Source organism: Daucus carota, chromosome 4 (genome assembly GCF_001625215.2).
Source record: "Daucus carota subsp. sativus chromosome 4, DH1 v3.0, whole genome shotgun sequence".
NCBI lineage: Eukaryota > Viridiplantae > Streptophyta > Magnoliopsida > Apiales > Apiaceae > Daucus > Daucus carota.
Window position 1 is genome coordinate 25,515,873 of NC_030384.2, and position 60,948 is coordinate 25,576,820.

General features: G+C 33.8%; 6 protein-coding genes across 10 annotated transcripts in view; 2 read left to right on the forward strand and 4 right to left on the reverse strand.

Moving 5' to 3' along the window:
• LOC108218266 (myb family transcription factor PHL4) overlaps window positions 1-937 on the reverse strand; it is a 2,381-nt gene extending 1,444 nt beyond the window's left edge. The window contains exon 1 of the mRNA XM_017391170.2: window positions 71-937. Coding sequence (XP_017246659.1) covers window positions 71-512 — 442 coding nt within the window. The 5' untranslated portion in view covers window positions 513-937. The remainder of the gene's footprint in view (window positions 1-70) is intronic.
• Window positions 938-4,061: 3,124 nt separating this feature from the next.
• Window positions 4,062-5,796, forward strand: LOC108216295 (uncharacterized). Its single transcript, XM_017389012.2, has 3 exons — window positions 4,062-4,291; window positions 4,639-4,853; window positions 5,202-5,796. Exons 1-3 carry the CDS (start codon window positions 4,276-4,278, stop codon window positions 5,235-5,237), a joined length of 267 nt encoding a protein of 88 aa, XP_017244501.1. The 5' UTR covers window positions 4,062-4,275; the 3' UTR covers window positions 5,238-5,796.
• Window positions 5,797-14,154: 8,358 nt separating this feature from the next.
• LOC108215833 (uncharacterized) lies at window positions 14,155-16,453 on the forward strand. Its single transcript, XM_017388422.2, has 2 exons — window positions 14,155-14,570; window positions 15,772-16,453. The coding sequence occupies exons 1-2, from the start codon at window positions 14,228-14,230 to the stop codon at window positions 16,305-16,307; spliced, it is 879 nt and encodes a 292-aa protein (XP_017243911.1). The 5' UTR covers window positions 14,155-14,227; the 3' UTR covers window positions 16,308-16,453.
• Window positions 16,454-23,062: 6,609 nt separating this feature from the next.
• Window positions 23,063-25,091, reverse strand: LOC108215770 (transcription factor PCL1). The gene has a single exon (XM_064092540.1). The coding sequence runs from the start codon at window positions 24,875-24,877 to the stop codon at window positions 24,026-24,028; it is 852 nt and encodes a 283-aa protein (XP_063948610.1). The 5' UTR covers window positions 24,878-25,091; the 3' UTR covers window positions 23,063-24,025.
• Window positions 25,092-37,213: 12,122 nt separating this feature from the next.
• On the reverse strand, window positions 37,214-39,742 carry LOC135152273 (uncharacterized). Its single transcript, XM_064092132.1, has one exon. It carries the CDS (start codon window positions 39,740-39,742, stop codon window positions 37,214-37,216), a length of 2,529 nt encoding a protein of 842 aa, XP_063948202.1.
• A 10,497-nt stretch (window positions 39,743-50,239) lies between these two features.
• Window positions 50,240-60,741, reverse strand: LOC108218621 (pumilio homolog 2). 5 transcript variants are annotated; one of them, XM_017391642.2, is made up of 10 exons: window positions 60,595-60,741; window positions 59,612-60,283; window positions 57,255-58,777; window positions 57,031-57,172; window positions 56,813-56,920; window positions 54,542-54,754; window positions 54,335-54,445; window positions 54,039-54,233; window positions 53,063-53,237; window positions 50,240-50,641 (listed from the first exon to the last, which is right to left on the reverse strand). In XM_017391642.2, the coding sequence occupies exons 2-10, from the start codon at window positions 60,233-60,235 to the stop codon at window positions 50,604-50,606; spliced, it is 3,129 nt and encodes a 1,042-aa protein (XP_017247131.1). In that variant the 5' UTR covers window positions 60,236-60,283; window positions 60,595-60,741; the 3' UTR covers window positions 50,240-50,603. The 5 variants fall into 5 exon arrangements, with proteins under 5 accessions (XP_017247131.1, XP_017247134.1, XP_017247132.1 ...); XM_017391645.2 differs by having other exon boundaries at window positions 59,612-60,219; window positions 60,595-60,734; XM_017391643.2 differs by having other exon boundaries at window positions 60,669-60,724.
• Window positions 60,742-60,948: the final 207 nt, after the last annotated feature.

Genomic DNA, 60,948 nt, shown 5'->3' on the forward strand with positions numbered 1-60,948 from the left:
AGATAGAATATGTATATACAATGTATAGACCACAAAAAAAAATATTAAAAAAATGAGACGAATTACTTACTAAAAAATCCGCCAAGCTCAAGGACAGCAAGATTGAAACGTTCATTAAGAACAGGGGTCCACTTGAGTCTCGGCTTGCCCATTCCAAAATTTGGATTCTTTTGTTCTTCAACATAAATGTTGCCCTCAATATTTCTCTCCAATTGCGCAACTTGACCCTCTTCATTTACCAAATAATGGGTCGCTACATGCTCTTGCCTCGCAGGGTTTTCTCGACTCACGGTTTGGTCATGAGAATTTCCATAGAGATTCTCAACAAATCTGGTTTGAATCGGTGTAAAAGGTGGGTTTTTCTCACTCATCTTGTTGACTTGATTGGAATTTTTCTTGTATTGGTGTGAAGTTGCCATCAATATTGGGGAATACATTTTTTTTCTTAATCTCTCAAGCTTGTAGTATATTTTTTTTCTTGTGTTTCTTGACCAAGGTTGGTACCCACTCATTCTATTTATAACAAAGATTCCACATGGTCAATAATTACATTAATATAAAGTATTTATTTTTATTAATCTATAGATATGTGATATATAAAAAAGTAAACGTTTCTTTCCAAGATTTCAACATCACAAAGGTACAATATCCCAAAAGATTGTATCTATTTAATATGAATTCATTTATATTCACTATGATTAACATAAACACCATTTAATTTGCGTGTTTAAGGGATGTGTATTCAACTGGGATTTTAATGGATTTTTTTAATCTACTGTTTTATTGAATTGTATCGGATTTTAATTTTGTGCGGATTCTTATAAAATGTCGCAGAGTTGATATAGATTCTTTAGGATTTAAGCACAATACATCAAAATCTCATGGATTTTGGTGGGATTTCAAAAAATTTAAAATACACTGACAATCCCACAAAATCCATCATTTAAGAAATCCAGAAAAATCTATCAGCATTTGTATATTATTGGATTTTAATGGATTTTAAAAATCCCAATTGAATATCATTGAATTTTTAAGTATAATTTAAAATCCTCATTAAATGCCACCAAATTTTTTAGCATAACTTATAATTCCAATCAAATATCCCAAGATTTTAATGAATTCTTAAACAATCTCAATTAAATACCCTCAGATTTCATGAATGAAAAAAATCCCTTAAAATCCATATTGAATACACCCCTAAAAAAAATAAGTTCTTACTTATAGTTTTTTTAGAATTTAAGCACAATCCATTATATGATGAATTAGTACTTTAAAGGTGAGATGATGTAGGCACAAAAAGCATCCTAGGATCATGAATAACTGATATACTAGACACATCAGCAAACTGTTCTTATTGTTCTCAAGGTTCTCATATATACCATTGTGATATATATATATATAGGCACAAAAAGCATCCTAGGATCTTGAATAACTGATATACTAGACACATCAGCAAACTGCTCTTATTGTTCTCAAGGTTCTCATATATATATCATTGTGATATATATATATATATATATATATATATATATATATATATATATATATATATATATATATTATAGAATAATATATAAAAAATATATTTTAACATGTATTTTAGTTAAATTTTATTATATATATATATTATATTTATATATATATATATATATATATATATATGTATGAAAATTACACGGAAAGTACGTCACATGTTTTAAGCCGATATAAATTTTAAATCAATCAAAATCAAAATACTTATATAAAGGAGAAGCGAGCGGCGTGTAGTTGGGGCCTCTCAGTTAGCTCCATTCTATTTTTCTAATTTTCTGGACTTTTGGGATTAAACATATTAAAAATAAAAACTACATTTTTTTAGTTTCAGATATATTGGAAGCATGTTCCAGAACTAACTTTTCAAAATATCAACAAATAAAATCTACCTACCTTTTGTTTTCTTTTTTTAACATAGGAACCCGCATCCACTACCCTTCGGGTGCGCACTGGGTAAACCCACGAGCTCACGCAATAGCCTGCAAACCACGTGAACCAAGGTAAACCGCACTTAAGCGACAGACTCTGGTCCAGGAGGCATAATCACAAATTCTGCCTCCTTCGGGAGTCGAACCTGTGACCAAGAGGATACAAGTCCCCTCTTTAACGAGCTGGACCAACCCTTGCGTGCCCTACCTTTTTTAGTATCAAAATAACCGGAAGAAAGTTTCAAATTATAGTTTTAATTTCAAAAAAATCAAAAATAAAAAGTACCTTTTTCAGTTTGATAAATTGGAAGAAAGTTTTAAAACAACCTTTTTCAATATATCAAAAATAAATCTACGTACCTAAATTAATATCAAATCAGAATTTGAATTTTCTTTTTAATTATTTTGATACGTGAAAAAGCTTTACTTTTCTTCAAAGACTATGACTATATTTTTGGAAATGGTGTATATGAAAAACAAAAAATATATTTGGTAAGACGGTCTTTTCTCAAATCACCTTCTATAAATTGAGGTCAGGCATCATAAAATTTAACATAAACAATTTTTTTTGTACCTGTTTATCTTCTCTATCTAATACAATAATGAGTTCGACTATATTAGATACTTTGAATAACGATAGAGATGATTGCATTGACTGATAAGAGTAAGAGTTTATCGGACATGGGAGCCGACAAATCCAAACACGGAAGAAGAGTATAGTCTTGACATGATATTGATGGATGAAAAGCTCAATAAATAAACTGTTAGTGATATATGTTTGTTGGTTATTCTTTTATAATACTCCCTCCATTCCTATATATTATATATATTAGTCGTTTTATACTTTTGTTATTATTCTTTTATATTTGACGTTTTATATTTTCAATGCACATTAATTGTCATCTTTTCCATCAAATGCCCCATGTTCATGGACTTTTTATTTCCAACAGTTTAAGCTCTAAGGGCATACAAGTAAAAACAATATCATCATTAATGCTTATTGAAAGCCCCTTATTGGTCTCAACAAAATAGCTTAAAACGACTAATAATAAGGAACAGAGGGAGTATTTGTTTTGTTTATCGGACATGTTTATTGTTGGTAATTTTTATATGGTTTATTTTGTATACAGAAAAATATTATTCATGCAACACTTTCACAATATCTGTTTGTTCGGTTCAAGTACCTTTTAAGTGAATGTTGTTTATACAGTATTAAAAAAATAAAGATTTTAAACTCCATATTTTATATATAATATTATTTTTATCTCTATTTATATAGATTTTGGTGGTTGCTTGACATACATGGGTGGCATCAAATCTGTCAGCGATTGGAAAAATAGAGATCTAAGAACATGCATAATGCAATCATATGGAGTAAAAAAAACTTTAATATTTAAGGCAAAGCTTAAAGCTGCTCAACATGCCATCATGCGGAGGTGTTACGACTCTCAAAAAAGTTGTAATAGATACTGGTATGCAAAGTTTTATATTATCTTCAATTAGAACATAATATTTATCCCTATTAAAACTAGGGATGGTTTCGGAGTTACATCCCAATATCCTTTAGACTTTTACGTACCTATGTTTTTTAAGTTTACTGTCTGTTTTATTTGGTCAATGTATGTATATGGCTAGATGTCATCAATCACTTGTGTTAAAAAGCCGTATGCTTTTTATATTCAAGGGTGGTGAATATGTCTAAGAAGCCGTGTTTGGAAAAATTAATGACAATGTTAGTGAAGAACATGATTACTTTAAAAAAACACAAATAAAATTAAAGTTCGTCGTGCTTTAAATCGTTAATTACATGTAGAAATTTATTTTCATTTTTTCACTCATGAATTATAGTTCAATTTTGCAATTTTAAATATTAATATTGGTATTGTATAGAGATGTTTATAATATAAAATTTATTTTATTCTACAAATATTAATTTTGATCATTATTATAATGTTTATAAACCGTCGCAAATTAATTTTATTCTACAAATATTAATTTTAAAAACAATATTTTTTGAATGAGCCAGGAGGGATACAGCTAAACTTTGTTCTTTATGGAAAGAGTAGTGGCCGGCATGCCGTATAGATCTCGAGTCGCCCAACTCTATTTTATTTAAGAGGCCTGCCTTTTTGTATCCCAACTTGCGCGAATCTTTCTACAGTATCATATGGTACTTAGCTTATTTGCCTTTATATTAATCTCCAGATCTAAATGGTACACATATTCAAAACGCTGGTGCCAAGCTGATTTGTACAACTTGCAAATCTCCATCCTTAGATGCCCCTCAAGCCACAACTGCTGCTAGCCTGCTACTATGAAGCTCCCTGAAGGTCAGTGTGTACCTTTTTATCAAGATCAATGTGTTCTTAGATTCGTTTTTGCAAGTTATAATTCGTGTTACATTAGATCCAACCATACAGTTATGGATATACGAGCAGTGACGGAATCAGATCGGCCCTGTTAAACTTAAAATTAGATAGAGTCTAGTAATATTAACTATTAAGTACCTTGCTTTTGTTTGACTTCTTACATGTAGATCTGAATCTAGAACAGATTGCTAAACTTATCGGTTAAGTTCATGTGCTTCGTTGTTTGATTGTGAAGGCTCTGTGTGGTGAAATACGTAAATGAAAGTATGAATTTTATGTGACTTGATATAATTTCTTTTGTTTGTCAGAATCTGGATTCGATCTCTTAAGAGACTATAATTGGTCAGCAAAAGACACTGAATTTAAGATATTTGAGAAAAAATTGATGAAGGAAGAGCTTGATCGATGTAGAAAAAAAACCAACGCGCAGATAATGTTTATTGCGTACACAACTGGATCTTTTAGAGTCGGATTTACAATGCCAGGTGGATACCCTCAAAATCGAGAACCTGATGAAGAGAAGGTACTTCTTTCAAAAAAGACAGCTTTTAATGCATTTGTGACTACATACGGATGCATTGTCTTTGGTATTATCGACATCTTCTCTTTTTCTCTAGCTGATTGCATCTTTACACGAAGATACCGACCAATCGTCTACACATCAACAGTGCTCAACATCATTTCTGTTACGGCAATGATGTTGACTTTTATTACCGGAACATATAACATTGTTTCTGTCATAGCAATGATGTTGACTTTTATCACAGGAACATATAACGTTGTTTCCGTCATAGCAATGATGTTAACTTTCATTGCAGGGGAACATATAACGTTGTTTCTGTCATAGCAATGATGTTAACTTTCATTGCAGGAACATATGTCGTGCTATCTCACTCACCAGCTCTAGCCGTTATGGTCGTAAACTAGTGATGGTTGTCGTGTAACCAACACTCAAATAATAGTTACTGCACTAATCCGCACTTATAACTACGGTAACTTTTACGATCATTTTTGCAACGCCCGGTGGATACCATCAAAGTGGAGAACACGATCAAGGCTTCAAAAGCGAGCTTTCAATGCATTCATGGTATCAGATGCATTAGATCTATGTACAGTTAAACATCTTCCTTATTCCTCTACTTCATTTAATCTATACATGAAGACACCAACCAAGTTTCAATACTCAATGCTGCATCAACGATGCTCAAGATTGTTTATTTTATCGCAAAGGTATTGACCTTTATCACGGGAACATATGTCGTGCTATCTCGCTCACCAGTTTTATCATCGAGCCATCACTGTTTGCATCATTTGTTGCTTTTCCTTTTTTCCTTGTCATTGTTTAGTGGATCAAGATGATATATGATCATTAACTAGGACAGATTGACATCTGAGTTTTTCTGTAGTTTCCTGTGTTCAATGTATTTTCTATCTTTGAGATATTGTAATAGTAGTACTCATATCAATGTCGCCGTTTGACTAAACTTATTTTTCCGAAATGAGAGTTTAATTTTCCGAAATAAGGGCTTATTTTTAGAGAAAAGTATATACAACTCTAAATTTTCTGAAATAAGCTCTTTGTTTTCTTAAAGGACGAATATAAAACACCCCCTTAACATTTATATTTAAAAAAAATAACAAACATATGTATTTTTTTAAAAAATAAATGAGCCCTTAAATTTTCAATAAAAGCTCCCCAAACAGGGCCAATGTATGGTTATGGAATTGTCTCTTTTTTTTATTGCATGTATGTCAGCAATTCAACGTGCTAATTTGCTCTTTAATGTGAGGCAGAACTCATATTTGGGTGTTGGGCATACTTTTTTCTCTATGTTTTTGTGTATGCATCTTGCTTCCCGGTCAACAGTCGAATTTAGTTTCTCTCAGAACTAGAAGCATTTTCCATGTGTATCGCTGCGTGCCTACATCAGAAGGCACAGCAGGAAACTATTTGAGCTTCGATAAAACTGGAGGCTTGTTCTATGTAACTATCATGTGAGCTTCAAGAACCTAAAGGCTTGTTTGTTTTAATTATCAAAGAAAAGACACGGTGATAAGCTCGGCCGGCTGAAAAAATTTCGAGGGTGTTAGGCAATGCAAAGAGGGCCAATTTATTGGAAAATCACATATTTTATTAATAATATAAATAAAAAAAATTGTAATATTCAAATATTATAAGATAAACTTTAAAACATTCTTTTTTTTGCAAATAATGGACGGAAAAAGTATAGAGTAGATAACTATTTAGGGAAGTGGAGTTGGTCATGTTGGGGGATGGAAGTGGAGTCGTGCTTGCTTCCGTTCCCGTTTAAGTGTCATGTCAGTGATGTGCTATCTACACAACGAGTAGTAGGCCTAAGCAAGCTTTCTCGGATTTCTAATGTTCTTGCAAAAAGGCTCCAAGATCTATCATTGACAGATGTTGGAACAACGGCTACAAGTTGTGTGGTTCTTCAATGTTCTCATATTCTCTTCTCAAATTTTTAATTTTATTTGTAAATTATGAAGGAGAACTAGTTGGGGCCAAAGTTTGGATTTTATTTGTAAACTTTTAATATTTATTATAGTTGATTTAGGTAATACTAATTTGTGTAATAAAATGGTAAGTATGCTATTGACATGGAATTAATTAATTTGTGTATTAAACTTATAAATTTTGAAAGTTAATTTTACATGGGAAAATTTGCTAAATCAATAAATTAATTATCATTTCATTTCTTTGAGTAACCAAACAACTCAAATGAATGGAATGGTTAATTCCATTCCAACCATTAAAAAAAATAATCAAACAGGAGGCTTGAATTGATTATTCCATTCAACCTTCTTTCCATTCTCTCACTGTTTTGTTCCCAATTTCATTCCATTCCTAATAAATTTCATTCCTGCCAACCAAACACAATGTTAGTGTTTTATTAAAAAAGATAAAAGTATTACATCTTACATCTCGTAAATCAAAACTGACAATAGACAGCCTATCAAAACCGCCATAGTAGAGTGCTCAATAGTGTCAGCTATTTTTGACCGACCGACCGACACAATATGACCTCTTTAGTGTCGGTATTCAAATGATCGACGCTTTTGCCAATATAAAGCATCAATCAAGTGAAGCAACCGATGCAAAAAGCTTTGCCAAATTGGACAAAAGTGTCGGCAAAACACACAACGACGCATATAAGCATTAAAGGTGTCGGTTATCAGATTAATCGACACTAAAAGTGCGACTCAAAAGTCAATTTTGTACTAGTGATAATAAATATGATTGATTAAAAATTAAAATCCAATTGATTGGTTAAAAAAAAATCAAAATTTATTGAAAATAAATTAAATTCATTGATCAGTTAAATGATTACTATTTTATATTTAATTTTCATATAGATAATATTTGGAGTTTTGGTTAGAATTTCTATAAAAAGATATTAGTCCAATATTAATATTTTGAAAGAACAATTATGGGTGAGTATTCAACTCTGATTTTAAAAAATATAACAGAATCTTAGGATATTCAATTGGAATTTTAAATTATGTTATAAAATCTGGCGGTATTCAATTAGGATTTTAAATTATGCTTTAAAATTCGATGATATTCAATTGGGATAGTTTAAAACCCATTAAAATCTAATGGCATTCAAATGTTGATTAATTTTTTTTATTTCATAAAATGATGGATTTTGCGGGACTGTTCAATGTATATTAAGTTTTTTGAAAACCCATCAAAATCCATGAGTTTTTGAAGTATTGTGCTTCCTAAACTATCTATATAGACTTTGGGACATTTTATCTAGATTTCACACAAAATCAAAATCCGATACAATCCATTAAAATCCATAGATTAAAAATAATCTATTAAAATCTCAGTTGAATACAACCCCCTTAGTTATGAAAGAATTAATATGATTGATATAAAATTTAGTTGTGAAAGAATTAATATAACTCGCTTATAACCCTTGCAATGCATGGGCAGTTAACATATTTGTTATTTTATCGTATATATTTTAAATTTAACTAATTTTATTATAAAAATAAAATTTTGATAGAATAATATGATTAAATAAATATTTTATTTACCCGTTGATAAATTCTTTATAGTTAAGTCTGTCAAATGGCTAATTAAAAATTAAGTCGAACATATATATTTCAATGAGAATGTTAAAATATATTTTTTACCTGTTATAATTTAAGAAGACCTCTAAACTCAAATATAAACTAATCAATCAACTTTTTAATATTTCGTTATTTATAAGTTAAAGAGACGCATGAAACCAAATACCAACTCATCATACAAAACTAAATTTAATGTTTTGATTTAATAGATAATAAAAAAACTATACTATAACATGTTATAAATTCAAGAGCTTCGTGGGTCGAATCCCAACCGGTTCACCAAACTCAATTAACCCACAGTATATTATAGATTTGTAATATTTCTTTTAACTAGCTTATAACCCGTGCAAAGCACGATCGATTATAATATTTGTTATTTTATCGTATATATTTTAAATTTAACTAATTTTATTGTGACAATAAAATTATGATAGAATAATGTGGTTAAATAAATTTATTATTTAACGTCTGAATGAATTCTTAATAGTTTTTTTTTTGACATAATGAATTCTTAATAGTTAGGTCCGTCAAATGACTAATTAAAAATTAGTTCAAACATTTATATTTTAATTAAAATGTTAAAAATTAATAATTTGATATAGAATAATTATAAGTTAAAGAGACACGTAAACTCAAATATCGACACATCATACTAACCTAATTTTTAATGGTTTGGTTTAATAGATAATGAAAAGTATATCATAACATGTTATAAATTAAGGAGGTCTGTGGGTCGAATATCAACCGGATCGGCAAACTTGACTGGGCTTTAATAGTATAATAATAATATATAGTATAGTATAGGTTTATAATATTACTTTTAAATTAAGACCATTAGAGTATTTAAAAATAATGTTAATGTATTTTAGTGGAAAAGTATCACCAGTTTATTATTAATTATATATCATATTTTTTTTTTTTATATAAATATGTCGTCCGCTCTGTTTTAAAACTCGGTGATTAATAACGATTAATCATCGATTAATCCTTATTCCGTAGCTCGCCGAATTGATTAAATATCTGATTATTCTATTAACCATTCTATTAATCCCCGATCAATAAAATTAATCCTCGATTAATCCTTGTTCGGTGTCTTTACCGATTAAATCTGATTCTCGCTTTTTACAACATTGGTCACCGGTGTTAATTGTAGAAGATCGGTTTTTTTAGTTTGAAAATCTAAAAGATATAATGTATTTTAGTTAAAAAGGTAATTACAATGTTGCTTGATGTTATTTCAGAAGATTGAGTTTTTAGTATAAAACATAAAAAAGAAAATATATTTTAGTTAAAAAGAATAATTAGTTATATAGATAGGCACGTATTTAGGCCCAATACTGATCTATCCAACTTCTGATTTCCGACTTTAATAGTATAGTATAGATTATAATAATATTTTTTTTACATGTATGTTGCATGTGTTATTTTTTGAAAAATCGGTTTTTTAGTTAAATATCTGAAAAAAAGAACGTGTTTTAGTTAAAAAGGGTAGTTGCTATGTTATCTAATATTATTTTTAGAATTTTGAGTTTGTTTAGTTAGAAAATATAAAAAAGATAATTGTTTTAGTTAAAAAGGATAATTGATTATATAAAAAGGCTCATAATTCGGCCCAAGTACCGACCGACCAACCTTTATATGTCTCGGCTTTAATAGTATTCGGTTTTTAAGTTAAAAAGATAATAGTTTTAGTTAAAAAGTATAATTGATTATATAAAAAGCCCATAATTCGGCCCAAGTACCGACCAAACTTTTAATAATTGATTATATAAAAGCCCATAATTTGGCCCAAGTACCGACCGGCCGAACTTTTAATGTTTCAGCTTTAATAGTATAGTATAGATGTGAGATCATTAGAGTATTTTAAAATAATGTTATTTATGTATTTTGGTTGAATAATATCACATGCTATTTTAATAATTATATATAATGATGTTATATTTTAATATATATGTCGCCCATGTTATTTTTAAAAGCTCGGTTTTTTAGTTAGAAAATCTAAAAAGTATAATGCGTTTTGGTTAAAGGCAATTACTATATTACTCTATGTTATTTTAGAAGATTTTACTTAAGAAGAATAATTGGTTATATAGATAAGCCCGTCCGGAACTCCGGACCAAATACTGACCGCCCGACCAATATAATAATATTATATTTCTATATATATGTCGCTCGTGTCCGTATTAATTGTAAAAGATCGACTTTTTAGTTAGAAAATTTATAAAAAGGTAATATATTTCAGTTAAAAATGTAATTATCATGTTTTTCAATGTTATTTTAGAAGATTGAGTTTTTTTAGTTAGAAATATAAAAAAATAATATATTTTAAATGTAAGGAATAATTGATTATATAGATAGACCCGTACTTTGGCACAAGTATTTTGTGTAATGGGTATGGATTATTAGGTTGGTTTTGTGGGTCGGTTGAATTGAGGTTTTTAGTGATATGAGAGGGTTTTCCTGAAAGTTGTGGCCTTCAGGGTGTTAAAGATTGGAGCTTCTGGTTGTGTTTTTAAGTTTTGACTTTAGTTTTAAGGCTTATATTTGTTTTATATTTTGATCTGTTTATATTTTGTTTGAAACCCACTAATTATAAAAGTTTATGTAAAAGTCTGTGTACTGACCGAACAAATTTTTAATGTCTCGGCTTTAATAGCATAGTATAGATGTCGGTCCATATGAAAATTTTATATTTACAAACAAAGAAACTATGTTCAAATTAGAGAAGGAGAATGGATTTCGGGAGATCACGAGAGTAGTTGTGCCAAAATGCCTCCAATTTGTTTGGTTCCTCTGCCTCGTGAGGGACCAAGAGGTATGGAATTCCGGTTACTCGGTTAGCCGGCCTGAAAAAGTACGCGTATATATTTATTAAAGGTTTTCATTTTAGTTTTAGGTATAGTCAAATATGTCTTATTTGTTTTATATTTTGATTTGTTTATGTTTTGTTTTGAACCCATTAATCATAAAAACCCGTATAAAAGCCCGTGTACCGACCGACCAAACTTTTAATGTTTCGGTTTTAATTGTAAAGTATAGATTGGTTTAACATTTAGATGTTACTTTTGATTAGTTAAAAATACAATAACATTATTGATTGGTTAATTCCCGGTTGGTTAAACTCTTAAAAAATTGTCAAAAGATAAATATAATTGATCAAAATATTTGCTGATTAGTTAAAACTATTTAAAAGTCTTTAATTTGCTAATTAGATGGTGTGACGCATTATAATTAAAGATATTTCGTGTGTCATTTGTATTGAGAGATGGGGAAGCGACACGCATTTGAATAATCTTATAAAGCATAAAACATTCCTTAATATCCATAAAATTTACTCACTTGTCCCAATGAATTGTATACGTTGGCATGTTTTTTAAGGCTTATTTAAAGTATCGTTCCACATTATTTTTTTAAAATTTTCTTTTTCTAGAATAAAAATTTGATATTTAAACTTTTATTCAAAAAAAAAAGAAAATTTTTAAAAATCATCAATATTCAATATACTTATATAAAGGAGAAGCGAGGGGCGTTTAGGTGGCGCCTCTCCGAGAGCTCTGTTCTATTTTTCTAATTTTCTGGAATTTTTGAATGAAAAAATATCAAAAATAAAAACTGTCTCTTTTAGTTTCGGATATATTGGAAGAAAGTTTCATAACTAACTTTTCCAAAATATCAAAATTAAATCAGAATTTGAAACTATCATCATATTTTTGGAAAAGGTGTATATTAAAAAAAGAAAATATTTTTGATAGGCTGGTCTTTTCTCAAATATCAAAAATAAAAACTGTCTTTTTTAGTTTTGGATATATTTGAAAAAAAAATTAGAACTACCTTCAAAGTATCAAAATCAAATCAGAATTTGAAACCATCATCATATTTTTGGAAAAGGTGTATATAAAAACAGAAAATATTTTTTGATAAACCGGTTTTTCCTCAGATCAACCCCTATAAATTGAGGTCAGACATCATAAAATTTAACACACATAATATTTTTTGAGTTTATTTATCTTCTCCGTCTAATACAATAATGAGTTACACTGTGCTAGATGCTTTGAATGGCAATAAAGATGATTGGCTGATAAAAATAAGAGTTTGTCAGATGTGGGAGTCGACAAATCCAAACACGGGAGAACAATATAGTCATAACATGATATTGATGGATGAAATAATCAATAAATTAACTATTAGTAATATATGTTTGTTCCTTATTCTTTTATAATGATTGTTTTGTTCATCGGACATGCTTGTTGTTATTAATTTTTACATGATTTACTTTGTATACAGGAAAAAATTATTCATGCAACACTTCCACAATATCTGTTTGCTCGGTTCAAGCACCTTTCAAGTGAAGACTGCTCCCACCTGTAATATTTAAAAGTAACTGTCACCACGTGTCCAGCTACTTGTCGTTAGTCAGCAGGGTGCTTACAAGTAGTTGGGTCACCTGCTTTAGTCCAGCTATTGGTTTTTCAACGGTTGTTGAAGGTGAGCGTTGTAGGAAAGCCTTGGGGCCTACGGGTTTGGAGGTCTTCGGCCTGAGGCCAACGGGTTTACGGGCCTTCGACCTAAGGCCTGCGGGTTTACGGGCCATCAGTCAATGAAGGACATGATTACTTTTTAAAAAAGACCATAACTAAAATTAAGATTTGTTGTGCTTTATACCATTAATTACACGTAGAAATTTATTTTCATCTTCTCTCTCATGAATTATAATCTAATTTTGCAATTTTAAATATTCATATTGGTATTGCATCGAGATGCTTATAATATAAAATTTATTTAGTCAACAAATATTAATTTTGAATCAATAATATAATTTTTATAGGTCACCATAAATTTATTTTATTCAACAAACAGTAATCTTAAATTATTAATATAATTTTTACAAGCCGCCGCAACGCGCGTTCATACATCCCAACATGATTAATGTTCGTTTAACTAGAACATAATGTTTATCCCTACTAAAATTGGGGATGATTTCGGAATTGCATCTTAATTTCTTTTTGACTTTTACGCACTTATGTTCTTGTAAGCTTACATCAATGTATATGGCTAGATGTCATCGATTAGTTCTGTTAAAGAGCCGTATGCTTTTTACATGTAGAGTATAATGTATGTCTAAAAAGTAGGGTTTTGAAATTAATGACAATGTTAGTTAAAAACATGATTACTTTTAAAAAAACACAACTAAATTAAGATTTGTCATGCTTTAAATCGTTAATTGTATGTAGAAATTTATTTTCATTTTTTCACTCATGAATTATAGTCCAATTTTTTAATTTTATATATTAATATTGGTATTGCATCGAGATATTTATAATATTAAATTTATTTTATTCCATAAATATGAATTTTGAATCATTAATATAATTTTTATAAACTGCCACACATTTATTTTATCTTACAAATATTAATTTTGAATAATTATATAATTTTTACAAGCTGCCGCAACGCGCAGCTTCTCAACTAGTTATTATATAAATATCCTCTATTGGAGTCTCAAAATGCGTGCAAATAGTGAACGTATTGGGACGAGGGAGTACAAAAAAGACTCTTAAAATAAGGGGTAGTATAACTATTTTAAGAATAAATTTTTAATAAATTTAAAATTTTATTTAAATTTATTTAAAATTTTATTTTATTTAAATTTTAATATTTAAATAAAAAAGAGCGGAGAATAATTATAATAAAAACCACGTCCTGAGGCCCAGCCCAATTGACAGCCATATAAATTGTCCCACACCCGCACAAACACACCTCTGTATCACAAACCCTAATTAAGCGAATCCCAAAACAATGGCAGTTTCAATCGCAGCTCCAAACAAGGTCCGATGGGGCGAGCTCGAAGAGGAAGAAGATGGAGAGGACTACGCCTATCTCCTCCCCCCGCGCCAGGTTATTGGGCCGGACCACAACGGCCTCAAGAAAGTGATTGAGCACAAGTTCAACGATGAGGGCCATAAGGTCAAGATTACCAGCACTATTCGTGTCAGGAAACTCGCCAATGCGAGGCTCAGTAAGCGTGCTGTTGAGCGCAGATCTTGGCCCAAGTTTGGTGATGCTGTTCATGAGGATGTTGGTGCTAGATTGACTATGGTTTCTACTGAGGAGATTCTTCTTGAACGGCCTCGCGCTCCCGGTATGAATATTTTTCTATTGTTTCGATGTTGTGAAATTGTTACTGCCCAATTGTTAGTGTTTTTATTAATTTATGTGAGATTGTGTTTTTGTTTTATATTATATGAAATTGGAATGTTAAATTCCGGTAATCGTGTTTTAGTTCGTTTTGCTCAATTCGATGTTATTAGTTTCAAGGAAGTAGTTTGATTTTTGTGTATTGTTTTATGCTTTAATCAAATATACATTAGATGTTGAGCTTATAACAATGCGAGAAAATTAAAGTATTTATCACGGAAGTGGATGTTTAAGGACTTCATATTCTGTTCCAATGAAGTAATTTGGAGAACCAAGATGATGATTCTGAGTTGTTTCTGATGATATTCTTTTGATTATGTATTTGATTTGTAATATCTGGGTCTGTAAACCATAGTGGTAAAGCAAGTTTATCCTCTTGATTTATAAACCTACGGCCATCGATGACTTGTAGTACCCAATCTTTGGATGCACTTTACAAAAATCTACTGCTCAACTCTGGACCCACTCTGTTTCACCATCCTACATTGCCAGTTGCCCCCTTACAGTCTTTGTACTTTGAACTGTGAAGGAGGGAGGGAGAGGGGGGGGGGGGGGGGACCTTAATACTTCTTCTCATTTAGTATAGAAATGAATACGTGACTGGCTTGGCTTCTTTTTTTTTTTTAATCTCTTGTCTTCAGTTTATTTGCCTTTTTCGTGAATGTGAAGGGAAAGGTAACAGGATGAACTGTGTCAAATGTTTTTAATTTTTTGGTTGTAGTCGATGGAAATACTACAATGATATTTTCTTCCTGAAGAGAATCCTGTCCATTTTTGTCGGATATATATGTATTTGTTCGAAGCTAATTTTGGCACCCTTTTCACAGATTAGAGGATATGCTCGACCTAGGGGGAAGAAACTGAAACAGAAAAAGAACAGGATTAAATAAAACTAAATAAGATTAAACTAGCAATTCGAGCACTCTTTTGTTATTCCAGCTGATCTCATGATATTTCACGATAACCGCACATATAACTATTAAGTTGGAGATTTAACAACTGTCAGGATATTACAGTCTGTTATTGTGAAAAAAATAACTTCTTCTTAATGTGTGATAGTTGATAAATGCTTCTATTATGGTTTTGGTAGAGTTAATATGCCACTTTTGATATACTAACATTCTGATATATGTTACTCATGATAGGTAGCAAAGAAGGAGAAGCAAAGGCTAGTGGAGATGCTTTGTCTCAATTTGGGAAAGCAGGTGCTGTTCTTATGGTTTGCAGAACCTGCGGTAAGAAAGGAGATCACTGGTCTGCAAGGTGTCCCTACAAGGATCTCGCTCAGCCAAGTGAAACATTCAATGAGCAGGCACCTACATCAGATGCTGCAGCTGCACCAGGTGCTACAAAAGGAGCATATGTTCCTCCCAGCCTGCGACCCGGGGCAGAGAGGACTACTGGTTCTGATATGAGACGCAGGACTGAAGAGAATTCAGTCCGGGTTACAAATCTATCAGAAGACACTCGCGAGCCTGACTTGCTTGAGCTCTTCCGTACTTTTGGTCCTGTCACCCGCACTTATGTTGCCATTGACCAGAAGACTGGTATGAGCAGGGGTTTTGGTTTTGTAAATTTTGTGAGCAGGGAGGACGCTGAGAGAGCTATCAACAAGCTCAATGGTTATGGTTATGACAACCTCATACTCAATGTTGAATGGGCTGCACCGAGGGCAAGCTAGTTTCAACAAGGAATAAAGACTATTACTCTTATGATTTGATATTTTGTACTGGATGATAAGATTTTTGGGATGTCCTGTTATGTTTTGGGATTTCTGTGAAGGATATTTGAATTATGAAATTTCTTTATATGAGTTTGTAAACTGTAGTTGAAGTTCCATTTTATTGATGCTTTGTTCTAAAAGAAAAGAACTAGAATATTTAAAGAAATAATACTTTTAGCCTTTGTCAGTTAACACTGTTTTACAGAGATCATTGGTGTGGTGGAATAGGCATGATCACTCATGTTTTATGTTTCATGATGTATGGATTTGATATCTGATATGAAGGTTTAGATGGCTTTTGAGGGCCTTACTATCCAGTGTAGTATAAGATATACATGAATAACCAAAGATGAAGTAATATTTCTCAGTCTTGACATTACAGAAGCAGAATCGACTTTATAATTGTTTGATGAGCAGCTAACGTCTGGCTTTTTAGTACCCCTTCCTTGAGAGGTGTTCAAGGGTCTCAACACTTAAGTGCAATTATGAATTTATGAGATGAATGGGGGAAGCACATTGTGGTTAGGGGTGTAAACAAATCAAACGGTTCGTGAGCTATTCGAGCTCGGCTCGTAAAATATTCGAATTTGATTCGGTAATAATCGAGCCGAGCTCGAACTCGAGCTATTTGGATGTTTTACCGAGCCGAGCTCGAGCTTCAAATTACTCGGCTCGTAAGGTTCGCGAGCCTTATCGAGCCTCTATTATTTTTTAATTTTTTTATTATTAATAATTTTTTTACAAATATATTTAATATTTTATTTATAATTTATATATTTAATCGAATCGAACTCGAGTCGAACCGATCATATTTCGAGTTTTTGTCAATATTTGGTGACTCGATTCGAGCTTTCGAGCCGAACTCGAGCCTATTGAACTATTTACGAGCCGAGCTTCGAGCTTGATATTAAAGGCTCGGTCGAACTCGAACCCGAGCTCGAGCCCCGAATTTTTCAGTCGAGCTCGAGCCGAGCCTGGCAGTGTTCGACTCGGCTCGGTTCGATTACACCCCTAATTGTGGTCATGGTTTGAGTATATTTCTTTTGTTGCCCACGTACACCAAAAACTATATAAGAGAAAAACAAGATGGATTTCCCATATACAAACTGAAACTTCATAAAATAAAATAAAAGGGTATAGTCTAACTGTGCTTGCTGGCAAGGAATTACTCCTACAAGCATCAGACCAACAACCTACCAATCCTGCAATTTTTCTTTGATAAAACCGAAGACTGCTGATTTATTTCTGCTGATCATGTTGGGAAGTCCCAAGTAAAAACTACTGCTTCTTTGAATCTTAATTGCTGACGCAACTCCTGCTTCGCATGGGGAGTAGTATCTCGACTGAAGAATACCGGATAGTAAAAATTATTTTTTTAGAATGGTTTTTTTGTGAATAAATATTTTAGTTATATATTTTTATTTGGAAAAAAAAAATTTAGATAATAATATTTTTAACTATCTAGTAAATATATTTAAAAGTGTGTCCAAAGTCAAAGCGTTAAGTAAAAAAAACAGAGGGAATAATATTTCTAATATGTGTGAAATATGTGTGAAATTTGTAAGAAGACTGTTAAAATAGGAAGGAAGGAGTATTTTTTTCGAAACATAAAAGTCAAAGGAAGCAATAAAATTAAAAGGGCTGCAACATTCACTAACATTGTTTGTTGTTTGTCCCAGCTCCATCTATAATCAGCATCTTATCACTAGGGGTAGTAAACAAATCAGGTCCGGCGAATTTTATTGAATTCGAATTTGAGTTAAATTTGTTTTTTCAAGTCTAGTCAAATTTTATAATCTTATCGATCTTTTTTTATGGTTGGAACTTCGTTGACGATGAAGTTGAGTTTGAATTATTAATGAACCGAATCGAGTTGATATCAGATCGATAAATTTTATAACTTTTTTCTAATTTCATTTTTTGACTTTGCTTAAATACTAAATAGTTGTTTGCACAAAATCACGCAAGCGTACGTGGTCACAAAGTAGTAGAGAATCAAATTCAGTTTGTTCCCACAGAGACTGGTGTATCAAGTAATATGCACTTATGCAACAATGCATGACTATTATTCAATGCTCGGACAAATACAAGTTGGTTGGTTTTTATCTAACTTACTAATTAAACTCGAATTATTGAAACTGAGAATTATAACTAAGTGATTAAACTGGATTACTTATGAGAATAAAATATGGGATTCTAGCTTCACTATATACTTCCTTCAGAGTTATACCTTTATCGATATGTGATGGTTGAGAATTAATCAGATAACACGAAACTGATACACGCTATCTTTCAATATACGTGTACCATACTATTCCACATCCACAATTAAGATAGAAGTCGAATAGACACCAATTATGCTTAGACCCTATATGTCTATAAGATTTGAAAACATAATGGTTTACAAGCAAGCTATCTATCAAGATTACATAGGGCGATGCAAAATAGTTAAAATCACACCACTAATCATGTATATCGAATACATAATCCTATGTTCGCATGGCAAGTTCTAAATCAATATATCCACTTTCGCTTCAATAAAGATTAATACACAATTTAGATGTTAGCTACGCATCCAAATAGAATAAGTACAACCAATACGAAGAAATCAACATTCATCACACAAATATTTAAGGCAAATCAATTACTGAAATCCATAGATAAATCTGTTAGAATCCCACGATAACGTTTAGCTCATAATCGAACTACTCGTCATCATGGGTTCGAATGTAAACATTATACTGAATAGTCTAAAACAATAATACTATAGAACTAGAGTAAAAGTTATGAGACAAATCCGAATGAGCATCCAAAGTTACGCCTACTTCAAAAAATTACAAAGATGAAATTAAACAACTTGATCTTCTCCTCGATAGCCGTCACGTGCTCTCTCGTATAATATGTGTCTTCTTTTTCTTCCACAATTCATGTTTTAAGTGCCCTAGGAAGGCCGTAGCAGCAACCCATTCAAAACATGCGAAACAAGTTTTCTTTTTCAGGACGCGGGGCGCGCCGCCCCCTGGCCTGGCGTGTCCTCGCTCCATTTCCTTCGCCGTTTGCTCGTTTTCACGCCTTTTCAACCACCATGCAAGCTTAGAAACCTTCATTTTTCATCCAACTAGATGCTCTACGCACGTCAACACAAAACACATCAAAAACACCACATGCTTGAGGCCAAATCATCAATTTAAGTCAAAACGAAGGCTTTCAAGCGGATATAAAATCCGCTTATCAATAGTACACACTTAAAAATATAAAGTAAATTATAAAATTGAAAATGAAAAAGGACAATAAGTAAAATTAAAACTATCAGTAATTCAGTATCACTTGACTATTTTGTTGTAGTTACCATCCTTGCAGATAAGTTCTGATATAACTAGTTCTTGATCGCAACTTTTTACATATTACCCGAATATTACAATGGCATGATGAACGATTTATTGATTGTTTGATTTGTTTAATAGAAGATAGGTAATGTGTATTTGTAATACAATAAAACATTATGATTAAACATATAAATATAACATTTAAGTTATTTTTTGTTAAAATTTTCATAAACACCAACATTTATTTGTTTGAACTCGAACTTGTTAACGAGCCAGGTCAAGCGAACCGAGTTGACCTAACGATCAGCTCTGTCCTTCACAACCCGCGGTTCCGGTTAACAATTGTTTAGATTACGAACACCCAGGGCCCTGGATCAACTCTGTCCTTCACAACCCGCGGTCCTGGCTAACAATTGTTTAGATTACGCACACCCAAGCCCTGCGTTTCTGTTTCCTCGAGGGGACGATGAAATATCTATTTGTTTTCTCAACCAAATCTCATGTCAGCAATAACTACAAATAAGAAGCACCAAATCTCAGATAAAATAAGTTGAGTGTAGTGCAGAATGTGGAATTGCATCCATAAATAGACCCATCATTTGGAATTTCCTATCTACTTGTTCTAGGAGCTGGATAAGATCGAATTGCTTGTTCACCTCCAACAAGACCACCCCTTGGAATTTCCTATCAACTCGTTCTACCACTCGGATAAGATCGAATTGCCTATTCACCATCAACAAAGACCACCCTTGTATCTATCTTAATGGAGAAACACAAAGACGCTGCGTAATCAAACTCAACAAACAGGCCAAACCAAACTAAAGCATATTTACCGAGAAAACAAATGAAACGCATATTCTTGTACTTTTAAGTCTGGTTTCACTTTTCATAATCTTTTTTTAGGCTGAACAAGTATTTACCAACCAGATGCTACTTCCAGTAATATGCGTTAGGCAAAGAACCAAACCAACAGAAGAAATCATATAGTGCAAAGAACCACAACCTACAGCTTAAATCATAAAATGCCAGTCCAGAGGAGTAAACATTCTGCATATACGAACTAAGAGTAAATACTGTCTGCACATATAGAACCTCTGCCCGAAACCAATAATTGTTGATACAAGATATTTATTTCTCTTGGATGGATCCGCGAACACACAGATCAACTCAGGTACAGTGATCGCCTGTGATATGTTATCGGTCTACCTTGATCTGCTAAACTGTGCCTAAGCTTTCAAGAGGACACGAGGAAGATAACAAATATCAACCTCTTCATTACTTCACCTTTTAGGAAATGGATATACTACACCTAAAGCACACTCCTAGGTTTCTCATCAAGCACCGCCTAATTCACTTGCAGCAGCCCCTTCGAATTTTCTAATATGGTGTCACTCAACAGAATTACATAAAATGATCATACGGCATATTATCTAGCTATATTACTGCGTAGAACTCCAAGAAACTTGCATTCAAACGATTTTAAATGCATAACATACAGCATGTACTGACATGAAACATATCATATCATGCTAAATACATTTTTGAAGTAATACATTTATAAACTCAACAGAGAAAAGATATCATTCTAGGCATACCATAGTTAGGTCGAAAGAGTGGTACAAACTCCAATCCTGCCAAAAGATACTGAAATAAAGGGAACAGCCAACAGTAATACAAATCAGAGAACTAGAAACACTGGCTACTTTAAGAAAAGTTCGTAACAAGCCCATCCTGTGCCAAATACATTTAGTTCCAACACTTCGTCAAGCTACCTTGCTTAGCAAACAGCATGCTCTTAATCACACATGACAGGTCCTATACATTAATACCATTGTGAAGCGAAAAACCAAAGGCTTCATTATGATCTCATATTGTCCTAGTTCCAGGGTGCAATATCTTCATTGTCCATGCTTGAAAGGATTGCACACTTAATTATAGAGGTAAACATAAAAACATTTATCATTTTTCAGACTCATACTTAAAAAAAACTGTACCATGAAAAATTAAGACTGGACTTGTTACAAAACTTTTTACTTGTAAACCTGAGAAATTTGAGAACTGTTATACTGACTCTACAAAAGTTAAACCCTATATGCGACCTAATACAATACAAGATAACCTATTTGTACTACTCTCATAGAGAAAAAGACAGAAACCAGTCTTTTACATACAAATTTCCAAAAAAATCATTTTTCCTAGTCATTCCAGATACTGTGATGATGTTAAAAATCAGAACACAGAGAGGCTGTCAATAAATATGAAGCTTTAGGAAGTGCAGAGAACAGTCATGAATTAAGTGGAAGAAAAACAATTCACCACCTGATTAAGTTTATTTCAAAAGCGTATCTAAGCAGGAAGATAATTTCAGTAAATGCAAGACAAAGATGTGATTAGACCACCTGATAATCAGCAGCTGAGTAGTGCTACATCAGTAGAAAAGAGAATATATATATCATATGCAACAAAAGAACATTTATGTGCAAAGCCAAAATTGCAACCAATGACTATTCTGTTAGCTATGTAAGATACTAAGCATTCAAGCATCAGTAGTCATTCAACTTATAACGGGAAAATGATGCAACAGTCTGAAGTAAAAAATGCATTATGGTGTGACAAAAAAGAGGCATGAATATAAATGTACAAGAAAGTTCCTACTGTGTTATCTTTCCAAAATTTCTGTTTTCCGGTTTCTCATTATAGTCTGATCACATCAAAAGGGGAAGATTGTATCTATTTACTAATTTTAGGATGGCGGCCAATACGTTACATGTTTATCGTTTTTGCAATGTTTAGATAACTTAACAATTATGAGAAATGGATCACGGTTAGATTCGGACCCACATCTCTTGCAACAAGAGCAAGTGCCTTCCCAATTAGACGACGTGATCATGTGAAAAATTCCCCTATTTCCACATTAGACTGTAGATGACTCTCAAATGTACTTCCTAATACATTATATTCCTTTGCTCTGCATTTTTATGATCTTTTGGACACACATTATGCCCTTTAAACATGTCACATTGCATGTCCCCATACATTGTCAGATTCAACAATAGAGGTTGCATTTGTTTATCACCGTTTCAACTGGGAATAGAATTATAAAAAACTATTACAATTATTCATAAGCTTCAAACGGCAAGATAAGAAAACACAAACACATGAAACATTAAGAGTCCATTGTTTATAAAATCTAGAGCAGTGCAGAGGTAAGCAGTGAAGCTCAAGATTTATTATTTGTAAAGGTGCAATATCAAATAATAGCTAATGAAGGCGCAATCCTCTAGCAAATTTTATAAGGGGTCAAGAAGAATTACAAAAGGGGACCCTCGGAAAAAACAAAACTTCCAGATATATAAACATGAAACATCACTAGCTCAGATTCTACAATATTAGAAACGAGGTAATAATTAAGATACTCTTACTGGCAGTGTTGCAAGGCACATGAGATCTTATATATAACACACATACTTAACCTGGTTTTATCAACATATTCACCCAACAATTTTCCTTACCTGACACTGATGCGAGCCATATAGAATCTTATATATTTTTCAATAACATATTGAAACAACAATATGAATCCCTCAACTTTACGTCTTTACCAACTCAAGAAATACTTAACTCAGTCTCTTCGTCTGACACTCTTTTCTTTGCCAAGATCAGCACAGATCCGGATAACATGTCAAAACAACAGAAAGAAGCAACCAGTTGTTTCACCAATGCCTAAAGTCCAGCTGGTTCTGACCCCTACTGAGCAATCCCCAGATTACACATCATTGATCAAGAACACGTGAAAACATAAGATTGAAAGATTAAATCACGGCTCTCCATATACTATTAAGACCACAAAGTAAATAAATACAGCTTACTCTGTTATTCTTAAAGAGACCACAAAGTATAGAGCATTGAAATTATCAGCATCTCCTTTGCATAAAGGAGCATAAAGTACAATGATGTTGCTGACTAGCTGGAATGCAACTCAAACAAATATTATTTATCCAAACCCAATAATAAACAAGGCCATGTTGAAATATCATCGGACTTTATTCTCACTTGCAACATAATTTCTCGTTAACAGAAAACTTAATCATTCACTCTAATAATTAGTTTTTATGGGGTAAAAAAAGTGCCTACTGCAGCATTTATCTATGAAAACACATATATAATCCAAAACAATAATCTGAACAACAAACAATTCAAAATTATTCACATAAACTATATATCATCCATCGTCACAATTATAGAAGTCAAAAGACCTGATTTCCATTAAAAAAAAAAAAAAAAAACAAATGAAGCTCCAAGAGAGCAAAAATCTAACCTCCCTTCGATTCAAATCCAACTGCCAAATGATCATTTATCACTCGGAGTGATTCGTTGATACGAATTAACAGAACCAAACTTATTTTGCATCATCCCACTATACTCAAATCCTGGATAACCCCCAGCCTGAGGCATTCCCATTCCCATTCCCATTCCCATATGTCCATACATCGGCATAGGCACCATCGGTGCTCCTCCATAAGCCATCGGAACTTGCACTGGTACACGTCCATTGCCATTACCAATCACATTACCATTTCCACTCACATTCCCCTCATTTAAACTCCGAGGCACTGGAGTGGAAGCAAACAAATGATCCGAAGCAGACGGACCTTCATTCGACAATCCGTGCATCCTCTTCAAATAAAGCCTATACTTCTGCAAATGACTGGCTACATTCTCTCGTGTCAATCCTTCCACATTCATCATCTGCATAATCGTCTTCGGAACCGCATTCTTAATCCCTAAATGCGCGACCACGTCCACAAACCTCTTATGCAATTGCGGAGTCCAAACAAGTCTCGCCTTCTTCCTCGAATCCGCTTCCTCCGCATCAATTCGCCTCGATTTTCGAGAATCCGTCACATCCGTCTCATCTCCGTCAAATTCTCTAAACTTTTCAGTATCAAAAGTATCAAAATACTTCGAATACTGTCCACGAAGACCGGATAAAGTGTTCTGCGAGGCGCGATTGACGTCGAGCGTCGTCCGGTAGGGCTCCGGCGATATGCTGAACGCCGAGGCGAGTTCCGGTGGAATCAACGGCTGAGATAACGGCGTCAAGTCGTCCGCGGTGGGTAAACCGATCTCCCAGTCGGAGACGTGATCGTCGTCGTCGACTTTTCCGGCGTCGTAGTCGGAAAACTTGAATTCTTCTCCCATATGTGTGTGTATGTACAGGCGTATGTATAGATAGCTACAAGTGAAGCATATAATTAGTTGGATGAGGCGGTGAGATTAGGAGGAGAGAAAGTCAGAGAGAAATGAGGAGAAGATAGCTGGAGAGAGAGAGAGAGAGAGAGAGAGAGAGAGAGAGAGAGAGAGAGGGCGTGTTTGGAGTGAGAGAAATGACGAAAGTACTGATAGAATTGTACGCTTTTGAGATGAAAAGCGCATTATTAATTGCCAGGGTGGACAAGATATTAATAACCCATCTAAATATCTTCCTTCCATTTGTATGCTATACGTACTCTGGTTTCTCTAGTCAGTACGCAATAGTTCGGTTTCGCAAAAGTAAATTTAAATTAGATAATTTTTTGACATCAAATTTGAATCGAATTGGATTAGAATTAGAATTTTAAAATCGAATTACTGATTTTTGATTCGGTTCGGTTCGAATCAAAATCAGAAAATTATGTTACAAAATTTTAATAAAAAATATAGGTTCATAAAAGAGTTTTTTGTTCAAGGATTATTATATTTTCAAATTATTACAAGTATACTAAAATATTCATGATTATGTTAGCAATTATAATAAGAGTATTTATGAAGTATACTGCGTTTTAGCATCTTATTTGCAATACTACGGTATCCCGTAATGTTGCAAACATACGGTTTTCTACAAACAATAACTCAAAACTTGCATATCTATGGTTTGCACCGTCTTATCTCTTTTTCTCTCTATCTCTCTCCTCACTTTTTTTTCCTCTCTCTCTCCATCTCTCTCCTTAATTTCTCTCGATTTCTCTCCATCTATCTGTTTCTCTCTCAAATTACAATCAAAAACTATTTTCATCTCTAAAATTCATCGCCCCCTCTCTCTCAATTGCGATGAAATAAATGATGTTTATATTACAGCAGATCAGATTAATTCAAATTGTAATATGTTGAGTTTGAGTAGATCAGATCGGAGGCAAGGCTGTGGCCTGGTGGTGATGATGGTGACTACAACGGTGGGTGTGATGGATGTGCAAAGGTTGGAGTGTGGTTGATTATACTGTGTTGGGTTTGAGCAGATCAAAACAGATTAGATGTGGGATTGTGGGCTGGTGATGGTGGTGGCAGGTGTTTAAGGTTGGAGTATAATTGATGTTGTGGTTGTTTTTGTTTTATTGCTATCAGCCTTGTAAGAACATTCATTTTTAGTCATTTACAACTAATTGCAACTTATTATGCAACTAAATGTAATTTTCAAAAAAAAAATTTTAAGTTGCATATATAGTTGCTAGCAGTTGCAGATATGGTTGCATATGCAACCACCGTATATTTGAAAATATTTTTTAAAACACGGTATTTTTGCAATTTGTTTCAAAAGTTGACAGTATTTTTACAAAAATTATTTAAGACTTGGTTATTTATGAGAAAAACCCTTATAATAATTCAACACTAAAAATAAATTCCATTTTTTCTTTTTGCAGTATTAGTTATGTGTTCAAGTTTCCAAAATAAGTTTTGTTAATTCAGCTTATTAAAAATAGAATATAAATTTTGTTTTCATACATAAGAAAATAAAATATCATATTCAAATATAAAATTTATGAATTTTATAGTTACTTTTTTGGGTAAACAAAATTTTTATCGATACTTTTCCTTTTCAAAAATGTTATTTAATATTAGATTATGTCTTACTTTATAATAAAAAGATAGATATTTTATTTAAAAAAATAATCTATATCATATTCAATATTTGAATCTATTTTTTCCGGTGCACCTACAAATTACATTTAAATTGTAAAATTTAATAAACAATATTCATCTAGTAAAATAAAAAACAAAAAAAATTGTTACATTGATAATAAATACATTGATTTTAATTGATTTGTTATATATTACTGCTTATAAATAATACATGATGAAGAAAGGTAGGAATACAATTATTTTTTTGTTACACATATCTTAACATCTCGAGATAATGATATAAATATTATATGTATAATATATAATATATAATGATATATGATAAACTTATAATATCAGTTTCGATTTGGTTCGGATTCTAATTAGATTTCGGATATTCGGGTCGGGTTTAGCCTCGGTTGATCTAAAAATCAAACCCGTATCAAATTTAGTCGGTTTTAAAAATAGGAAACCAAACTCATGACCTTATCATAAAAAAAGGGTTCTGTAAAAGTCATTTGGGTCGATTCGATGGATCATCCGTAGTTCAGAAAATTCTACCATCACCAATCTAGACTAGATCTAATCGATTTGAACCGATTCAGACTAGACCTACCGCTTGGCTAAGCTGACCTATGACTTAAGGCGAATTATGACTTAACGTGACTTATATGATAAGTTAAGAGTTTAAAATATCTGTTTGGATAAATTTGACTTAATAATCAGTTATGGATTTTTAAAAAATATTATAATAAAAATAAAAGTGATTTATAGGTAATTTATGTCTTATGAGTAATTTTTATCAAATTTATTTTTAAAAAAAACAAATCGCTGAAAAAATATCTCAAATTAACTTCTGATTTTAAGTCAGGTTTCCGACTAATTCCTGACTTTGAAACGGTTTTCGGACTTATTACACAACTAGATATTTTTCAGTTTAAAGCTGGAAGCAGAGTAAAGTCTCGGCTAATGCCTGGACAAACAGGCTCCTACTCGATTTAAACTGAGTGGAGGCGCTCGTTGGTCGGATGCAGATATGATTTAGTTAAAATTAAATTTAAATCCTCGCTTAAATAATTTATGATCTCAAAGTCAAATTTAAATTCAGCTACAGATCTAAATCCAGTTCCATCATGTAGATGATCTGTTTGAATATATATATCGGTCCGCACAATTAAAATTTTTATTTAATTATTCTGAAAAATTTCCGTCCGGCGAAGAGGTGATTTCAGTTTATGATTCACACCATATTATTTTTGCGGCAACAGGAGAATTAGAACACACTTAGAGTATCTCCAACGGCGTTATCTATAATCGTTGGTTAAATTGGACCTGTGAGATATTATGTAAAATTTGTTGAAGCTGTAAGACATTTTGCTTCAATGGTACTGGTTATATTGGTTGGCTATAATTTAAAAGTAGTATGTAATTAATATTTTAAATTGTTAAAATAGAATATATCAGTTCAATTGATAATAAATGATGTACAATCTTTCTGCAGATTTTTTTACAGACATGTAGAGGTTCGACAAATTTAGCCATCCATAGGAGGTTGACTAAATTTATAGACAACAGATGAGTATGGTTGGAGTTGAGTTTTTTGACCTGTTGGCTAAATTTTTATTTTAAGTATGACAACTCATCTTTTAGCCAAGGGTTTTAGATGGTTGGAGATGTTGTTAAAGCAGAGAAATTTAAGTATTGTATATTCATCCCACTGAACCTTTTGCATGGATGATGGAACTACAGATAGATACGGAGGATTTGATTAATAAGTTTAATAAGTTCAAAAGTGAAAGATCGGATTTTAAAGTCAAAAAGTGCATCATTAAAGAATGTTTGACTATCTTATATTTAAAAAAAATTTAATTTTAAAAAACAACTTTTCCTGCAATGACTAATTGATTATATATATAAAATTACTAAGCATCATATATCTTTTTAATTTCAAATAATAAAATGGAAATATAAAGGAATTTCAAAATAAGGGCATATAACAAGCGCTTCTTTTCCCGTGAAGTTGGTTTTTATTTTTCTTTATCCGTTTGTATTAGAAGTATTTTTAAGAAATTAGAAATATTAGAATTTCCAAATATTTTAATCAATTATAAATCTTAATTTATTTTTCAATTCTGATTTATATCTTCAATTTTAAATAAGAAGCACTTTTTTAAACTTACCCAACCAACCACAAGATCACCAAAGATCATCGTTACGAGTATTATAAGTAGACCCGGCCAAACGGGCGGTCCGTGCCGGTTCGGGCCGGTTCAAACGGGTTTTGAACCGTCACCGATGGAACCGTAACCGGCACGGTAAGAATGGCGGTCCGGTCCGGTCCGGGCCGGGCTGTTGTAGAAGGTAACCGGAACCGTGCTATACGGTTTGGCGGGTTTGGCGGGTTATGCGGTTCACGGTTCGCGGTTCGAACGGTTCGCGGTTCGCGGTTCGAACGCGGTCTCCGACAGATTCTGCAGACTGCAGGCGCCAGGCAGAGGCAGTGGTCCAGTGGACCAGTCAACATGTGAACATGTGATGATTGATGAACTGATGAGTGATTGTGTATTTTTTTGTTTTGTAGTGAATGTTTTGGCTTTTAGTATAAGTGCAGACTTATACTTGTTAAATTTATTTCTGTTCGATTTATTTTTGTTAAATGTTATTGTTTCGTTTAATTAATAATAAATTATAAACTAATAAATAAATGGTAAAACGAGGGCGGTACCTCTTGTAAATTTTATAAATTAGAAAAAGGTTTTACAAATAATGTGAGAGGACTCCTCTCTAAAAATTTTAACGGAACAAACCGCTTGTACAAACTAAATAAAAAACTACATAACGAAAGAAATTTTTTATTTATTCTTGTTCATTTGCCGAATTGCCGCCTTCGGACGACGAAGTATCCATCAACATCCAAGGATCTTCTTCACCGTCCGAGTCATCTTCTTGAAGTCCTTGTTGTCTTTTAGCAGCTTGGTCCCAATCTTTTTTACAAACGCAAATCTTTACCGCATCTGGCGCGAGACTTGATCTTTTCTCATCCAAAACTCTTCTACCTGCACTAAAAGCCGACTCCGATGCAATTGTAGAGGCAGGGACTACTAATACGTCCCTTGCAATTTTAGCTAAAACTGGAAATTGTATCTCATGACTTCTCCACCATGTTAATATTTCAAAATCTTCGTCTAATTCATAGTTATAAGAAAAAAATTCTCTAAGCATAGTAGTAGAAGCCGAAGCTACAGGAGCAGACGTAGTAGAAATTCTAACCTTTTGTTTTTTAGTTATTATTCCTAACATTTTACTATTAAATCTATTTGAAGAACTTGTCTTTGGTGGTATAGCGGTTTCAGTACTTGGAAGGTACATGTCTATAAGACGATGCAATAAATTGAGACAATTAGTAACATATAAAACATGATCATATGAAACTCCTAACACCTTATAATAATGTTCTAACATGTTTTCTAAACCTTCTTGTCTAACACCGGGATCAAGTAGGCATGCAATACCATAAATATATGGGAAATCTGTAAAATATTCAATCCATTTCACTTTCATATCATAAATAATGTTACTAAAATGTCGATCTTCTTCATATTCACGTAAAGTGGTAACAATACTAACACATTCAATAATAACTTGATGCACATTCGGTTCATAAACATATGAAAAAACTTTAGTAGCATGTGCATAGCAATCAAGAATATCACGTACAGTAATAGCCGAGTTAATGGAGGTAGCCGTTGGCCCGTTGCGCAGGGAGCCGTTGGAGCCTGCTCTGCGCAGGGAGCCGTTCTGCTCTGCTGTGGCCTGTGGAGCTGCTGTGGAGTCTGGAGTGTGGCAGTGCAGAGTGCAGGACAGAGTACTGGTTCAGGCTGCAGGTTACCGTTGAACCAACGGTTCCACGGTTAACCGCGGTTCCGCGGTTCCGCGGTTCCACGGTTCCACGGTTAACCGCGGTTCCGCGGTTCCACGGTTCAAACCGTGGTTCCGCGGTTCAACGGTTCCGTGGTTCAGCTGTTTATCTTTAATTTAATAATAAATTTCGTTTTAAAATATATAATATCAAGTGTATTAAAATATAAACTTTTTTATTTCGTTTTAAAATATAAAATTTTATGTTTTAAAATATAAAATTTTATTTCGTTTTAATTTTTAAATTTCAGTAATTTTCTTTACAATATAATTTAGTTAATTTTGTTTCCGTTAAGTAAATTATTTATTAGTTTACAATTTATTGATAATTAATTACATGGTAATTAATTAAATTAATATAATTTAGATAATTTTCTTTACAATATAATTTAGATAATTTATTGATATACCTTTATAAATTAATAAAATAATTAAATTATACGGTTCACGGTTCGGTCCGGGCGGTAACGATTCGACGGTTTTACGGTTTAAACGAGACGGTTTAAACGAATTCTCACGGTTCCGGGCCGGTTACGGTTCGGTTCTATATTTTATAACCCGTATTCGGCCCGTGTTAGTAACGAATCGGTCGGTTTTGAACCGGACCGTATTTAGACGGTTCCGGGGCGGTTAAAAAGGCGGTTCGGTTCCGGTTGGGCCGGACGGTTTGGACCGTTTGGCCACCTCTAATTATAAGGCGGCCAATGAAAGTAGAGAATTATGAACAACTTTAACAAATGTGCATGCGTTTTTGCTTTTTTGTTAACTACAAAAATAAAAAAGTTTGATTGCAGAATCTATCAAAAGATTTAACAAAGCGCATCAAAGCGCACACCAGGATGGCAGCACAGGCATCTCAATGGCACGAAAATCCAGAGTCGATTTGATTTGATCCGAAATTATTTTATAAATATAGATTTAATAGAAAAGAATAATCTTTATTTTGATACAACTAAAAAAACCAGAAAATATATGAATTGGATATGGATATAAATTGATCCAATCCGTTTAAAGTCGATTTTGTTTACTGTAATTTGATTTGTATTAAAATAATTGCATGTATATATGGTTAGTTTTGTAGACACTTATATTTTTATTGAATAAGTTGGAAACTATATATGTTCTTCAAACCAAATATTACAAAATATATTATTATGCAAAACATGTTTTAGCTAGAGAATCTCCAGTAGGGTTAATTATAGTCGTTCCCAAAATTGGACATGTAACACTAACTACAAAATTTACTAAATATGCAAGACATTGTACTTCGATGAGATTAATTATATTGGTTGACTATAATTTAAAAATAGTATGTTATTAATATTTTATATTGTTACAAATAGAATATATCAATTCAATATGATAATAATGATGTGTAATCTTTTTACGGATTTTTTTACAGGTATGTAAAGGTTTGACAAATATAATGATCCATATAAGCTTGGCTATAAGTGAAGACTCAGAAGAGTATGGTTGGAGACAAAAGGAGAGTATGGTTGGAGGGTGACATTTTCAAGAGATTATCTCTCTCTATATATATAGATTCAATATGAATTTGTAATATATGTTCAGTAAGAACATCCTTTTGTAATCTAATGAAATATTTTGAATTCTGGTGAATGTTTAATTAAATACCAGAAACTTTTTGTTATTTACAATTCATGTTTAATCCTTTGTCTTATCAGTTAGTTGAGTTATCCTCTAGATAATTTGCATGTTATGTTAACAAACAAATATGGGGAGATTGAAAGGCACATGTTTAGCCTATTTGTAATTAAAGAGGTACCAACTCAACTCTGATAAGAAAGCAAGGTAAATAGCAAGTACTGTTGAAGGAATCTGTACGAAGAACGACAAGTGATTTATTGAAATTATATGTCTGAAGAATTTCAGAATGCTGCTGCACACTACTGGAAGAAGTTCATTAATATGTTCAAACCTCAGTGTACAAATAATCTTTTGTGACACGTCCAGAAGTCTAGAAGTGTGACGCCCCCAGATCCGCATCCCGCAGATCTGGCTCGCCACTAAGCATCTGGATCAAACAACACTTGCATTACTTAATAATATCTTACAACAAAAACTCTCGCCCCACAAGTCCAGGGTCGATCGTCTTATAACATCGTTTCCAAGTCTAACTTGATTACATATTGGGAAGTCTGATTACAGACTATAATAACTATTGATAATACTACCAAGCGGCGTAATCTAGCGGCCTCAGTTTGGGTGATGCGCCTTCTCCTTTCCCTTGCCAGTACCCGTTTCCGGGCGGTTCTCCTTAGTCGTGCCATACTCGCTTTTTACTACTTAAAATAATATAAAGTAGATGCAAGAATGAGCAATCACATTGCTCAGCAAGTTCACATAGCACATAACAACAAATAGCAGGATATGCAAGTAAAACATCGAAGGCATCTCTAATCAAAGCAATGAAGCAGATAAAGCCAATCAACAGAACAATTTCGAATAAAGAAAATGCTGGTCTTCCACCTCTCGGTAACACTACATGGTCCGATCATAACCATTTCGTGCTTCCCGTCCTCCTGTGTAATCTTGGCAGTCTGATCGTCACTGCACAAGATACACCTCACACTCTCATTTTGCTAGCATAAGGGTTAACATTTGTAACCCTAGACTATCCACACACAGTAGATAGTCAAGAAATTATCATCTCTTCCACGAATTTAATAAATTCGTGTTGACCAGCTTAATCAGAATCCTCCGAGTACACGTCACTTCGTCCAAGGAATGCGAACAATGCATCCATTATTTATTAGTCAAAAAGTTTCAAGATTTCACAATGTCGGAGAGGTATTGAATATTATTAGGAGCGGTTACTTCCAAACAAAGGAAGAACCCGAAATGAATAAAACTCTCAGGTTTGGCACTAATATTTGATATCAACTCGGTCAAGTCAATAACAAACACATTTAAAATATTAAATATGCAAGAAGGTGCCATATTGGAGAAAAGGAAATAGCGAACTTGCCTCAGGTCCTTAGCTTGATATATTTTCTGAAATATAATACGCTCCACGTCCAAAATATATAAATATTCTATATCACACAAATCACCGATTTAGTAATATTTCAGCTTAAAGAATTATGAACTCTCTAAACACTTTGTTATTTAATCCATACTTTAGTGTCTTAGAGAGCCTGATACAATTTTAATATTATTAAATACCATGTCCCAATTAAATATTCAATTAAACAAAATCTTACTATTAAGAACGTACACCTCCACTAGAGATAAATAATTTGTTTATTAACTAGCAGTCCAACTTACTATATGATTTCTTAAATTACGTAACCAAAATAATTATTCTAATATTTAAACTAAACTCTTGAATTCCCTAAAGATTTTACCCACTCAAAGAAATTAATAGATCTTATTTTATCCTCTCACTTCCGAGGTTATCAACATTAACCAATCAACTTAAAAAAATCTCTAAAATTCTTTAACCATTTCCGCTTAAGTATTATTATATATAGTTCCTTAATTTCTTATTTCTAAAGTCTAGCTATTTTGTTTAAAAAATTTATTCATAGGTTGATTTTACTGTTTTGCCCCCGACACCATCACCAATCTCCCCCATCAACACAACTCAAGCAATCACTCATCGTTCAGCACCATCAATTTAATTAGTAAAAAGGAGACCCAATTCTCTTAACCCTAGTTTTACAAATTTTTGGGGAAAAATCTAAATTCATTTTAAAATAAAGTTACAGTGACCAACTGTGTACACATAATTAAGTGAGCAAGATAAGTCCAGTAGTATTCCACCATTCAAGCTTTCAATTAAATATAAGCTTTCAATTAAATATATTGTATTTAAAAGAAAAGAATCCGAGTAAGTACCTTGTAAGAAGGTTATACTCACTTGATCCCTTCTCTGGATTTTTACTGATTTTGTAAAGCTCCCATTATGACTATAATCTCAGCTATTTATACTAGTGGTTAATCATGGTTGAATTAAACTAACATTAGTTAAGAATTACTTGGGCAGCACTTAGTAAACTTGGGCACTACTCAATTAGTTTTTTGGGCACCAAGGTTTGCACACACTCCCAGGTATCGCCGACTTAGTTTATTATGCATTTCATTTAATTATTAGTTCCCCAACCAACGTCTCGCAGCGGCTTTGTTTATTCCGTTAATTTAACAAAATATCGGTCCCGACTTATATAACGAGTCCTGTTAAATATTTCGAAATTTATTAACTAAATATAACAAAATATTTATTATAGCTAACCCGTAATATTCATAATATTCCCGGGTCGTAACAAAATTTATACCTCTACCAATTTATTTATGTAGCCAATATTTAAACACTACTGGTACGAAAATAGATTTAATTAGCTAGCCAATATAACCATACCTCGTACTAGCCTGAAATATTTTACGGACCAATATTTTTATTAAGTAATAATTTTCACAATTGTTTAAATAATAACCTTAACCACATAAAATTAAATAACTAATTTTACGTACTTGAAATTTTGCGGTTATTACAGAGAATTTCAGTAGTCGTAATAATCCGTGCCATAATTTAAATAAATCTATTTTGGACTAGAAAATATTTCTGGCATGTGAATTAATTAAATTAATTAATTACACACTTACGTACTTGTAAATTTCTCGGTTGTTACAAGAAGGTATAAAGTTTTAATACTTTATTTATTCAGAAGATTCCATACTATTTTTACTTATGAAGAAGAACTACGAAGACAAAGACTTAACGAACAAGCCACGTCTCAAATGTTTAATTGATAAAGAATATTTGATTTAGCTAGATACAGATGAACCAGACAGTACATTTGTGTGTCAGCTACTCAGATTAAGTGTTCTGCATCAACTATAAGTGGCCGTTCAATCCAGACAAAGATCTACAACGTTTAAACAAGTCAGAAGTCCATGCTGCTGAAGGAATATAATTTTATACGTATTTATTTAATTATTTCACTTATCAAAATAATTAAATTAGTTGTATAATTTATTTGTTAAATTGATTCACCTTCGAATTAATTTAATTTATGAATATATATAATTAACATAATTAAGTGAGTAATTATTGAATATTTATTCAATTAAAAACAAATGTTTTATTCATTATTCAACTCGGCATGACATTATCAAATAATGTCATACCGTGTTATGTACTTTTTCTCCTACATCAAAGGCTTTCTCATTCCTTTTTAAGTCCGCATATTTCTTTTGCCTATCTTGAGCTGCAACTAATCTTTTCCGTATTTTCTCAATTGATTGTTTGGTATGTTGAACTAGCTCTGGTCCAAAAATCTTTTTCTCTCCAACTTCATCCCAGCAAAGTGGTGATCTACATTTTCTACCATACAATGCCTCAAAAGGTGCCATTCCAATACTAGCGTGATAGCTGTTGTTATAAGAAAACTCTACTAGAGGTAAGTGATCATCCCAACTTCCTTTGAAATCCAAAGAACAAGCTCTTAACATATCCTCTATAGTCTGGATTGTCCTTTCACTTTGTCCATCTGTTTGAGGGTGGTATGCAGTACTTAGGTTAAGCCTAGTTCCAAAGCATTCCTGAAATGCTTGCCAAAATCTTGATGTAAATCTAGCATCTCTATCTGAAACAATTGATATTGGCACTCCATGTTTAGACACAACTTCATTCATGTACATTTTCACTAGTCTCTCGAGGGTATATTTCTCACTAATAAGAAGAAAATGCGCCGATTTTGTCAATCTATCAACAATTACCCAAATAGCATCATGATTTGCTCGAGTCCTAGGAAATCCTACTATGAAATCCATGGTAATATGTTCCCATTTCCATTCTGGGATCTCTAGTGGTTGCAATAATCCACCAGGTCGTTGATGCTCAGCTTTTACTTTCTGACATGTTAGACATTTACTCACCCAGTCGGCAATCTCTCTTTTCATATTAGGCCACCAATAATTTCTCTTTAAATCTTGATACATTTTGGTGCTTCCTGGGTGTATAGAATATTTTGACTCATGAGCTTCACTCAGAATATCCCTTTTAAGATCTATCAGGTTAGGAATCCAAATTCTATTGGCAAACCTCCTAACTCCTTTTTCATCTTTAACACTTAAGTACTCATCACCAGTCAATTCAGATCGTCTTTCTTCAATCATTAATTCCTGACTCTTTTTGATTCTTTCTATTAGTTCCGGTTGTACTAACATCTCATAAATCCTTCCCTCCTTATGCTCCGAATCCTTAATTTCCAATTTTAACCTTTCCATTTCCTTAATCAATTCCTTTGGTAAAGACATCATATTTATTCTTTCTTTTCTACTTAAAGCATCTGCAACTACATTCGCTTTCCCTGGGTGGTAGTTAATTGTACAGTCATAATCCTTTATCAATTCTAACCATCTTCTCTGTCTCATGTTCAACTCTTTCTGAGTAAACAGATACTTTAAACTTTTATGATCAGTAAATATCTCACACTTCTCACCATACAAATAATGACGCCAAATCTTTAAAGCAAACACTATAGCAGCTAACTCTAGGTCATGGGTAGGGTATCTCAGCTCGTAATCCTTAAGTTGCCTAGAAGCGTATGCTATCACTTTTCCGTGTTGCATCAGCACACATCCTAATCCCTTATGAGATGCATCACTATAAATCACATAGTTTCCTGTCTCATCAGGTAAAGTTAACACAGGTGCCGTTGTAAGTCGTTTCTTTAATTCCTGAAAACTTTCCTCGCACTTAGGGGTCCACTCAAATTTTTATTCTTTCCTAGTCAATTTGGTCAGAGGAGTTGCAATCTTAGAGAAATCTTTCACAAATCTTCTATAATATCCTGCTAATCCAAGAAAACTTCTTACCTCTGTCGGGGTCCTAGGCCTATCCCAATTTGATACTGCCTCAATCTTTGCAGGGTCTACTGATATTCCTTCCTTAGATACTACATGTCCTAAAAACTGTACTTGCTCCATCCAAAACTCACATTTTGAAAATTTAGCATATAACTTTTCTTTCCTCAAAGTTTCCAAAATTACCTTAAGATGTTCAACATGTTCTTCCTTCGTCTTAGAATAAATCAAGATATCATCAATAAAAACAATGACAAACTTATCTAAGTACTTTTTGAATACCCTATTCATAAGATCCATAAATGCTGCAGGGGCATTAGTTAATCCGAAAGGCATTACTAGAAACTCATAGTGCCCATATCTAGTCCTAAAGGCCGTCTTAGGTACATCTTCGGGTTTGATTTTCAATTGATGGTATCCAGACCTCAAATCTATCTTTGAAAAATAGGATGCTCCCTTTAACTGGTCAAACAAATCATCAATCCTAGGTAAAGGATACTTATTCTTAATTGTCATCTTATTTAACTCTCGATAATCAATACATAATCGCATGCTTCCATCTTTCTTTTTAACAAACAAAACAGGGGCTCCCCACGGGGACACACTCGGTCGAATCACTCCCTTATCTAGCAATTCTTGCAACTGAGTTGCTAACTCTTTCATTTCTGCGGGTGCCATTCTATAAGGGGCTTTAGATATTGGTGCCGTACCAGGGACAAGATCAATGGTGAATTCTATTTCTCTATCAGGCGGTATTCCAGGTAATTCCTCAGGAAATACATCTTTGTATTCCTTTACTACATGAATTTCATCAATCTTAGGGCTTGCCTTACTTACGTCTACTACATGAGCTAAATATGCTTGACATCCTTGTCTAAGAAATCTCTTTGCTTGGATAATTGTCAAAAATTTTCTAGCTTGCTTTTGACCTCTCACCATGACTCTCTTTTCATTAGCACCTTTCAAACTCACACGTTTTCTTCTACAGTTTATTTGCGCATCATATTTTGTTAACCAATCCATTCCAAGAATCACATCAAACTCTCCTAGTTTAATAGGAATAAGATCTATCGCAAAGTTCTGTTTTTGAACTAATATTTCACAGTTTGGACACACCTGATCTACTGTGATTACTTCTTGATTGGCTATTTCTATATTCATCATTTCTCCTAAAGGTACAGATTCCATTCCTAACTTATTCATGAGTCGAATAGAAATAAAAGATCTACTTGCTCCGGAATCAATTAACACACAAGCATTTTCAGAGTTTACTAGGAGCGTACCTGATATGACATCATTATCCACCATAGCATCCTTCAGGGTCATGTTGAGGGTTCGCGCAGTTGGCTTGTTATTCTTGTTCTCTAGTGGTGCAGGTAGTTTTGGTGTAGCACTCTCCTGTTGGGTTTGTCTACACTCTTTCGCCACATGTCCTTTCTTTCCACAATTGAAACATGTAATTGACTTCTCCTTACAGGCAGAGGCGTAATGACCTTTCTTTCCGCAATTATAACAAGTAGTGGACTCCTGATAACATGGGGGTGGATGCTTCTTTCCACAAGTCTTACAATCTGGTAATGGAGGTCTTCCTTGTAACACATTTGCAGTTTGTGCAGTCCTAAATCTTTGACTTCCCTCTCGATTCTGTGGCACTTCTCTCTTTATAAAAGGTTTCTTCACACTCGGGTTCCAAGGGTTTTTGCCAGAACTCTGACTATTCTGTGGGGGTTTTCGCTTCCTATCGCCTTTTTCTTTGTTATAAAGCTCATTTCTTGACTCAACAATACAAGCCTTATGTACTAGTGTTGCGTAGCTAGTGATTTCTAAAACAGCAACTCTATTTTGGATCCAGGGCTTTAAGCCCTGCTGAAAACGTCTAGCCTTCTTCTCGTCCGTATCTACTTGATGCGGAACGAACCTAGAAAGCTCGGTAAATTTAGCCTCGTACTCTGCTACAGACATATTCCCCTGTTTGAGCTCCAGAAACTTGAGCTCCATTTGATTCTCTAGATGTTTAGGAAAGTATTTTTCTAGAAATAACTCAGTAAACCTAGCCCAAGATATAATACTAGATCCCTCTAATACTCGCTTAGCTTCCCACCAGTAGTTAGCTTCACCTTTAAGCATAAAAGCAGCAAAAATAGTTTTCTTCTCTTCTTCTACACCGACTATCTCAAAAGTCTTCTCTATCTCTCGTAGCCATATCTTGGCTTCAACGGGATCTACCGTTCCTTTGAATTCTGGGGGTTGCAAAGATTTGAAAGATTTAAAAGAAATAGTGGGTTTAGTAAGCTGACTTGAAGAATTCTTCTCTGAGTTAGCTTGAAGATTTTGTTGAAGAAAATCAACAAACATTTGAACAGGATTGGGTTGGGGTTGGAATCCCGGTGGAACTTCAGGGGTTGGCTCATCAACTGGGTTGTCATTTGGATTTGAACTCATCTTGATTCTATTAAGAAGAGACAAAACATGTTAATAATTTTCATCAGAATGTATAAAAATCATGGTTACTTGAAAGTAAAACATGGTTTAATTTCTTTAAAACTCAGTACAGAAGTTGAAAATAAATTTGAATATCTTATTTAAAAAGAGATTTTGTGTCAAAGTTGCATATTTTGAAAACTTTTTAAAGAAATCTGCAAAACTTAAGTGTCGTTGAAAACCCTTTTTAAAACAATTAGTCATTTTGAAATTTTTTTTTTTTTTTTTATTCCCGTTTTTTGAAAAATCTTCCAGTTGAGAGTTGATATGCAAAATATCTGACAATACTGAACAGGTTGAAAGTAAATAACCAGTCGAGGGTGCAAATAAACAGAAAGGAAATAACAACAAAACTCATAAGTGAAAACATCATAGAGGTGGTCATAATATCCGAAGCTTTAAAAGTACAAGTCATGATAGAAACAAAAATACATCTGATCATGTCATTCCTACCACATCATATCTAGTCTGGCTATAACTATACAAAAGGGTCCAAACTACAACACTACTGCCAGATATGTATATATATCGATACTACAGCATCTGCATCAAAATAAAAGGTAGTGCATGATACTCTAGTCGATGCTATCCAGTGTCTACAAGTCTACTAAGTACATCAAAAACTATATCTGGGATACACACAGCTACATGTGTTATCCCCCAAAAGTAAAGACTATACATATACCACCAGTCAACTAGTAGAATATCTCAAACACCCGACGTAGGAACTCAGCAAAGGCCCTATCCACCATCATCGATATCATGGGGCCGCTAACAAGGCCAGAACTAGTAGACGGAACTGCCTGTATATCTGCTCGGAGTCTCTGAAACACTGATATAGCAATCTGGTACATGATCTCTGAACCAGTGTCCCGGGCCAAGAAGCCTGGCCTCGCAGGAGCAAACAGAGGATCCTGTGATCCCTGGAAACCAGCTCTCATCTGATGAACAGACTCTCTCACCTGTAGGTACCTCTGGACCAATGCCTGGTGCTCAAATGGTGGTAGAAAGTCAAAAGCAGGAAATGCAGGATCAGGAATAGGAGGTGGTCCCTCAAACTGAGTGGGTGTAGTCATAGGTGCATGGACAGGAACAGTGATGGGTGATACAGAAGTGATAGGAGCCGATAGAGGAGTAGTGGATACAGGTGGAGGTATAGGTGTATCCACAGTAGGAGCTGATACAAGGGTCTCAAACTGGTAATGATCCATAACTTTGGGGATGTCATAAGTGTAAGGATAGGGAGTAGGCTCGAACTGACTAAGTATCTCAGGAATAGTAGGCTCCTCCCTCTCAGGAACTGGCTCGGGGATAATAGGTGCAGGAACAGTATCAGAAGGGGTCGAGGTCAACTCGGGTAATGGTGGATCGAGATCTAGTAACTCTATGAAGTCAGAATCATCAGAAACCAGATCGACAATCTCTGGAGGAGGTGGCTCTATAATCTGAATCGAGGAATCATCAGAGTCAATGTCTATAACCATCAAGTCTGACGATGAGTCACTGGAACCACTATCTATAACCATCACGTCCACAGATGGATCACTATCATAAGTAGAGTCAGTATCCATAGACATAACCTCCAAAGTAGAAGTGGAATCACTGCTAATCTCTATCTGAGAAGAGTGGTCTGTATCAGAATCTCCCTCGTATCCTGACATCTGAACAACAAATAAACATTATTACTACCAATTATAGATTGCTCACAAATATATATATATATACTCATAGGGTTTACTAACCCCTTGCGTATGTACTCTAACATACGGGATAGGTTCAACAAGGGTACCTATCTTAAACTTTGTGTCGTACTTGCTAGTTATATTCCTAGGGTTTCTCAAATCCTAAGGATATAACTATAGCTCTGATACCAAACCTGTGACGCCCCCAGATCCGCATCCCGCAGATCTGGCTCGCCACTAAGCATCTGGATCAAACAACACTTGCATTACTTAATAATATCTTACAACAAAAACTCTCGCCCCACAAGTCCAGGGTCGATCGTCTTATAACATCGTTTCCAAGTCTAACTTGATTACATATTGGGAAGTCTGATTACAGACTATAATAACTATTGATAATACTACCAAGCGGCGTAATCTAGCGGCCTCAGTTTGGGTGATGCGCCTTCTCCTTTCCCTTGCCAGTACCCGTTTCCGGGCGGTTCTCCTTAGTCGTGCCATACTCGCTTTTTACTACTTAAAATAATATAAAGTAGATGCAAGAATGAGCAATCACATTGCTCAGCAAGTTCACATAGCACATAACAACAAATAGCAGGATATGCAAGTAAAACATCGAAGGCATCTCTAATCAAAGCAATGAAGCAGATAAAGCCAATCAACAGAACAATTTCGAATAAAGAAAATGCTGGTCTTCCACCTCTCGGTAACACTACATGGTCCGATCATAACCATTTCGTGCTTCCCGTCCTCCTGTGTAATCTTGGCAGTCTGATCGTCACTGCACAAGATACACCTCACACTCTCATTTTGCTAGCATAAGGGTTAACATTTGTAACCCTAGACTATCCACACACAGTAGATAGTCAAGAAATTATCATCTCTTCCACGAATTTAATAAATTCGTGTTGACCAGCTTAATCAGAATCCTCCGAGTACACGTCACTTCGTCCAAGGAATGCGAACAATGCATCCATTATTTATTAGTCAAAAAGTTTCAAGATTTCACAATGTCGGAGAGGTATTGAATATTATTAGGAGCGGTTACTTCCAAACAAAGGAAGAACCCGAAATGAATAAAACTCTCAGGTTTGGCACTAATATTTGATATCAACTCGGTCAAGTCAATAACAAACACATTTAAAATATTAAATATGCAAGAAGGTGCCATATTGGAGAAAAGGAAATAGCGAACTTGCCTCAGGTCCTTAGCTTGATATATTTTCTGAAATATAATACGCTCCACGTCCAAAATATATAAATATTCTATATCACACAAATCACCGATTTAGTAATATTTCAGCTTAAAGAATTATGAACTCTCTAAACACTTTGTTATTTAATCCATACTTTAGTGTCTTAGAGAGCCTGATACAATTTTAATATTATTAAATACCATGTCCCAATTAAATATTCAATTAAACAAAATCTTACTATTAAGAACGTACACCTCCACTAGAGATAAATAATTTGTTTATTAACTAGCAGTCCAACTTACTATATGATTTCTTAAATTACGTAACCAAAATAATTATTCTAATATTTAAACTAAACTCTTGAATTCCCTAAAGATTTTACCCACTCAAAGAAATTAATAGATCTTATTTTATCCTCTCACTTCCGAGGTTATCAACATTAACCAATCAACTTAAAAAAATCTCTAAAATTCTTTAACCATTTCCGCTTAAGTATTATTATATATAGTTCCTTAATTTCTTATTTCTAAAGTCTAGCTATTTTGTTTAAAAAATTTATTCATAGGTTGATTTTACTGTTTTGCCCCCGACACCATCACCAATCTCCCCCATCAACACAACTCAAGCAATCACTCATCGTTCAGCACCATCAATTTAATTAGTAAAAAGGAGACCCAATTCTCTTAACCCTAGTTTTACAAATTTTTGGGGAAAAATCTAAATTCATTTTAAAATAAAGTTACAGTGACCAACTGTGTACACATAATTAAGTGAGCAAGATAAGTCCAGTAGTATTCCACCATTCAAGCTTTCAATTAAATATAAGCTTTCAATTAAATATATTGTATTTAAAAGAAAAGAATCCGAGTAAGTACCTTGTAAGAAGGTTATACTCACTTGATCCCTTCTCTGGATTTTTACTGATTTTGTAAAGCTCCCATTATGACTATAATCTCAGCTATTTATACTAGTGGTTAATCATGGTTGAATTAAACTAACATTAGTTAAGAATTACTTGGGCAGCACTTAGTAAACTTGGGCACTACTCAATTAGTTTTTTGGGCACCAAGGTTTGCACACACTCCCAGGTATCGCCGACTTAGTTTATTATGCATTTCATTTAATTATTAGTTCCCCAACCAACGTCTCGCAGCGGCTTTGTTTATTCCGTTAATTTAACAAAATATCGGTCCCGACTTATATAACGAGTCCTGTTAAATATTTCGAAATTTATTAACTAAATATAACAAAATATTTATTATAGCTAACCCGTAATATTCATAATATTCCCGGGTCGTAACAAAATTTATACCTCTACCAATTTATTTATGTAGCCAATATTTAAACACTACTGGTACGAAAATAGATTTAATTAGCTAGCCAATATAACCATACCTCGTACTAGCCTGAAATATTTTACGGACCAATATTTTTATTAAGTAATAATTTTCACAATTGTTTAAATAATAACCTTAACCACATAAAATTAAATAACTAATTTTACGTACTTGAAATTTTGCGGTTATTACAGAGAATTTCAGTAGTCGTAATAATCCGTGCCATAATTTAAATAAATCTATTTTGGACTAGAAAATATTTCTGGCATGTGAATTAATTAAATTAATTAATTACACACTTACGTACTTGTAAATTTCTCGGTTGTTACAAGAAGGTATAAAGTTTTAATACTTTATTTATTCAGAAGATTCCATACTATTTTTACTTATGAAGAAGAACTACGAAGACAAAGACTTAACGAACAAGCCACGTCTCAAATGTTTAATTGATAAAGAATATTTGATTTAGCTAGATACAGATGAACCAGACAGTACATTTGTGTGTCAGCTACTCAGATTAAGTGTTCTGCATCAACTATAAGTGGCCGTTCAATCCAGACAAAGATCTACAACGTTTAAACAAGTCAGAAGTCCATGCTGCTGAAGGAATATAATTTTATACGTATTTATTTAATTATTTCACTTATCAAAATAATTAAATTAGTTGTATAATTTATTTGTTAAATTGATTCACCTTCGAATTAATTTAATTTATGAATATATATAATTAACATAATTAAGTGAGTAATTATTGAATATTTATTCAATTAAAAACAAATGTTTTATTCATTATACAACTCGGCATGACATTATCAAATAATGTCATACCGTGTTATGTAAAACGACTTAAGCAGGCGGTATGACTTTATTAAATAAAGTCATACCGTTTCCTTCTCACTGACATTCTCAGCATGACAAAAATATATCATACCGTGTACTGAGACATGACTTTAAGGAATGTCATACCATTTCTTGCATTCTGACATTCGTTGGTATGACTTAAAAAGTCATACTGTGTCATCCAGAATGACTTTCTCCTTATGTCATTATGTCTTGTGTTGTATGACTTATAATGTCATACCTTTTGATGCTTTATGACTTATTAAGTCATACCTCTTGATTCCTTATGACTTTGGGTGATTAAGTCATGCCAATTGAAGATTGAAGGCCAAGTAATTAATGTCATACCGTGTGTGGCAGAATGACATTCTTAAATAATGTCATTCCTTCTCTCTTTTTAACATGGCTTTGCTTTGTAATGTCATTCCTAAACTAGAAAGTCATTCCTATCAATGTAATACCTAGTTCCAAGTGATTTGCCTATAAATATGGCTTCACTTCTTCATTTGTATGTTGTTCAAGTATTGTAAAAGTTTTCAAATTGTTTGTAACTTGCTATTATTATATCCACAGTTTTCTATGCTTTGATCACTCGGTTGTTTTAATCACCAAGTTAGAATACATCCTGTCGAATTTATTCTACGAACTTTAGTGGACATTAAAACGAACCATATTAATTATATAATGACTTAAAACATTGTTATATTAATTAATTTAAATCTGATTAACAAGTTATATTCAAATCAGGTTATTTCGCCGCGATTTTTAGTGACGATTGTATTCAACCTCCCCTTCTACAATCGTTTCAGGACCTAACAAAGTATTCTAGTTCAGATGAGGAGAGGATGGCCTACAACAGCACAGATTCAAAAGATAAGTCATATCCAGTTTTTGACCTTGCAGAGATGGACAAACCAAGATTTAAGCTGGGAATGTGTTTCCATTAGCTGCACTATTTAGAGAAATAGTGAAGAAATATGCCATAGTGGACAGAAGGTCAATTTCTCAGTGTAGAAATTATGGTTCTAGGGTGAAGTTTGTTTGTGATGGTGAAGGGTGTGATTGGAAGGTATAATGCTCAAACATGCAGAATTCTGATACATATCAAATTAAGGCATATCACGCCAAGCACACATGCACTCTGACTTTCCGTCAAAAACTAGATAAACCCAAGATGGATTGCTAACTACTATGACAATGATATTAGAATGAACCCCACCTGGCCATTGTCAGCATTTCATAAAAAAGTGGTTAATGACTGGAATTGTCATGTGAGTATCCATGCAATTGCCAGGGCTAGGAAGAAGGTTTTGGAAAAAATCAATGGGAGTAATGTGGAGCAATACAGTAGAGTGTGGGATTATGCTTCAGAGTTGCTAAAAGCAATGTCTAACGGTACTGTGTTAGTAATGACTGAGGATGGGGAAGCGGAGGATGTGCTTGTGGCTTGCTGCTTGGGCCACCACTGACTATATGTTCAATAAGCACATGGAAGAGATCAAGAAGGTATCACTTTAGTAATATTTTAGTAGTACTTTACAATTATTTTAGTATTAGTTTACTAGAGTACTTTAAAGCATTATTTTAGCCTAATATTAAGCATGAATGTAGTTGTCTAAAAAGTGTTATGACTGGTTGATGGAGAAGCCTAGAACTCATTGGACTAGGAGTTCTTTTGGGATGATATGCAAATCTGATTAGTTTGTGAATAATCAATGTAAGGTCTTCCATAGCAGCATCAGGAAACACGGGGACTTGCCCATTATTAGCATGTTAAAGGTAATTCACATTGATGTGATGAGTAGGATTAGAAAAAAAAAGGACAAAATGAGAAACAATTATGCATTGAACTCAATATGCCCCAATGCTATGAGGAGACTGAATAAGTGAGTTTAGTATTCACATGTGTCATTTTGTACTTGCTTTAAAATCCTGTATCATTTTCTAATTACTTTAAACCTTGAAAATGCTTGTCTAATAGTTCAGTAAAACAGAGCAAGGGCTGCCATGTAACTTGGTATGTAGAATCCAAATATCTAGTGATTGTCACAGAGAAGGGATATGAGTTGGTGGTTGACTTGGATGCACATATATGTGCATGCAAAAAATGGGAATTAATTGTTAAGGACATGCTATCATGCATGTGCATGCATAGCATGGTCTAAGCAAAAATATGAAGTATACATCCATCCCAGTTACTCCAAGGATGCATTTCTTGCATGTTACAGTCCTATACTAGGTCCTATTTTTGGGGAACAAGAATAAAGTGAAACACCATACCCAAAGCCATTGCCTCCAGTTGTGAAAGTTTTCACAAGCAGACCCAAGAAGAAAAGAAACAAAACTAGTGATATTCCACAACAAGATTTCACTCTACTCAAGAGACAAAATGCATGTGTCAAATGCAGCTTCTAAGCATGAGTATGGTACGGTTTGGTGCGATTTTGACTAAAAAACGCACCGTAGCCATATTAATTCAGTTTCTAAAATCAGAAACCAAAACTAAACCATATATAAATGGCGCAGTTTGGTATTTTAAATTCGGTTTCGGTTTTAAATGGTACGGTTTCGGTTTCAAAACTAAATTTATAAAATATTTTAAAAATATTTATTTACCTAATTTTAAAACTGAATCCATCCTGATCAGTTCCAAATCATTCTTTGTATTGCCATTGTTAGTGAGAAAACTCAACTACAGGATGGAAAAGAAATATAAGGTCAGCCCAATTACCAAATCTCTCACACCCACACGGTCCAGACTCCTGCAAACCGCAGTAATAAACTAATAAGTACTTGAGTTTGAAACTTAATTTATAAATATGCATAAGAATAATATTATTTATATAATTATATTAATTTATATAAAATAATATTTATTATAATTATAATTTTGGTTCGGTTCGGTTTGTCTAACCAAAACCACATTATTGGTGCGGTTTTTATTCAGTTCGGTTTTGAATTGGTGCGGTTTCGTACGGTTTCGGTTTCGGTTTGAGTTTTTGGTTCGGTTTTGCTCATCCCTAGCAGCTAATGTCTTCAATCTAATCACAACACTAGGACTTGTCCAACAAGGATAATAATATTGCTCAATTTCATTAAATTTAGTTATGTATTGTGATTCTCATTATATTTTTGTTGCAGGCTGCTGATAAAGCTAAGAGATGTGAGAAGGCTGTTAAGACTAGGACAAAGAAGTCACAAGTCAAAGAGAATACTACTGCAGTTGTTGTTTTTGGTGAAGAAAATCAAGGTAGGCCTAAACATAAACAACATAACAAAGCTGCAAAGAAAATGGATGCAGGGACAACAGGTGCAAAGAGGCCTTCCAACAATCCAGATTCATGTACTACCAACCAGGTTGGTGAAGGTGGTTCAACGCCAGAAGACAGTCAAAAAGGGGGTGTTGCACAACAAGGAAAGAAAAGGGGCGTCAAGAAGGGTCCAATATCAAGTCGGAGGATGTTGGACCAAGCTAGAAGGGAGAGAACAAAGAAATTTGAAGAAAATGCAGCATGGAAAATATGAACTTTTGTATTTAAGTTTTCCATTTGACAGCATTGAGTTAAGATTGCCAATGTTCAATCTTTTGCTTGTTTGCAGTATTGAACTAAACTATTGTGTATGGACCATTCTTTTGCTTGCACTACCGTGTATGCAATTGATGTAAAACATTGTTTGGCAAATTGTAAATATTTCTTTTCAATTTCCATCTTGTCGTAAACTTGTAATGTCTTTCATGTGTGTTCTTTTTAGCTAGACATCTTTATGGTTATGACAAAATCATGAGCTACAATCAAGGTATCATATCAACATCCTTTTCATAAAAAACAGTAATGATGAACAACATAGATGATCATAATCTTAATCATGTTCTCAATACAAACATAAACTAGTACATATAACCTATAGCAAACTATGAGCCAACAAACTTAAACACAAATCATCCTCCTACTCGGTGGCTGCAGCTTCAGGTGTCTTCTTCAATGTCTGACTTAGTAGCCGCAGATTTAATTGATGCAGCATGATCCTTGGCCATCATCACAAGTTCTCCCTTTTTCTAGCAAACCCAGCACAGATTTTACAATTTCTCATTTGGTGTATGTGCTTCAAGTCGTTCATCTCCTATACCTTGCACCACCGCCACATCACGGCTTTCAAGTGGAGGCTCAATCACTTTCATGTAAGGACAACCACTCCACCTATCCGGGCACGCGAGCATCTTCCTTCCCGTATTCTCATCAAACGAGCAAGGTCTATCAACCATTAGCTTATCATAAAAACATATATCTAGATTTGGAATATTTCCTCTGTTTGTTGTTGTGTTGTTCTCGTCTATAGATCCGTACCCTCCATTTTTTAGATGAAAGAAATGGGGATGAGGCTGTGAAAGAAATTAGGATTTATGTTTGCGGCTGGGACAGAGATGAATGTTTATGTTCGCAGTTGTGCGCAGTTATATAGAATATTGCCGTTACTCAAACTTTTTCTCACGGCGTTGACGTTCTTTGATGGCGATACACCCAAAAAAAAAATTAGAAATAGAGTATTGCAAGTGCACGTCTTAGAAGTACAATATTACAAGTGCTAGACGGTTCAAGTGCAACTACACAAAGTGCAGTTTTCTCTTTTTATAATCATTGTAAAAGTATGTTGATAATTAATAATAATATATTTAAATCATTTGTAGATTATAAATTGTATATAAACCCCGTCTCAGAGAGAGGCAAATAATTAATTTTAGCTTTTATGTAACTAAACTTACAAAATATGATACTGTCGGAGAGAAGCAAATAATTAATTTTAACCATTATTTAACTAAACTGAAAAATATTATATGATCTTCCGATTCTCCAACTTAATAAAGCCTTTATGAAACCGATTCTTTAACTTAATATTATGCTCTGTGAAACCCAACCCCTCTCTTAAATTTACGGGCATATGTTTGCAACCAAGTCTTCCCGGATTGAGGGGCAAAAAGGAAACAAGGAAAGACAGAGAGGAGGAAAAACAAAAAACTCCACACATTGCTGTATCAGCCATGTAAAATGAAGTGTTTTGGATTGAGAATAACTAAGGAACGGTTCCAAGGTCGAAGAACTCTTAATGCTATGCAAGGACCAGCTGCTCTGAATCATCAAAAGATTCGATAATTGCCATCTCCCTTCTGGTGTAAACATCATTCACTCTTCAAGGTCACGTAGCTAAAGGGCAGGATTGAACGAATAGCTTTACACCATTCACTCTTCAAGGCCATGTAGCTAAAGGGCAGGACTGAACGAATAGCAGGGGCACAGTAAGGGACGAGCCCATTTGGAAATTTAAAACATAGTTGCACTAAAGCTTATGCTTTCTCGCCCGAACAAGCTAGAAACAAATAGCACAACGAAGGAAACGCGGGTCACATACATGAAAGCCATCCATACTTTTGGCAAATTAGACAAAATCCTACATGATCATACTTAGACACCAGAAACACTTTTGTACAGTCGCGTCGAGTACTGGACACTACATCAACCTCCTTTGTTACATCCTTTGAAACTCATACATGTTACTACCTCTGCATGGGCTTCAGGTGCGTTCAACACCAAGCCTCTTTACAAGATACTCTGTTACGTTATACAAAACACCGTCAAAACTACACATATACAGTTTTCTAGTTCAAGCAGTACAGCTTTATTCGCAATACAACTTAGTTACAGGAGGCAAAGGAAATGAGGTAGCTTAAACTAGCCTCAGGTTAGCTGTACAACTTCCTTCTCTGTGGCTCCTATGCCAACTGTTGGGGTTGAGCAGCCATTCTCCTCTCTGCAAATGAATAGCTTTGTGTTAAGTGTAGTTGTTCTATATTTGTATCAAAGCATCTATTAAAAGGTTATTAAAATTTTAAACAGCAAAGTTTTATGTAAAAACAATATAAAACAGAAGAAACATTGATAGTCATATACTACTTGGTCAATAAGATAATTACTAACTGCAATCGCTCCAGTTAAATCACACAATCAAGATGGAAGACAGGTCTTTTTGTTTCCTAATCTATGTTACCCGGACTCTCCATTTTTGTGCCTATACCCGTGTCCACCGGACATGACACGGGTGTGGGTATGGGATCTATGTCGGATACGTCTTATTACAACCGGACACCTCACCTTGTAACATCCCAGGTCAAAATGAAAACTTAGGTCTTGTTTCAACTTGTTTATAGAGATCAAGATCCATGACTGACTTGTTTCTATGTTATTCTATTGGTTTTATGCTTCAATTTTCAGCTTATGTGATTTATGTGCAGTAGACACTATTTTTATGAATGTACCATAAATCTTATCAGGCTATATAAAGTTTTACTTGCGTGGAGCTTAAGTGCCAAGTCCCTGTACCCGAGCCTAATTCAGGATCCATGTCCACGTATCCTAATTATCCTAAAACTGCAAATCTGACTCTTGGATCTGTACCCGTGTCCGATACCCATACCCTTGTCCGGGTAACTTAGTTTCTAATTACTAGCTTATACCCGTAAGAAGATGCACTTTAATTAAGGGAAATACCGATAGTACCCCTTTCATATTGGCTTCTATAAATGGTAATGCTACACATTTTTTATTTACAAGTGTTGTCATTATATATATAGTTTCTCACTAAAGTACCACTCCGTCATTGGAACGTTAATTAAACGTTAACTAGACCACAATTATTGTCTGAATTAATAATATCCCTCTTATACTGGCTTTTATAAATGGTATCAGTGTATCACTACATAATTCTATTAAATATTGATATGTATTTTTTTATTATTAAATATAGATATGTAATATCTAAGTTTAAAATACCAAGTATGCATCTTTCATAAATTACAGTAACTTGATCAAAAGAATTCGAGGAAGTAAATTGCATGTAGTGAAGTTAAACTTATTTTACAGATCCTACTAGATCTTTAATCAAATTGATGAAGGTTCATTCGAATTTAATATGATGAAATGTGCTCAAGTTACGATTTAAAGAAAACGTGTTTCACGAAGCAGTGTGTATTACTTAATGTTTGGATGAATCGGTGTTGAGAATAATTTATTAAAGTTAACATAAAACTTCAAATTGTGCGTTTTTATTAAGTCCAAATTTTAAAAATTGGTATAATTATTTATGTTTTTATCAAATTGGATTTTTTCTAAAAAAAGTTACTGAACAGGGTCCTTGTTGGGAAAATAAATTCCTTCGTTAACTTTGTACTCCCTCTGTCCCATTTAATTGTATACGTTTCTTTTCAACTGCTCGACACGCATTTCAATGCTCTTATAAAATATAGTTCCGTAACTTCTTTTTGAGATTTTTTTTTCTGAATAAAAATATAACATCCAAACTTTAATTCAGAAAAAGAAAATTTTAAAAATAAATTACACAACTATACTTTACAAGAGCATTAAAGTCCGTGCCACGTCCCCATCCCCCAATGTATACTACTCGGGGGGACGGAGGGAGTAAATTTTTAAATAATCATGATGGGTTTATAGTTTTATATATATTTTCTTTATTCAAATACGTGTTATATATATATATATATATATATATATATATATATATATATATATATATATATATATATATATATATAAATTTATATTGTTTATATCATATTATTGAAGTCAAGGTTTGATTTTTTGTTACATATTTGATTTTATATCCTTTTATTTCTTAAAAATATCTATTTAAAAATAATAATATATTAATATTTAATAACGTGTAGTTGTGCCATTTATAAAAGCCAAGAGGAGTACTATTAATAACGCACACAATAATTCTTATCTAGCTAACGTTTAAAGTATGTCTAGATGACTGAGTTGTATTTTTAATAACAAACTACATATATAATGGCACCACTTCTAAGTCTAGAATGTGTAGTGTTACATTACATGCGACTCCTTACTAGATTTATTTAATCATTTGTTTTTTCTTATTTGTAATTGATTCCACGAGGACCACGACACACTATTATAGATTATTGTCAGTAGGCAAAGTAAGAATTCTAGATCTACTCTAAACAACCGAATAACTGTCTTACACTTATTCTGTAAGGATACATATAAAACAAAAAAATCATTTATATATATATATATACACAGATATATATATATATATAATATATATATGTATATATATTAAGTAAATCAATCACATAACATATATCAAGTACATCAAAAAAGAATCGAACAGAATACATAGAAAGCAAATGAGTACCTCCAGCAGCAACAAGCTTTTCTACACGAGCAACAATATGTTTGCCATAAGTGTACTTCTTGAGTGCATTTAAATGAATCTTAATTCGGGTCAGAATCAGCTCACGTTCCTGGTCACTGCATGTTTCCAGCACCTTTTGTACAACATAATTTGCAAATTGATCTTTCATCATTGCCTGGGTAACAAAAGGGTTACGAACATAGCCTCATCAGCAATAGCTAATATAGGAGCAATCAGCTCAATTACATATTAATATGAATAACTTGGGATACCAACACTTGAACCGGAAGTAGCTCTAGGCCGAAGACTTGAGATCAAGATTATCTTCTCTTTAATTTTTTTTAAGAGAGCAAGCCAATAATATATACAAATGCAAAAAAAAAAAAAAACAATTTGTTTAATAATAACAATTTCTCAGAGCTTCTGAACACTTAAAATCTACCTTAGTATTAGATATTAATTAAACTGTTATGTTTCATAGGCAAATAGCAATATGAATATGGCTGAAAAGGATCAAGATCGACTGGATCGGTTAATACTTGCAAGTTTCAAATTCATCGAGCAATTCAGTAGCTTCAACTGCTGATGCTTTTTAATACTTTAAAGTGCAGACAGACTGATCATATAGATTAATGCCTATAGCTCATAGTACTGCAATATACTAAGTTGTACTGTATAAGAGATACAAAAATATAAGTTCCCAATTAGATGAGGGCAGCTGCTTTTTCCCCTATGTGAATATCATAATATAATTGTTAATTTATTATAGCAAATAACACAATTCTATAGTAAATTAGTAATTCCAAGTATAGAAAATGAGATAGACAAAGAAACCGCGTCTTTATACTATTAACTTATTGGTTAAATAGGAGTATATGCAACCTGTATATTAATTCCAACTGTTCCTCACTCCAGAAATGAAGAGAAGTCATTTTTTATTTGAGGAATCGAAAGAATAATTTGAAACTTAGCACACCTGAAGAGGCTCATTCTCATCAGTTGTACCAAGCATCTCACGCACTAGAAGTTCACGTTGACTAGGATCACCAAAAGCTAAACACTTCTCAACTACATTCGAAGCAAACTTCTGCTGGCTCATTTGAACTATTTTCCCAGCTAATTCCTGGATTATAGTTGAACGTTCATGTGGCTTCCCATGCTCCAGTACATGCTGTGAAAACAAATATTAAAATACTTGTGAAAACTGAAAATAGTAGCAATCAGAAGCAGCAAAGTGTGATACACAGGAAAATCATAGAAAAAATTATGGACCTGAATAACATAATTTCCATACTGATCTTGTGCCAACATACTGACACATCCTAGAATCTCATCCATCACCTTACTTTGCGTTTTAGCGTCGGCACAGTGCTCTAGTACCCTCTAGATGACAAACACAAAAATATGTTATTATCATCCTACTAAATTGCAAAGTAAATATATATATGAATGAGAGAGAGTTATTAAAGGAGTTGCAACCTGTATCACACGACACCCATATGGATGTGTAGAAAGGGTAACAACTTGATCAAAGAATGTTGAGATAATGAATTGAATATGTTCTTCAGGAATACATTCAATACATTTCTGGATAACATGGTTCCCATTTTGATCACGTACACAGCGCATAACATTTCCATCAAGCTCTGCAACCATTTCTATTTTCTGGTCCAAATCTACTACTTCAATTGCCTAAATTGTCAAATCAGTAAACCATATTATCAAGAAAAAGTTGAAGCTGGATAATCTGAGAAAATATTACACTCAGGAGAAACAAATATACATATAGAGTCATGCTCCACTAGAAACCTCCTTATCCTAAAAACTAAAAACCCAGCTGGATTATCACTAAACTCTAAGGAGAATATCACTAAATTCTCCTACAACCCCACCTTCTACTCCAACCCGTCCTGCCTCCACCTTCACTTCCAGCAACTTCATGCCGCCACCCCATCCATGTCCGCCTCCACGTATCTATAACCAATGAATCCGACCCACCTCCACCTTCTCCTTCTTCATCTTTTCCTCCTCCACCACCTCCAGTTGCGTCACCTCCACCTCCGTCGTCCTCACCTTCATATCCACCACCGTCACCACCACCAGAATCAAATACAAAAACAGATCTGCATATTTCCCCAATTTCTGCGAATTTTCACTAAGTTTTGCAACACAAATCACTAAATTCTAAAGAGAACATCACTAAGTTTTGAAGCGTATATCACTAATTTATACGCAAAAATCATCAATTTTTGCAAATATATCAACGAGTATATCAAAATTTTAATAACATTATAATATATGACAGAGTCTAGTCGTTCCCGAGATTAAGAGAGAGAGATCGTCGAAAAATGATCAGGGGAGGGAAAGGGGAAGGACGGAGGTGGTGATGACGAAGAGAAGACGGAGTTGGTGATGGTGGAGAGAGAGAGAGAGAGAGGATAGTGATGACGGGGAGAGGGAGAGACAAAGCTGGTACTGCAGATGATGGGTTGTTGGCCTGGATAAGATTTGATCGGGGCAGATCTGGGTGGCCAGGTGGTTGTGGTGTGTTTTAGTGGTTTTAGATTTGTTTTGGTTGAGTGCATTTAGTAATTACAAGAGTGTAAATAGTGATTTTTAGTTTTTATTTTAAGAGTGGTTTCTATTTGATCATGAGCCTACACACACACACACACACACACACACACACATATATATACGTTACAATATATGGTACAAGAAGTCAAGAACAATGAGTGACCTACATTTTACACCCATAAACTTTGACCTGATTGCACTTTGGTATATATCTTGAATTTTTAAAATCATCACTTTTGCATTCCAATGGTTTAAGGCTGCTATATTGGGTAGGATGAAGTGGACTCGATTGGTGGGCTTGGGATAGTAAACAAGAAGAATAAAAAAAAAAATTTCCGGTTACGAAAAAAATTCGGAACTGTTTTCACCCAAATTAGATAAAGTTATTAAGTTCTTCTTTTGCCCGAATTAATTTACTACTTTTTTCCTAGAAAATTTGTTTGCAAGTAATTTTATAATGAGATCTGTACTCTTTTTTTCATAATTAATACTAAATTTATTTTTTTTACTGTTGAATTAGATTTTAGATATATTTTATTATTCTTTCTAACTAATGTTATCTCTTAAAAAATAGTTTATTTTTAATAACCCGTTTTCCATGAATTATTTTCTGTCAAGAAGCTGAGTTTGCAAAGTTTAATTTATAATATTATTCATACGAACAAGCATTTATGCTCAAATGAAGGGAATACGAAGTGCAAATTACTCGAGAACAAGAAAACCAATGATAATTCATGTTTTTTTTTGTAGTTGATCACATTAGACACTTCCCTTCCCATTATTTTATGGAGAGTTTTTTAGAATGCATCAGAATATGAACATATATTTAAGGTGATACGTCCACAGGGATTCCATGGCAGAATTTGACATATGAACACACACAAACACAAACACATATACGTAAATTTTGGGCTGTATAAATATCATTTCCTCCATAGATATTTGCGCATATATGCTAACTGTTGAATAAAATAAAGTTCCAGTTACAAAAGGCATATCTACAGTACCTTCTCTAAAGCTGAAAGTTCAGCCTAGATTATGTGAAGGCAAACATATTTAACAGATGTTAATATGAGATACTTAAACAATATAGACCAACCTCCTCAACAGCAGCAGATAACCTTTTGCAAATAAAAATAAAGACTTCAAAACAGAACTGTTGAAAAGCTTTACCTTTTGAATTACTCGGCAACCATACATTTGAAGACTTAGTGTCAATACTTGCCCAATCAGCTTGTTTGCCAGTTCTCTTCTCTGTGATGGCATTCCATGCTCAAAGAACTATACAAACAGACAGTTAATTGTAGTGTGAATTATACTGGAATTGCATTGAAAGTATAATTATGTGTGAAAAGGATAATAAGAAAAACTTTGCACTAACTAGTAGTTACCTTTTGGATCACGTAATTGCCAAAAACATCAGTCATCAATGTGACAGCATGGGGAAAAATTTCTTCATAAACCATAGTTTTCTCTTCTGTTGTTGCAGTTTCAAGTTTTTGTTGAATGAACCGGCTACCATACTGATCCGCACTGATAATCATAATAGTTCAAGAGTCAAGTTAAATTTATCACATCCCAGAATATATCAAGCCAAACATTATAAGGAACTTACCTGAACTCTACAACATGACCTGTAATTTCTAAAAGTTCAAAAGATCGAGCTTTATTACTCTTGAACTCTTCTAACAAGGATGAAGCAAAGGTATTCTCTACGCTACCAGAATTTAAGTGCCAAGGTCCCATAATACCCCCAGCAGCAAGATGTCTTGTCCCAAGAGGGAATCGCATATTAACATCACCATGCCTGATTGGACTACCCGGTCCAACAGGGGAGTTTGGAATAAGAGGACTTGCCAATGGACTTCCAGGATATGACAAACCAATTCCAAGTGCAGGATTGCCGTAGAAACCATGAAGATTAGAAGCACTAGCTTTACCACCGAGAGAGGCACCATATTGTGATTTTTGAGGTGATAACAAAGATCCAAGATAAGCTTTCTGAAGCAAATCCACATATGGATTACCCGTGTAGTTCATATCCATAGCGGGATTATTATGAAGTGCAGCATACTCAGCTGTCCTCAAGTACTGACGGTACACTGGATCCATAAATGGTGCCTGAAGAGCACTATTAGTCATCTGGTTCCTGAGCCTACCAAGATTTTGTGATTCTAATGCATCGTAATTGAAATTTGATTCTGAAGTGAAATTACCACCCATCATCCTTGGGTCCATTAACGGGACAGCCATGGCTGATGCTACAGCAGCATTTTCAAACAAGGGCGGCATAGTAACATTACCAAGATGGCCTGACATCAAGGGTTGCACTGGTGTATTCATTGGGAACCCATTTGGACCATAGTTCGGATATTGCAAATTGGTCGGATCAACCTGCTGATAGTGAGAGAGTAAGCCACCTCCGATATTAGGAACAGAACCAGGAGATCCCTTTTGGTAAGAATTACTATGCATGTCGGCTTCGAGAGAAGAGTTATGAAATCCATGACTATTTCCAGTGCTCTTCGAGTAGGAAAGTTCTGCTGGCTCAGAGTACCCATGTAAATGCGTTGGCTCAGATTTATTTATGTATGAGTGATGCATCATATTATTCTGACCACCTGGCATGTCAAAAGTATATTTTTCTTGGTCGGCAACAGTTTCCTCAATCTGAGACTTCACAGAATTGTCTGCATTTTTACCACCATTCGACAAACTCATGCCAGATATACCCGCTACCAAGTCTGAAGGCTCCTTTATGTGAGTGGAGTTACCGTTATAAGAGTTTGAACTTTTGCTTCTCTTTTCTGAAGTGCCTCTCCCTTCACCGATGGGAGTAAGACAAGGGCTAGGAGCCCTAGCAATGTGTTGAGGGTCGGGGGTTGTGCTTCGTGATAATGAAGTACCTAGTGCAGCTGCATAAGAGTATGATACAGGCGGTGTGCTGGCACGTTGCACAGCAGACAAATTCTGAACCTTCGAACTCATTTCAAAATTATCTGCAGAAGCTAAACCCTTACGCAGCTGAGCCAGCTCAGCTTCAGCCGACCCCATAGAGTCAAAATTATCACCAAGAGCATTACGACTTGGTGTACGAGAAGGATGGCCAGAACCAGGAGTTGCACGAGCTACGTCATCCTGCATACATGCTCCATATAAGCTTATCACAAAGAAAGAAAAAAAGCGCAAAACTGCAGCAGCGAATAGAATTCGTCTAACGCAAATATGCAACTATCCCCTAAGAGCTTTACATCGATAGCAATATTTATTTCACAGATACAAAGATGAGAAAAATGTGAAGGTGCACTAATATGTGCATAGAAAAATGTTTGCAACTCTATCTAAAATTAGGATCAGATACAACATAAAATGTACTTCACCATCTATAAAGTATTTCACAATATATCTTTCTAGTGGTAGAGAACAAGCTCTGTTTGGTAACAGGATAAACAAATAAAAGATTCACCAGTGCAGGTCTGGAAAAACATAAAAAGCTACCTAAGTCCGAGCACCAGCCTGCCTTTATATTCAGTTTATTTCTAATGTGCTTTAAAGATTATAATGATAATGCATATTGCAAACTACACAAAACAACATATCTTATTATTAATGAAATGATAGTAAATATGTAAAATAATCTCCCATTACATAACAGAAAGATGATGAAGCAGCAAACCACATAAAAGCAGATATATATTTGAAAAAATGCTGGTCAATCAAACATCACACAGTGACATACATACTAATGAGTTGCAGATACACTGCCTCAACCTGTATATTACTATCGAGGTAAAACAGGTTACATTCAACATTGAAAATAAACAAGTTACATTCAACATTTGAAGGGAAAAAAGTAACTAGTCCTCAAACTCCATGTGATAAACATTACATTCAAATAATCGAAAACAACAAACGATATATATGACATCCAATTGTAAAATCTCATAAGGGTACATAAAGCTCAAATATCACCTGAAATATTTCAGCAAAGGTCTTCTGCTTGCTCCCTAATTCCAAACTAGGCAAACCAATCAGTCCCTCGCCACCCCACTCCGATTCACTCTGACTTTCTTGTTTCTTTTTGTTAAACCCCGGTGGTTTTGAAAACAGTGACACCCCTCCACCAGCAGCACCTCCACTATCAATTCTATTCACTTTCCTCCTATCTCCAATCCCTCCCACATTCGAAGTTCCTCCTCCTTGGAGCCTCTGCGAAAACCGCCAATCCTCCTTAGAAAGCAAGGGAGGCGGCAACCTAGGATTTAAATTAACATTTGAGTAATAATAAGACACATACGCAGGATCAGACCTAAGTTCTTCCTCGGATGAAAAACCGCTTCCGTTATTATTCAACCCAAATTCCGAAAAGGGCAAACCCCCACCCCCATGATTAAACAACCTATCAACTGCACTCAATGAACCCTCAACAGTGGGTGGAGCTGACCCACTTCTAAACATACTCAACTCCTTCTGCAAATCATCAGAATCTTGTCGCCTCGATTCATTTAGCATAAACCCTAGCTCCTTCTCTAATTCATCACCAAATGATCCTTCTTTACCACTGACCATCGGCCTTGTACCTAATTCAGATAACATCTTCACTTAAAACCCAGTTCAATATATGCACCAACAATCTTCTAAACCCTATATCAATCACACAAAAAAAAATCAAAACTTTATAAGCTAAACAACCAAAAACCCTTAATTAAAAATACCCCCAACAAAGCTTTTACCATAAAGATTAAAACTTTAATCACAAAAGCACAGAACAAACGGTAATTAACCACGAAAGTAACATAATTTGATAAATTGAGATAGATAAACTACATAAAGACGGCAAAAGCAACAAGCTTTACAACATTTGTTTACTCTTTCAAGGTGTAGTAAAAAAGTATTTACAAGAAGAAAAAAAAAAGAGGGGGGTAAATAGAGTGAGTTAAGGAGTGAGAGTATACAGGTCAAGAGAAGAAGAAGATGATGAGTGGAGAGAAAGAGGTGAATTCGGCGGCGAATTGTTCTTGAAAACAACCTTTTGTTAGGGCAGCTACCAGTATAATTTTCTCAGGGACGAAGACTATGATATGTACTATTCTATTGTACATAAATGCAAACTGATTACCTATTATTTTAATCTTAAATTTTTTACATTATATTGTTGAATTCTTTTGGAAAAATATGAGAAACAAATAAAACTTAATTTTAGTTTAAAAGCAACAATTATGTCTATATAACTCAAAGTTGAATATCAAAATTTTTTTTTGATATTTATTTACATAATATTTATATAACATAATTGTTCATATATAATA

Excerpts from the sequence above, each read along its gene's own strand:
- LOC108216295 (XM_017389012.2), top strand. Across the intron at positions 4,854-5,201 it reads GAGAACCTGATGAAGAGAAG|GAACATATGTCGTGCTATCT; the intron begins GTACTTCTTTCA and ends CTTTCATTGCAG.
- LOC108215833 (XM_017388422.2), top strand. The coding sequence starts at position 14,228 with ATGGCAGTTTCAATCGCAGCTCCAAACAAGGTCCGATGGGGCGAGCTC. Across the intron at positions 14,571-15,771 it reads TGAACGGCCTCGCGCTCCCG|GTAGCAAAGAAGGAGAAGCA; the intron begins GTATGAATATTT and ends TACTCATGATAG.
- LOC108215770 (XM_064092540.1), bottom strand. The coding sequence starts at position 24,877 with ATGGGAGAAGAATTCAAGTTTTCCGACTACGACGCCGGAAAAGTCGAC.
- LOC135152273 (XM_064092132.1), bottom strand. The coding sequence starts at position 39,742 with ATGAGTTCAAATCCAAATGACAACCCAGTTGATGAGCCAACCCCTGAA.
- LOC108218621 (XM_017391642.2), bottom strand. The coding sequence starts at position 60,235 with ATGTTATCTGAATTAGGTACAAGGCCGATGGTCAGTGGTAAAGAAGGA. Across the intron at positions 54,446-54,541 it reads ATGGGTGTCGTGTGATACAG|AGGGTACTAGAGCACTGTGC; the intron begins GTTGCAACTCCT and ends TTTGTCATCTAG. Across the intron at positions 50,642-53,062 it reads AAAGCTTGTTGCTGCTGGAG|AGAGGAGAATGGCTGCTCAA; the intron begins GTACTCATTTGC and ends ATTCATTTGCAG.